The following is a 72,089-nucleotide window of genomic DNA, read 5'->3' on the forward strand; positions in this document are numbered from 1 at the left end:
CTAAATCTCTTTCTAGGTGCAGGGGGTAAGTGATAAACACAAAAGAAGTTGCTAACCTCATAGAGCTGACACTCTAGTGGGAGGAGACAAATAATACGTACATAAATTGATACATACATACATACCATTTCTGAAAGTTGTAAGTCATCTTTTAAAAGAAGAGTAAAGAAAGAAGTTGCAGACAAGAGAGTTGCTATTTTATATATAGAGAGAGAGTTCTGAGAAGGTGAGCTCTGAGCAGATACCACATTTAACTATGGAAGAAGGAAAACATGGATATCTACGGTAAGAGCCTACCAGGCAGAGAACAGCCAGTGCAAAGGCCTTTAGATGGTGCCTGTCCAGTATTTAAGAAACTGTCAAGAGACCACTGTGGCTGTAGTGGAGACAGCAAAGAAAGAGAGTAGTAGAGGGTAAGGCCAGATGGATAACAAGGGACAATATCATGTCAGGGAAACAGCTGAGACTAGGGTCTTATTTTGAGAAAAATCAGGGTTGGGGGTGGCACTGGGGGTCTTAAGAGAAATTAATATGACCTAACATATCTTTAAAGATTCACTCAAATTGCTGTGTTGTGAATAAACTGGTAGTGGGGGTGGGCATAGGTAGACACATGGAGATGAGTTCGGTGAGAGATAAGGGTATTTTGGACCTGATAGGTAGCAGAAGTTGTGATAAATGGTCATATTCTAGAATATTCTCAAGGTAGCCCCAACAGAATTTTCAGGCACACCAAATTTGAGAGAAAAGAGGTAGTTGTCTGGGTAACTGGAAGGGTGGACTTGCCATCAACTGAGAGGTGGAAAACTGCAGATCCACTAGGTTTTGAGGAGAAGATCACGAATTTGGTATTAGACATTTTAAGTTTGCAATATCTGTTAGATATCCAAGATGGAAGAAATTAAGGCATATGTTTGCTAAAGACCAGTCTATTAGAGAAGGGGACATGAGGACATCAGACAGAGAGAAGTTAAGCAGGAAGGGGCAGGATCTAATGCAAACATGGAGAAATTTTCAGAGTGGAGGACAGACAGTTGTTACAATCTGGAAGATGAGGTAAATGGGCACAGACAAGTAGGTGGGTAACCAGGTTGGCAGGAATCAGTGTAAAGTTTCTGCTAGCTGCTTCTATTTTCATAGTGAAGTAGAAAAGAAAATCTTGTTTCAGTAAATTAGTGAATCCCTTTCTATTCTCCTGCTTAAAACCTTCCATCGACTTTCCCTCACCATTGGAATAACAGCCAAACATTTTATCACAGCCCACAAGGCCGCACAGGACCTGGCTCTCACCCACTTCTCTCCATTGCCTAAAATGTTTCAGCCACAGGGGTCTTATTTTCATGCCTCAGACATGTACAAGACAAACTCAGACAAGCCTTGGGTTCTCTGACTGGGACCCTCTGTCTGGGACAAGTAAAAGAGGTACCCTACCCTCCCAAGTTTGGTTAATTCTTATCATATAGGTCTCACCTCAGGAGTCCCCTCCTCAGGCCTTTCTTGAGCATCCCATCTAAAGTGGCACCTCCTCTTATCAAAAGTTATTTTACGTACATGTTATTGTCCACTTCTTCCCACAAATGTGTTTCATGAGAAACTAGCACCCCCAGCCCACCCCTACTTTCTCGTTCTCTCTCCTCGACCTGCTGTTAACTTTTCTTCTCAATACTCATCACCACTGTATATTTGGGCGTTATCCATGTCCCATAAGAGAGTAATAGCTACATCTGGCACACGGTAGGTGCTCATGAGTATTTCCTGATGATCATATTTTATAAAATTAAATGAAAAAATGCATGTAGAGCATACAACAGAGCAGTTGGCACGTAGTAAATCTCAATAAATGTTAGCTGCTACGATGATGACAACAAAGACTAGCATGGCAATAATCACAAGCACAACTATGAAAGGCAAATCCTCTGTGCCCTTGAACCCATCCCCTTTCTGTTGTCAGAGACTTTCTCTCATTAACTGTACGTTCCTTCTTCCTCTTTACAAGCTCCTTCCCTTCCACTAAATATGTGCAATATTTTACTACCATTTTTAAGAAATCAGTCAAAAATATACTTTTCTTAACACTGTCTTATCTAATTAGGCACAGCCAAGTATCATCTCAGTGTAGCCATAAAAAAGGAGTAGTCTATACTAGCTCACAGCTGGTTAAGCAAATCTTGAATGATCAAACTCATTGTTATTTACTGTTTTTTTCTATTAACTAGTTTCTTCAAGTTGAACAAAACTACTTAATATTTGCATGGTTAAAATATTAATAGTTATAAAATGCTATACAATGGAAGGTAAATCTATTAATCTAACTCAGTCCTCCCACTCCAAGGAAATCAGGTATATTCTGTGTATCTTTCCAGAAATTATGTATGCATATCCAGACATATAAATATCTTTTGAAATATCAAACAGGATCATATTGTGCACACAATTCCACACCTTGGGTTTCTTTCAGTTAATGAAACACTTTGAATGGCTTTCTAAAGTTCACATTAAGAGCTATATTATTCTTTGTACTGGCTACCTATCATTTCATTGTATTGATAAAATGCCATCTATTTAACTAGTCTCATATTTATTATTTGTCAGCATTTAACATGTTTTCAGCCATTTGCTATTGTAAACAATGCTGCAACCCATATACATATATCCTTGCACAGTCCTTCAAATATGTGTAAATAAAATCTTAAAAGCAGAATTGCCTGCATAAAAGGCACGGGCCTTCAGTTTTTTACTGATATTGCCAAATTACCTTCTAAAATAGTTTTATTAAATCACCAGAATTTTCTACTCCTCTAAATAATAAAGTTATTAGTAACTGCAGATTTTTGGTGAGGGAAAGGGAATAATTCCTGAAGCTCCTTAAATCAACTAAGAAAGGGAATGAAATCACTCCTAAAGAAAATGTTAACACTTTACCATGAGACATATTTTTAAAAAAGGAAACAGCACTATTTCTGGGAAAGCATTATTTTCCCACTTTTGCTAATAAAAGCTCACCTCACTACTCAGAGTTTTTCCAGTCCTCAGTAATTCTTTTTCTAAAACAACCTCTTAGGAACTCACAGCCAACGGAAACAGGAGTTGAAAGGAAAAGGAAAACATAAAACTCAGTTTCTAAGGAGCACAACAAGATTCTTAAGTTTCCGAGCAGTGCAGTGACTTTAAATTCTTACCGTTAGAGATGTTTTTAATTAAAAAAAAAAAAAAAAAACTGTTAGTGGATTCTTTAAAGGTTTCAACTCTTGCTGGTGAAAAAAACAATTCTCTGCCTTATTTTTCCTACAGATTGCCAACTCTTTTAGGGTGAGGTGGAGGACGCAGTTTGTAAACGGCTGCCTGCATTGCAGGCGCTTGCAGCGGATAGTAGTTGTCAGAACAGCCGCGCTCCGCCTGCATCCCGCAGCCGCTCCCTGTGCCTCCCTACCTGGCTCTCCTCCGCATCCTTTAACCTCCCCCCTTTATCTGTGGACGCGCCGCCGGCCTCGCGCCCCCGCGCTGCGCTCAGTGGAACAGTCCGTGACGTCATGAGGCCGCGGCTCAATCGGACGCGGCGCTTGGGAAATTTTAAACTTCAAGGCGGGGCGGCCCGTGCGCTCTGAGGCCGGGAAGGTAGAGCGTCTGCGCCAGTTCTCTGCGGTCTAGCCTGGCAGGATGGCAGAGGAAGGGGCTGTCGCGGTCTGCGTGCGGGTCCGGCCGCTCAACAACAGGTAGGTAGGCCAGACCGAGACCAGGACCCCGTGGGGCCTCCGGTCCGGGCCTGAGCCGGAGAGTCCCCGCTGCTCCTTCCCGGTTCCCCTGCTTGGTATCTCCGCCCCTTACCGGTTTTGTGTCCCTATCTGTAAGTGACGGGGAAGGATCGGAGGCTCTAGAAGATACTTTGCATATGTAGGAGTCTCTTAAACGTTTAACTCAGGCTGGCAAACGTTAAAGACCTTGACGCCGGCCCTGCACTGCCTTTCTCCATCGGAGCCCCCCCACCCCACCCCATTCCTTAAAGGAAGTCGTATCGGTAATTCTTACAGGCACTCATCACAGTCGGTCATTTTGCACTTAACTGCCTCTCCCTCTTCACTGTATATTCCTTGAGAGCAAGGACTAGTCTGTCTTGCTGCCTCGTATGCCTAGGCACTCAAGATTTCATTCAATGACTGAATTCAACATCCAGAACGTTGCATGGCTGATATTTATTAATCGTGATTTTTTTTTTTTTTTTTTTAGTACAGTGTACAGTACTAAACAGACACTACCATCCTTGCCCCTGTCGGATCCACATTCTAGAGCAGACAGGAAAAAAAGTAAAAAATATAGAATGTTAAGTGGACATAATGTTACGGAAGTAATAAATGCTATAGAGAAAAAGCAGAAAGGGGAAGAAATGAAGTCTTTGCTTCTCTAGTCTCTAGCACTCACTCCAGAATACTAATATATTTTGTGTTGGAGAAATAATTGTTAAATATCACAAGGTGTTTAATAAATGACAATATCAAAATGAGGAATTTCCTATATTTAAAGGGCTCATTATCTAATGCATTAGAAGACAGTTACGTAAACCACTACAATACATGGTAACAAGTGTTATGATAGGTGGAGAGTGTTTGCTAGAGGAGTCATTAACCCCTCTGAGATGACACCAGGGACAAGGCTGGTGTCAGAATGAAAGAATAGTTAAATTACTTAATGGAAAGGTAAGTCAAGGTATTCCAGACACAGAGGGGCTGCATTTCTTATTTTGAAAGAGACAGGTAGCCGTATGGAGTTAGATATATATTGGAATTTAGAGCAAGATAACGTTGAAGAGAGAAATAAACATGATCCAAGTCTAGTGTGCCATATTAAGAATTTCAGATGGTTTTTTAAAGTTTTGAGCAAGAGGGACATAATCAGAGTTGCATTTTGAACGTATCTTTTCAGCAACCAGTACTGGGTAGGCGGGTGGAAATGAAGAACTTTACAAGGAAATTCCCATGAGAAGGCAGGAGATCACTGACCCCCCACTTAAAAGTGTTGACCCCTCAAAGGCAGATTTTCCAAATTTCTAATATATAGTATAAGTCAATATTGTCCTTTAAAATATTCTTCAGAAGATGGAATCTTTTATCTGTCATATAACATGACTTCCATGACCAGTTATACTAAAATGCAGTGTTTTTATTCTTTCAGAGAAGAAGCTCTTGGAGGAGATACCCAAGTTTACTGGAAAACTGACAATAATGCTATTTATCAAGTTGATGGCAGTAAATCCTTCAATTTTGGTAGGTTTATAATAGCATCAAAAATTAATCTGTTACCCTTTTCCTATTAGGAGTATAAAAGTCTTATCAATAATACTGGATTTGTCATTAAAGATCAGACTAAGCCTTCTATAAACTGCTTCAGTGGAAACTTTAAAAAATTGTTCATCCATCATGTATGATAAGTAAGATAATAAATTGATATTTAAAATGAAGTTATAGGGCGCCTGGGTGGCTCAGTTGGTTAAGCGACTGCCTTCGGCTCAGGTCATGATCCTGGAGTCCCGGGATCGAGTCCCGCATCGGGCTCCTTGCCCGGCGAGGAGTCTGCTTCTCCCTCTGACCCTCCCCCCCTCATGCTTTCTCTCTCTCTCAAATAAATAAATAAAATCTTTAAAAAAAAATAAAATAAAATGAAGTTATAGGGGCACCTGGGTGGCTCAGTCAGTTAAGCATCTGCCTTTGGCTCAGGTCATGATCCCGGAGTTCTGGGATCAAGCCCTACATCGGGCTCCCTGCTCAGCAGGGAGTCTTCTTGTCCCTCAGCAGGGTGCCCCTCACCTTGCTTGTGCTGTCTGTCTCTCTCTCAAATAAATAAATAAAATCTTAAAAAAAAAAACAAATAATAAATAAAATGAAGTTATAGTTATAGTGTCATATGGTTGAAACTAATACTTCTTCCTCTTATTCATTAGTTTATTTGTGGCCTAAAACCCCATAAGCCTAAAATATGTGCTTAATGTCAAGTCATCTTTAAGATCTTTCTTTCAGGTTAGTATATATTTTCCACCATTATTTTTTTTTTTTATTTTATTATGGTGTGTTAATCACCATACATTACATCATTAGTTTTTGATATAGTGTTCCATGATTCATTGTTTGCGTATAACACCCAGTGCTCCATTCAGTATGTGCCCTCTTTAATACCCATCACCAGGCTAACGCATCTCCCCACCCCGCTCCCCTCTAGAACCCTCAGTTTGTTTCTCAGAGTCCATAGTCTCTCATGGTTCATCTTTTAAGAAAATTCTTTAAAGAATAAATAGTAAAGATATTCCTAGTTTGTGTGCTGGAATAGAGCAGAGACCTACCCCAGCTTTTGTGAAACTTACATGGTGAGAGAGCCTTTAAACAAGTAATCACATTTGTGTTGACATATGCTTTGTGAGAGTTTATAGCGGATCTAACTGGTCTATGTGTCTAAAAGGATACCAGTGACACTGGGACCTGCAGGATGAGTGAGAGCTAATTAGGACACAGGGACATGCAGACCCTAAAGGTTGACTAGGCTGATTTGTGTGTTGATTTAATATGGATGTACTGCTGACAATGTGCCAGACACAGTTCTAAGCATGTCATACAGATTAACTCATTAATCCTCCTAACAAGCTTATACTGTAGGTACCTTTCTATTTCAGTGATGAACTAAAATAGGCCTGGAGTCATACAGCCAGCAAATGGAAGAGTCAAACTCCAAATCCAGCCACACTAGCATGCTGCCACTTAGGCACCTCAGGACAACAGTGAGGTCCTCTCCACAACTTGAGGAGTAAGAATGGCTAGGTTGTTGAACTAGCATTAAACTAGAAAGCCATCATAAAAGGTTTTGGAGCAAAGATCTATAGAAGAGGAAACAATTTCTGGTAAAGGACTGTTTTAGAGCATTAACATAAGTTTTAAAAAGGTAAAACAATATATCCCAGAGATTATAAAACCAAGAGTGAGGGATACACAAGCATTCAGACACATGATCTGTAGGTTCTCAGTAGCTATGTATGCCCATAGAAGATTTAGATTTACCCATCCATCTAAAGCAAATGGCATGAAGATTTGAATCATCCTACCATCTCTCCTTGCTCTGAAATCATAACCCCTAAGCAGCCTTCAGATGGCACTCTTGGTTCCATTTAGTTCTGCAAACAGAGCAGATGTATGGTCAGAATGCAAGCAGTCTGACCACTGAATTTCTTGTTGCAGGTGGATAAATTTCCTTCCTGATTTACAAATCCATTTCTTATGAGATTTTTACTATGAGGCCACCATTGAAAGAGTAGTCCATTTTTAATGTGCTAATTATGCTAACAAAAGCAGAGAACCACATCCTAGACTAGTGAACTCATCAGCACAAATGCTACTGTAAACCCAGCCTCCTTTAGCAGCCAGCCAGCTAGTCATTCCCTGTAACCTTTCAGCTTTGTTCAGGTCTCCTTTTCCATATATGTGCATTTCTTAGTTTGAGCTAGGCCTTCTTGTCAAATATGTTATAAACTTTAAAATTTCTCAAAGCATAGTAATAGTTCACATTTCCTAAGTATTAACCATATGTTCATGGTAATTCTATGAGGAAGAGAATACATATCCATTTTACAGATTAGGTAATTGAGGCACAGAGACATCAATCTCCTTGCCCAAAGTCACACAACTTATAAGTGGTAGAACCAGATTTGCAGATAGTCTGATTCTATACGTCTGAATTCAGCCACTATGCCCTACTGCCTCTTAAAAGCACATAGGATAGTTGAGAAGTCTGACTTGTATTTTTTCTTTGTGAGGACCAACACATCTCACCTTATAGAGAAGTATATTTTCAAAGGACCAATAAGTTGAAGAGAATATTGTGTCCTAAATATTTTATCTTACCATATCCTGACAATTTTATTTCTTTGGACAACTACTAAGAAAGAAAACAAAGTTCATTTGTTTGATTTAACCTCTGTGTTTATGTGTGTGGTTTTTTTTTAGATCGTGTCTTTCACAGTAATGAAACTACTAAAAATGTGTATGAAGAAATAGCAGTACCAATCATAGATTCTGCCATACAAGGCTACAATGGTTTGTATTCGCTGTAGAGATATTTTAGTATTGGTTCTCTTTTCAATTATTGATAGTTTTACACCCTATAGATTCATTTTTAATCTTTGCATGTGTGGGTATTTTGTTTTTACAGGTACCATATTTGCCTATGGTCAGACTGCTTCAGGAAAAACATACACCATGATGGGTTCAGAGGATTATTTGGGAGTAATACCCAGGGCAATTCATGACATTTTCCAGAAAATTAAAAAGGTAAATACCTTCGTTAAATTTCTGGTACATACAGGTAAAAGTAGTAATAGTCTCTTGTAACAATGAAAGAAAGTAGGTTTATAGTTATATCTTCATTAGCCATGGGTAAAGAAGGCATAACAGATTAACTTTTTCCCTCACAGACTTACTTTGTAGAGCTTAAAGTTCTTTCAGTCTTCCCCTTGAATCCTGAAACAGCACTAATCACACCAAAAAGTGGGTGTTAAGGAACAGGAAAATCTTTCAAGACTGCTTAGCTCCTCCTTGCCTTTGTTTACCTACAAGTGATTATTAAGGAGCAGAGAAAAGTAGAGGTAGAGAAGAGGCCAGAATAAGCAACCTAACTAAGAGTTGGGTTTTTTTGTTTTTTTGTTTTTTTTAAAGATTTTATTTATCTATTTGACAGAGAGAGAGACAGCTAGAGAGGGAACACAAGCAGGGGGAGTGGGAGAGGGAGAAGCAGGCCTCCCGCCGAGCAGGGAGCCCGATGCGGGGCTCGATCCCAGGACCCCAGAATCATGACCTGAGCCGAAGGCAGGCGCTTAACGACTGAGCCAACCAGGCGCCCCAGAGTTGGTTTTAAGTTTATTTTTTCATTACTGTTTTAATGATTTTTAATGTCCTTATTTGACCATTCATTGGTAGGGTTTTATTTTGAGTTTAGAGAGTTGGACTGGGTGCTCTCCTCATTATTTGATACTATACTTTTCATTATTCCTGAAGCATATTTTTATATTTTGTGTTTATCATCAATATAAAACCATATGAGGTTTTGTTTCTTGTTTGCTTTGCAAAGATAATTTCTCAGAATATTTTAATATTTAATATTAGCACATAGGTATTCAATATTAGGTTTTCACAAATGGATGATCTCTGATGTTTTTACACTTTTTTTTTTCTTCCAGTTTCCTGACAGGGAATTTCTCTTACGTGTGTCTTACATGGAGATATATAATGAAACCATTACAGACTTACTCTGTGACACTCAAAAAATGAAGCCTTTAATAATTCGGGAAGACTTCAATGTGAGTAACAGAGTTGAAGTAGCTCTAAAAATAGACTTGCTTATTGGGGTTATTATTCTTGAACATTTCCCTTTAATTTCTATATTTTTCAAACTGTCTCCTGTTTGTATGGTTTATTTTTTCTTAAGTGTTTATAGAGACAGCATATGAGCAATATGTATAGTTCTTAAACATTGACAGCTATTATATTTTGGTATGAGTGCCTTAAAAAAGAGCAAGATGGAAGTATCAGGTTAGAATTTGCTGTGCTTTGGTATAGGAAATAAATTGTACATATTATAGGTTTACTTGTTATTTTCATACATTTTCCACTTGTAACTTCCACAAATGAATTCTGTAATAGTTGACACCTTTTTGAGATTCACACTTTTTAGTGACTTCTTCTCTACTCTTCTCATAATTAAACTTGTTTCAGAGGAATGTGTATGTGGCTGATCTCACAGAAGAAGTTGTTTATACATCAGAAATGGCTTTGAAGTGGATCACAAAAGGAGAAAGTAAGACTTTATGCTGTATTTCCCCAAAACACTTGTAAAAACTACTCAGTTAAATGTATTTGGCTTCAAATCACACTTTTCACTCTTAAAAATAAAAGTTAATGTTTTTCTTTGGATTTTAATGTATACAGCTGAAATACGACTTACTTTTTACAGAGAATAGACATTATGGAATTACAAAAATGAATCAAAGAAGCAGTCGCTCTCATACTATTTTTAGGATGGTAGGTAACTCTCTGTTTGACCTTTCCAATTAAAAATGCACTAATTTGGGGAACCTGGGTGGCTCAGTCGTTAAGCGCCTGCCTTCAGCTCAGGTCATGATCTCAGGGTCCTGGGATGGAGCCCCACATCGGGCTCCCTGCTCAGCGGGAAGCCTGCTTCTCCCTCCCCAACTCCCCCTGCTTGTGTTCCCTCTCTTGCTATGTCTCTGTCTGTCAAATAAATAAATAAAATCTTAAAAAAAAAAAAAAAAAATGCACTAATTTTTTACAAGTTTTCTTTTCTGTCTAGATTTTGGAAAGTAGAGAGAAAGGGGAACCTTCCAATTGTGAAGGATCTGTCAAAGTGTCCCATTTGGTGAGTATTGATGGACCATGGTACTGTACTGTATGGGCCAAAGCATAATTTAATTTGGCTGCTGGATGTTTGGTTTCATAAGAATTGTTAACTGAACTAAACAGGCAAAATCATGTATAAATTGGTAGTTTAGTCTCATTTGTAGACATGAGATTACTAGCTAAAACATAGGAAGAATTCAGAGGGTCTTTCTTCCTGTTATGTTATGGTTGCCTCTCCTAAAATTTAGATGGAAGGACTTTTCCTAACCAGAGTTCTTGGGGGGGAGGCTTTCCATATGAATTTAAGAGTTAGAGTGTTCTTGGAATGGGGTGGGGGCCGTTCAGTTTTGTTATTGTTGTTTTTGTTTTGTCTCAGCCAATAGAATTGAGACCATGGGATCAACAAAAACTAGCTGGGACTGTTAAATAGTAAATCACATTATTCAAGTATATTCTTAAATATAATAAGGAAATGTTTTATATTATAAACATAGTGTTTTAGACTATAAATCCCTTGAAGGGAAGAGTGATATCTTACTCATCTTTATAGCCTCAACACATTATGCATAGTTTATGTTCAATACCTGTTTGTTAAATAGTGAATATATACATTATGCAAACTTTCCTTTCTCCACATAAATAAACCTCCCATTTCCTTCTTGCTGTACTATATCATTTCTCTCTCATTTTCTGTGCTTCCTTCCTGTTCCTTGCCAATATTCTCTGTCTTCACGGTCTAAATTTTTTAGCTTCATCTAGGATATGACTGAAGATTATCTATTTGATTTGAAAACTTCAGGGAAAAAATAATAAATCTATAATATGTTTTTTCACTTTCAGATTTGAAAAATCAGTCTTAATTAAATATCTAATTCAGTTCACCTCAGTTACTTTACTGTACCAGCATAAAATTTATTTTAGTATACTGGTCTTGCTTTGATTTAGCAACAACAAAAACACAAAACCTAACTTCTGTTTTGTTTTCTAAACCCAGTCTGTGATATTTCACTACAATTTTAACGTTTCTCTTAATAATTTAGTTTTAATACTCTTGACATATTCAGTGATCCATTTGGTGACTTTTTCCATATTCTTTGATGCTCTATCATCTAGGGACTATAGATACCATCTGGCTCAACCCTTCACCTTCCGACTTACTCTAAGTATCTTCTTGGAAAGAAGTCTTCCCCAAAAAAGTCATTTTCTGGCTCTTTGGAAGTGGCCTTTATTTATTATATTTTTTCAGTGTCTTTTGATCTTTCTGGTTCATAATATCTAGCTTCTTTCAGTTCTGCTCCTTCTCTATATCCTTTGTGGCTTCTTTTTCCTACCCTCCTATCAAAAACATAGGAGTGTTGTGGCCTTTCTTACTTCCTATGTTTGCCCCCAGACATTCTGTTATCATTTCTGTGTTGATGATAGTCAGACATTTATTTTATCTAGAGTCTCTGAGTTCTAATTCATGTCTTTGTAAAGATGATTATAATTGTGTGTCCCACTGTTATTTCAAACTTCATTGTGTCTAAAACAAAATTAATTTCTTCCTATCATAGTGAATATTCCTTCTTTCCAGTAGTACCAGTGTTATCCTGGTCACTTAGGTCAGACCCAAGTCAATTCTACCTCATCTTTTTCTGCCTTCCCCTTTTGTCCAGTCATTAATATTTCCTATTCAACATTCCCATGGGTGTCACACTCATTTAGGTTCTCATCTCTTGAATTACTGTATCATTCTCCTAGACCTGGCCCCAAGACTCTGGTCTTCCTTTCTGCAGTCTGTTTGCAGATTTCCAATTTTTCTAATGTTACTAAGTACAGCTCGTGTTGTGTCTCCAACTTTAACCAACCTAACTTCACTTCCTTCTACTCCACGTGAGCTCCTCTCTTATAGATGCATTGGGCCTCTTGGTGTCTTTGAACACTGATACTTGTTCCCATCTTTATTCCTTAATTCATGCTGCCTTTCTCGCCATTTTGCCCCTTTATTATGTATCTAGGTCTTCTGTAATAAAGATACCATACAAGAAAGATTAGACTTTGAGTATTTTAGAGAAAGTAGTATCTAGATAGAACATAATTAAAGCAGGAGTACATAAGTACTGCCCATCCCTGAAAGTGTCCACAGAGGGACAGAATTTAAATCTCTGAATTTGTTTTAATGCATTAAGAATATTTGCTGAGCCTTCATCATGTTCTGAGCATAGTACGGCTCTGAGATTAAAAGAATAAAGACATCCCTCCACCACTTACTGTCTCCACGGCTACCTCCCTAGCCCAGGCCACCATCACCTCTCAGTCAGATTCCTGCAGGAGCCTCCTGACTGGACTCCCTGCTACCACTCTTGCCCCTCTCCAGTCCAGGGACCAGAAAGTTAAATCAAGATATGACTGTCGGGGCGCCTGGGTGGCTCAGTTGGTTAAGCGACTGCCTTCGGCTCAGGTCATGATCCTGGAGTCCCGGGATCGAGTCCCCGCATCGGGCTCCCTGCTCAGCAGGGAGTCTGCTTCTCCCTCTGACCCTCCCCCCTCTCATGCTCTATCTCATTCTCTCTCTCAAATAAATAAATAAAATCTTTAAAAAAAAAAAAAAAGATATGACTGTCACTGTCTTGCTTAAACCCTTTCCCGTCGCATTTAGAAAATCCAGAGCTCTTACTCCTTACAGTGCCCTGCACAGTCTGACCCCTATCTACTTCTCTTACCCTATATTGTCCCATCTCTACTTCACCAACTCTGCCATGCTGCCCTTTCTATTTTTTGAATATACCAAGCTCATTTCTGCTTTGTGACTGGGTGTACAGGCTATTCTTTCTACCTAGAGTATGGTTCCCTTGATCTTTGCATGGCTGGCCCCTCTTCCCTGTCATTCCCGATCCTAGCTTAATGGGAGGCCTTTCCTACCACCTGGTCTGAAGCACCTGCTCTGTACCTTCCTCTTTCCACTTCGGACACTCTACTTAAATTACCTATATTACACTTACCATGATGTGTTTCTTATGTGTCTTTTTCTCATTTCCCATGAATGTCCTTCTCTCCCCATCCTGCCCCATGTGGAATAAAAGCTCTGTGAGAGCAGAGAACTTATTTGTCTGGTTCACTGTCATATCCCTAGCACCTAACACACTGCCTGGAGCACGACGGGCAGTCACTTTTTTGTCAATAATATTTGTGAAATGAAGAGGCCCATGCTTTTAAAGATGCTACAGTGTAGTCATAGACACAAATGACTAGCTCAGCACAGGAAAGAATAAGTCGTATCTTTAAAGACCGCTGGGTACATGATTGAAAGAGCAGTTCATTCAAGGTGTGGGAGAGGACGGATAAAGGTGGCAAAGTTTTACTAGGGAGGTAACAATCGTCTTTGGTCCTGAATAAGGAATAGGGGCAGACTAGAACATTAGGACTGATTAAACAAAGGGAATGTCGAAAGGTAGCTCTTGGAAGCATAGAAATACGTGAGGCATTTAGGGCAAAGCGAGTAGGTCAGCTAGAATTCTGAGTGAGTAATGGGTGGATTTACAGCTGGAGCAACACAAGTGCCAAATTGTAAAGTATCATATTCACCAGTAACGTTTTGAACTTTGTGTAGGAAATGGAGAAGCTATTCTGACAGCATTATGGAGGATATATTATAAAGAAGGAACAAGGTATATAGATCAATCTGACTCAGAAAGGGGAAAGCCTAAACAGTGGAATGAAAGACAAGCATCCAAATGGAGTATGCAAATAGACTGTGTGTTAAAAATTGTTTTCAGTAGTTGGGTTTTTTTAGTTCAAGTTACCCTTCCTAAAGGTTTATTTTCATCTATCTTACAGAATTTGGTTGACCTTGCAGGCAGTGAAAGAGCTGCTCAAACAGGCGCTGAAGGTAATGGAAACTCATAAATGTATTGGTCTCAATGTCATCTTGTTCTTTTACAGAATAAAAAAAAAGTGCTACCTTGCACTTTAGAAACTAATAAAGATAGTAATTTTGTGATGAAAGTCCTTAACATAAAAAGCAGCATCTGGAGGCACCTGGGTGGCTCAGTCAGTTGGGTGTCCAACTTTGGATTTCGGTTTAGGTCATGATCTCATGGTTGTGATATCAAGCCTTGTGTTAGGCTCCCACTGGGCATGGAGCCTGCTTGAGATTTTCTCTCTCCCTCCCCTCACCCCTCTCGTGTTCTCTCTCTCTCTCAAAAATTTCAAAAAAAAAAATTTTTTTAAGTTCATTAAAAAGCAGCTCCTATATCTGGCAAATTATCTAGGCTACTATAGCATCAATTAAAAGCTAAACTATGCAGTTGATAAGATTGCATAGCTGCAAAGCTTGTGAGAGTGCGATGAAAACCAGATTTTCATAATTAGTAAGGAAATTCAGAAAGGTGGTGGAGTATAAAATTAATATACAGACATTAATAACTCATAATACAAACAACAACCAGTTCGAATATTTAGTGTACAAAAAGACTCCATCCATTTACAATAATGACTTAAGAGATCTAATACCTAGGTAGAAACTCAACAAAAATTACCTAAGGCCAAAATAAAGAAAACTTTAAAACAGACCTAAAGGACATAATCAAATACTTAAATGGAAAAGCATACTTAGGAAGTTTCGAAATCATGAAGATGTCAGACCTTTCTATGTCAATTTCCTACAGCCTGACACAGAGACACTCATCTGAGCATGGCCTATATCCACCAAACCAGTGGATCCTACAACCTGTGAACAAGAAATATTTGCTCGTGTTTTAAGCCTGCATGTTAAGCAGAAATATTACAGCAGCAGCTGAATCATGCACCTGTGAAATAACAGCTGTCCAGAACTATTTGTTGTAGTACTTTTTGTATATGTGGGAGATTGAAAACCTACATGTCCCTCAGTAGGGTGCTGAGTGAATAAATTGTGATACATCCATACAGTGGAATTTTATGCTATAAAAAAGAGTGAAAAACACCAGTGTTTAATGATAGGATATATTACCAGGTAAAAAAAGAAGCAAAGTACAAATTAGCATATATAATGTGCTACTATTTGTGTAAAAAGGAAAAGGAAGAAATAAATGTATGTGAACTTGTATTCGTAAAAATCTCTGCAAGAGTCAACTAATAAAAGTGGTTTCCTGGTAGGAGGATAGGAACTGTTTGAATGGAGCGTAAGAGTAGGAGAGAGCTTTTCAGTGTACTTTTTTTTTTTTTTTTGCTGATATATGAGCCATATGAGCATATTAGCTTAAAAATTAGAACTTTGTTGGTTGTGAGTCTATAGGAATTAATTTTGTTGTTAAGTCTATAGTTGCCTAGGGGCGCCTGGGTGGTTCAGTCGTTAAGCGTCTGCCTTCGGCTCAGGTCATGATCCCAGGGTCCTGGGATTGAGCCCCGCATCGGGCTCCCTGCTCAGCGGAAAGCCTGCTTCTCCCTCTCCCACTCCCCCTGCTTGTGTTCCCTCTCTTACTCTCTCTCTCACTGTCAAATAAATAAATAAAATCTTTAAAATAAAAAAAAAAGTCTATAGTTGCCTATATTTGGAGGTTTGGAAAAAAACAGATTTGAACTGAGGAGTTAGACAGACTCTTTTAGGAAATGAACTTTTCTTCCCTCTGATTTTATTTTTCCTTAGCCATCTGTTTCTTTTTGTTCTTTCTCTCAGGTGATAGCATTTCTAGTTTACTTAATAGGTTGGAGGAATAGGGAGAGAGGCATTGAAAGTGGGCTCAGATTGGGCACCTGGGTGGCTCAGATGGTTAAGCGTCTGCTTTCAGCTCAGGTCATGATCCCAGAATCCTGGGATCGAGTCCCACATCGGGCTCCCTGCTAGGCGGGGAGCCTGCTTCTCTCTCTCTCTCTCTCTCTCTCTCTCTCTCTCTCTCTGACTCTCATGAATAAATAAATAAAACATTAAAAAAAAAAAAAAGAAGAAAGTGGGCTCAGATCCAATCCAAAGCACAGACTTTACCATCTGACCCTTTAATTTCTCATTTCTTTTATAACTTACTGGTAAATAAGTTCATCATTTATTTGCCTAATAAATGCAGGTGTGCGACTCAAGGAAGGCTGTAATATAAATAGAAGTTTATTTATTTTGGGACAAGTGATCAAGAAACTTAGTGATGGACAAGTTGGGTAAGTTTATTCCATTGTACATTTACTTATTGATGCTTATATTTTGCGTGAGGTTGAAAATTGTAATACTTTAGTAACACTCAGATAATGTACTGATTTCTTCCCTGTATTAAAAAGCTTTTGTGATTCTGTGAGCATGCCTAGCTTCTAAGACATATGACTGTGACCTACTAAATTTACTTTTTATCTTAAATATGATATAGTTAGTAGTTTTGATCTGCCTCAGGTAACCTGTAAAGAATTTTTAAACTGTAGCTAATTTAAGGTTCTGCATTAAAAACCAACCGCTGTTGTTGTATAAAAATTCTTACTGTTTTTTTCCCCAAACCCCTTTCTCACTAAGTGGTTTCATAAATTATCGAGATAGTAAATTAACACGAATTCTCCAGAATTCCTTGGGAGGAAATGCAAAGACACGTATTATCTGCACAATTACTCCAGTGTCTTTTGATGAAACCCTTACTACTCTACAGGTGAGTTTGATTTTTATTTCAATATGGGGGAAAATCATCTTTAAGCAGAAAAAATTACCCACTAAAATTAGGTATCTTTTTTTTAATGACATAACATACCTGCTGCAATAAAACTGATGTATTGCCTACTAAATAGTATTCCTTTATTTTCCCAAATTTCAATCATTCATATCCCACCTCCATAATTTTTGCCACATCCAACACTATCATACTATTTTTCTTTTAAAAAAAAAACTCACTTTTTCTACTTATTGTAGAAGGAAACTTTGTCTCAGTCCCATGAATGAAAAACTAGTATCATTTTCAACAAATATGTGTGTGTGTGTTTATAACAAAATAACTCTTGAACTCCTGCTAGCTGATTGTTGCTTGCCTTTGCTCTGAGCCTAAGGCTTACATTTTCTGTTAAAAAAAGGAAAAATGGGAAATGTCAATAGAACAGCTGTCTCAATCAAGGATTCAGTATTATTTAATGGTCACCTTCATGGACCTACTTACAGTTACTTCTGCTACTTACACTCTAAGAAATGTTCTCAATAGTTACTGAGCACTGGATCAAGGTAGTGTCAGAGAAACAAAGATAAAAGGTTCAGTCCCTGACCTCACAGTTTATAGTCTTAGAGGGAAGGTAAGACCAGTCTTCCAATCTGATTGCCTGGATTAATTAACTATTAATAAGTAGAATAGAGTTCAGAGGAAGGAGAGATACTTTCAAGTGGAAGCAAAGCTTCAGAGTAGAGGGGGCAGCTGCACTGGACTTTGAAGGATGGATGGGATTCCAGTAAGCCAGTGTTTGTAGGTTCTCTGTTGGCATCCATCCATCTTCAAGATATTTCCTTCGCTCTTCTGAAGACTAGAAGCCAGGGTAAGTTACAAGGACATAGAATACTCTCCATGTTCAAAAGTATTAAGCCACCGGGGAAGAGTATGGATCTTTCTTTATAAAATTTAATTATAAGAAACCTAAATATTATCAATTAAATTAATTTTTTATATTGAACACTTAACACTCTTGTATTTTTCCCCAGTTTGCCAGCACTGCCAAATATATGAAGAATACTCCTTATGTTAATGAGGTATCAAGTGATGAAGCTCTCCTGAAAAGATATAGAAAAGAAATAATGGATCTTAAGAAACAGTTAGAGGAGGTATGTATGAACCATGTATTTCAGTAAAGAATAGGGTCAGATGGAGAACTAAGATCTGCCCAAATGCCCAGAGATTCTTAATTCATCAAAACCTGAGGTCTGTAACCTAAATTTAAAACAGCTTTCAAGTAAAGAGAAATCACCTCATAAAAATTTTAGTTTAGGGGCGCCTGGATGGCTCAGTTGGTTAAGCGACTGCCTTCCGCTCAGGTCATGATCCTGGAGTCCTGGGATCGAGTCCCGCATCGGGCTCCCTGCTCGGCGAGGAGTCTGCTTCTCCCTCTGACCCTCCTCCCTCTCATGCTCTCTGTCTCTCATTCTCTCTCCCTCAAATAAATAAAATCTTAAAAAAAAAAAAAAAATTTTTTTTTAGTTTAATTTACTATAAACTGAAAACTTTGGTTTCTTGAAATTATTCTAGATTTTGTTTTTTATAACCAAGGGGCAAAATTTGATATTTTCAAATGAGCCAAGTAGAGACATTCTTTCTAAATTGTCACAAAAGATAGGGAATTAGGTTAACAAGAAAGACCATGTGTAGTTACTTAAAACTTTAATTTTTATATTTTCACATTATCTTGAATTCTTCTGACCCTAAGATAAAGTCTAATAAGGTAGCATAATCACTTGTCATTGTAATTTGTTTCTTTTAACCATTACAGTTTCATATTTTATAAAAATCTTATATTTTGGTTATCTTTTTTAAAATGAGCTAAAATTTAAAAAAATAAAATGACCTAAAATATCAAATGAAAGTCTTATGAGAACATCTGTTCTTTTGCCATAGGTATTCAAGCCTCTGCTTTTATAACTTCTCTGCCTATCATTTATATATTTTTAGGCAATTACTAGAATTGCTTTAACAGCCTTGCTATAATCTTATATATAGCATCTAGAATACACAGGAAGAAATGTGTATTTTACTTTATTATAGGTTTGAGAAATTACTGATGATGGCAACTGCCATAGTGTTAGTATTTTGTAGGTAGGGTATATTTCATTTCAGTAAAGCCTGATGCGGGGCTCGATTATCACAACCCTGAGATCATGACCTGAACTGAAATCAATAGTCGGACGCTTAACTGACTGACCACCCAAGAGCCCCCACATACAAATTTAATATTCTGTTCTTTTAAGCTACTTTCAAGGTTTTAAAATCTAGCTACATTTATTATTAACATAACTTAATATTACATTCTATAGGTTTCTTTGGAGACTCGGGCCCAGGCAATGGAAAAAGACCAGTTGGCCCAACTTTTGGAAGAAAAAGATTTGCTTCAAAAAGTACAGATTGAGAAAATTCAGAACTTAACACGGATGCTGGTGACCTCTTCTTCCCTCACATCACAACAGGAATTAAAGGTAAAATTTAAAAGATGACAAACTCAGACTTGGTATACCGAGACTAGGATTGGTATTCCTATATGTTTATTATATAGTTATGCATTTCTTATCCTTTGATACAGTATATTCAGAAAACCCAGAACATTTTGTGTGTTTGCCTATACATTAGTAAAACCAAAGAAGTTCATTAAAAATAAGGATCTCTGATCCCACGTGTAGAGATCCTAATTCAAGAAATCTAAAATACTGACAAGGAATCTATGTACAATATGTTTCTTAAGAAATTCTAGTGAAGTTGATCAGGTGATTGAGAACCATAAGTGTCTAGGGTATGTGGTAATATTTTCTATTTAAAGAAACAAATATTAATCGTGGGAAAATTGATCTAGAATATAGATCAAAATAGTGATCAAAATTCTGACTTCCCGTATGTGTACTTTTTGTTTTTACCAAAGTTAGGGGTTTTTTTTTTAGCCCAGTAGGTATTTTTTGTCTATGATGGTATCATGATTAAAAGGATGGCCTCTGGAGCTTGACTCCCCAGATTTGAATCCTGGTGCTGTCAATTCCTAACTCTTTACCTTAGGCAATTTCTTAAATCCACTTTGCTGCAGTTTCCTTATCTGTGAGATAGCTTGATTCCCACCTCGTAAGATTGTTGTGAGAATTAGGTGAAATAATGCATAGAATGTGCTCAACGCTACATTTTCCACAGGGCAAATCCTCAATAAATATATGCTCTTAAGATAATATTATTAATAGAAATTATGTTCAAGTCACCATACTAGGTATAAAGAAGACATCCCAAGTGCTATTTGTTGACTGACTGATGAATAGGAAACAGCCCAATGGAAGGCATAAGGAAGACTATTTCAGGAAGAGATCCACATGTACAAAAGCTTGGAGTAGTGAAAACAACATAATGTATCCCTTGGACTTAAAATGTTTTGGTGGTAGGGGAATTTTAAATCACAATGAAGGATTTGAACATTGCATTATGCTAAGGGCAAGCTAAAGTCTTGTAGGTAACATGATCATGATTGTGTTTCAGAAAGGTATGGCTGCTTATGTGCATCAGATTGGTTGGGGTTCTACAAGGACTGTGACTCTGGAGATGGAAAAAAAACAGATCAGTTGGAGAGCTATGTGGGAGAGAGACTCAACAGGACTTTGTGATAGCTTAGCTGTGGGGGTCATGGAGAGGGAGAGAGAGGTATCCAGAATGACTGGCAAACATTGCTGGGTAGCTGGTAGTATTTACTGTTAAGGAACATTGAATGAAGAGCAGTGCAGCTGCTCAGTGTTTTATTTGGGACATCTCCAGTTTAAGATTTCAGGCAATTGAAAATGAAAATGAAAATCAGGTGAAAGATGTGAGGTAGATATATCAATTTGGGCATTAGCTACTGCAGATCCAAAGTCAAGTTGTGGGAATGGATGGGCTTGTTCTGAGAGCATGTTGGGAATGAAAAGAAGACCAAAGACCAGACCCCAAGAACGACTTTTAGATAAAGGTAGTAGAATCCCAAAGGGAGCCAGGATTCGCTCTAGAGTTAAGAAGGAAACCAGATGAGTTGTGGTCACTAAGGGAAGAGAATATTTCAGAGAGGTAGCACTCAGCAGTGTCACATTCTGCTGAGAAGTTAATTAAGATAAATATAGACGATTTTTTGGATTTGGAAACAAGCTCATTTACAAAGCAATTTGAGCTATGTGCTAGGAGTGAAAGCCATCTTACAGAGGGTTGAGATGACCCCAAGGGATGAGATCATGAGCACATTAGAGGGGACTGGCCTCAGATAGAAAAAAGGATCATTTATAGATCAGCTCACCTATAAAAAGGATGTAGTAATAGGATAGTTGGGAGGATCAAGTAAGATGAGATAATACTTGTACCTCCTAGAGGGACAGGAGAAGAATGGTAGCCATGAAATATGGAAAAACACAAGCAGAGGAAGAGAAACCAGCAAAGCAGAGTGAGTGGTGGGATAAGCACCAGGAGACAGAGGTGTTCCTGAAAGGATGACGAAGGAGTAGACGGATGATGAGGAAGAGCACGAAAGAGCGATGAAAAGAAAATTGTAGCTAGAGAGAAGTAAGGAGTGAAGGGTTTGTTTTAAAAAAAAATCAAAAGCAAATGGAGAGGCTGGAGTGTTCATTCATCGAGCTGTTAGAGGGGGCTGGTGAGGCTAACAGATGAATAGGTAACCCAGGGAGCAAGGTCCCAGGGGAGAGAGGAACCATGAGGTTAGGAGCCCTGGGAAAGGCATTAGCTTTACTGCATTGGAAGAGACTGGCATTGTGAAGGCTGTGTGGAGATCTACTCGCTGAAGGAAGTTCAAACAGACCATCTGTCTTCCCTTCCCCGTCAGAGCTGGACAGCCCAAAGTGCTTTTGGTAGCTGTGGCGGGCAGCAGCAGCTTCCCTGCTAGAGAACACTGGATCACTTGGGGGCTGGGAGTCAGCCGATTCCTTTCAATTAAGTCCCAGGAAAGTTTGTAGGGAAACTTTCAAATAAAACATGAATTTTATTTTATTTTTTTTTCTTCAAATTTTTATTTAAATTCTAGTTAGTTTACATACAGTGCAATATTGGTTTCAGGAGTAAAATTCAGTGATTCATCACTTACATACAACACCCAGTAAAACATGAATTTTAAATGATAGTTTCATCAAATTTTTTATAGGGTTAAACACTGATTTTATTTTATTTTATTTTTTTTTAAAGATTTTTATTTATTTATTTGAGACAGAGAGAATGAGAGAGAGAGAGCACATGAGAGGGGAGAGGGGCAGAGGGAGAAGCAGACTCCCTGCTGAGCAGGGAGCCCGATGCGGGACTCGATCCCGGGACTCCAGGATCATGACCTGAGCCGAAGGCAGTCGCTTAACCAACTGAGCCACCCAGGCGCCCTAAACACTGATTTTAAAAGTTTGTTTTCTCATGACATCCTTAGACTGATAGGATATTAAAATAGGCTTAAAAAAAATTCTACCAAGTCCGTGGTTTCCAAGAAATATAAATTAATTCTCTTGTTTTACGATGTTTGAGCCCAGATCTGTTTAAGGTAATTTTGATTTTTTTCCTCTTAGGCTAAAAGAAAACGAAGAGTCACTTGGTGCCTTGGCAAAATTAACAAAATGAAGGACTCAAATTATATAAATGAATTTAATATGTCAACAAATGTAACAAAAACACGTAAGGCGGCTGCAACCGTAGTGGGGGAAATTGATGAATGTGAGTGCTTTTTTAGCTGCTTTTAATTACAAAAGCATCCCAGTAAAGAACTACTTTATTTATAACTCAGTTAATGTGATAAACACATTTAATAAAATGTATGCATTTTAGATGCAATTACAATGGAGATAATGATAAAAATTAGTGATTTTAAGAAAGTGAACATTCTCTATTATTTTCACATCTCTTAAGAATGATACACTTTAGTTGAAACACAAGACATTTTTATTGTTGGTTTTGTTCTAATCATTATCTAGTTAAATTAGTATCCATATAACATAAATTAGTATCCATATAACAGCTGCCTTAAACTTTAGTTTTGAAAGGGTAGCATTACACAGGCATGTTTCAATATAATGTCTCCAACATTAGCAGTATTTTTAAAGCATTTTAAAATCTACTTACATTGATCAAATCTCAAATTCAGAATTTGTCCTTTTACCTATATTGTATCAAGGATCGAGTATTTTATTACTAATTCTAACCAGGGATCTTAATTCATAAAATATTATAAATGATCATATCTTTTGTTAATGTATTCTTGGCATTCATATTTTGAGCACATGTTAGCTAATTGGAGCTTATTATTACCTCCGATCAGATTTTTTTTTAGTCTTTGACTTTTAAGAAACTTTATTAAACATATTTATGGATAAATTTCTTTTTCCCCTAATTCTAGCTTTCTGCTCAGAGTCTGATATTTTCAGTAATACTTTTGATACATTAAATGAGACAGAGTGGAATCCAGCAACAAAGCTACTAAGTCAGGTAACTTAAATGTATTTTATAAAACATTATCTCTCACTCTTTTTAAAATTCACTTTTTGTTGATGTTTACATTGTTGTAGCAGCACATTACTCGCTCTGACTTAATTTTAGTAACAGTTTTGGTTCTAATTACTCGTTACACTCCTAATTGATAACTGACACGTAGAAGGAAGCTAAAAATTTTGTAATGCTGGTGTATGGTAATAGGTAAACATTTGCGTCTAGTTCTTTCCCAATAGATCTTGGTATCTATGGGTTTTTTGTTGGTTTTTTTTTTTTTTTTTTAGTTTCTGTTTTTCCTTACATAATCCCGTAAGGGTTTTAAAAAAGGCTGATTTTTAAAGTGTCAAAAGTCTCAGGCATATAGTAGAAGAATGACATAGCAGGGAGGGGGTAATATTGCCAAATCATACTGAAAAATAAAAGAAAATGTATTATGTGTGGTTTTATCAAACCTTTAGGGAATACTGTGGTGAATACTTCCCTAGGTATAGAGTCCATATTGACTTTCTAGGCTACTAATGTCCAAAAAAGTACAGTATAGTTTTATAAATGTATTTGTTAAGAAAATTTCATTTTAGTTTTAGAATAAAATTGCAGTGATTCTTGGGAATTATTATCTTTACTTAACCATTAAATTAGTTAAAATTAGGTGTTATAGTTAAAATGCTTTTATGTCCCTAAAACATCCTCTAGAAGTGTGTTGTTTTTGGAAAATCCCTGGTGTTAATTTTTGTTTTTTTAACCTGCAGTTTATCTCTTTCTCATAATAGTGTACAAAACAGAAACAGGCCTCTTTTGAGTATGGTAAAACATAGCCTTTAGAGTTTTAGAGGTCAATAAATAATACCTCTGTTTCCCTTCCAAAATTCAGACCTATTTAAGAAATAAAACAGGCATCAGACAGGTGGAGAATTAAATTATCGGCTTCATAACAAAGGAGCATAAGGATCTATGGTCAAGTGGACTTCCCGGGATGCACCCTACCTCCCCAGCCTCCTACTCCTGACAGCTTTCCCAGTTAGATATAGGCAGAGCACTTGTTTATATGATCTTTTTTTTTTTTTTCAATCCTTTCAAAATAGTCTTCTAAGCTAGTTTACCAAAATGCACATCCTTTATTTTACCCTGGATCAAGCTAAACCATTAGAAAGATATTGAAGAAGAGAATGACCTAAGTTAACTACATGATTTCAGGTTAAACTATTTGACTAATCCAAATTTTAGTAAGGAAACAATATAGGATTAGAATTCTCTCCAACTTGAAAACCTGGTTTTGTTTCCAATAGGAAAACTTAGAAAGTGAACTGAATTCACTTCGTGCCAACTATGATAATCTGGTATTGGACTATGAACAACTAAGACGAGAAAATGAAGAAATGGAATTGAAATTAAAAGAAAAAAATGATTTGGATGAATTTGAGGCTCTAGAAAGAAAAGCAGAAAAAGATCAGGAGGTAAGAGATATGGAAACATGAAAATAAAACCACACTTTTAAAAGAAGTATCATTTTTGGGCACCTGGGTGGCTCAGTTGGTTAAGCGGCTGCCTTCAGCTCAGGTCATGATCCTGGAGTCCCTGGATCGAGTCCCGCATCGGGCTCCCTGCTCGGCAGGGAGTCTGCTTCTCCCTCTGACCCTCCCCCCTCTCATGTGCTCACTCTCTCTCATTCTCTCTGGCTCAAATAAATAAATAAAATCTTTAAAAAAATAAATAAAAGAAGTATCATTCTCTTAAAGATGTTTATTTCTAAGGTTGACATATGGAGAATCCAACCATTTTCTATGTGTACACACAATTTAGAGAATTTAAGAAGTAATTCACATACTATTTTTCTCAAACATTAATTTGAGCAGACCAGAAGTACTGTCTAGAGTATAACCATTTCCTGCTGAGACCAATATGAATTTTACTATCTGGCTGAATGTTTTATGCATGGATACTATGTGTTAATGGATTTCATTTTCTTTACAAAGTATATTCCTAAATATTTAGATTATTAGAATGGCTGGGGAAGCTGATTTTGCTCATGTCTTTTTCCGTATCAGAGAGTTATTGTGAAAATTATTGTAACTAATACTAAATACTAGTAATGAAATTATTAGAAATGAAACAGATCACTTAAATTTTCTAAATATATAATATTAAGCTACATGTTAAGAGAACTCAATCCAGAAACACTCAGACTTCAGATACTTAGAAATTGTCCCAAGAAATTCAAGAGATTTCTTAGAGCAGACCTTCCTTAACCTAGAGGTCACAGACATTATAAAATTATTTTGCAGAATTTTTGAATGCATATTCATTGTTCTGGAACAAGAATCCATAGCCATTATAAGACTATGAAGTAATCTATAACTCCCCCTACCCTCAAAATAAGAGCCAGTGTTCTGGTGTAGTTAAAATATGAGTTAATTTGCAGCTACTTCCGAGATTTCTGTGAGGATGGCCCAAAGGGACACAATGCTTTTTCCTCGGTATTGTTGTTTCATTTCTTGCCCTCTTTTTTTTAAATTTTTTTTTAAATAAGGAAAAAAACAATTCAGTGCCAAAAGTATTATTTCCATTCTACCTATAAATTAAAGTTAATCCTACATTTCATGGGTATATATCCTAAGATGCAAAGTCTGTATGTTCTCCACAGGGTTTCATTTAACTTGTTTTAAAATTTGCATGTTAACAAAATACAAAATGTCGAATATTGACCTGTAGACGTCAATCAATAAACACTGAGTTTTATAAGGAAGAGGGTGGTCTAGTGTCATGGTTAAGAGCATGGTCTCTGGAGCCAAACTTGCTTCCAAGTAGGATACAGGCCTTGAGTGAGTCTCGGAATCTCTCGGGGCTTCCTGTTTCTCTCCACCCTGGAGGTTGAACCAGGTGCTTGCCAAGGCCCCTTCTAACTCCCAGTGTCATCTAATTCTATCTTACTCATTATAAATAATATGACATAAAATTAACTTTGGGCATAAGTATAGCAATAATTTCTCAAAGTTTTTTACATGATTTATATATTCAATAATAAAAACTGAAGCTCACAGAGTAAATGACTCTCACATCCTGATTCTTTTTTTTCCTTTTAACCACAGTCAAGGGGGAAAATAAGCCTATTCTTTTCATCTTTACTTGGACACAACTAAAATTCTAGGTTCTATAAGGTAACTTAAAATATTAAGTAATAAAAACTTATTCTGCTCAAAGGCAGTTCCATTCTATTTTAAACTAAGTCTGTGTATGCAGTAAAATATGTTCCCAAACCTTCATTTTGGGAAAAGCTTAGCCAAAAAGGAGGTAAAATTCAAATTATGGCCTTAGGACATGTGGTTATTGCCCTGGTTTGCCTAATGGTCTTATAAATCACCAGAGCTGTGTATCATTTTCAAATGGGAATATAGAAATACAGGATGTTTAAATAGTAATTTTTAGAAGGAGGGGTAAACAAAGTCAAGTCTCATCAAGCTCAGGGAACAAAGGAAATTCCAACCCTCCACCTGATTTAACTTGATTAATTTTAGAATTTTAACAACTTGGATGTTTTTGTCTTAAGGAATTAAATATTTTATTTTACCTGCTGAAAATTACATAAATTGAAATGTAATTTTTTTTATGTAGCAGCCAATTAACTTTTGATTATATCATATACTTTCTCTTTATACTCAGCATCTTAAATAATACCTCATTAGGAAGTCACAGTCCAAGCTTTACAAAAGTTCATCTTTCTCCATTAATTAGAACTAATACTTAAAGTGCTATTTCAAATGAGAAGTGAGATAAGTTTTCTTTCTAAATGTTTATTTTCTAAAATAAAGATTAATTTTTTAGTTCTTCCTTATTTTTTTTATTGTGTTATGTTAATCACCATACATTACATCATTAGTTTTTGATGTAGTGTTCCATGATTCATTGTTTGCATATAACACCCAGTGCTCCATTCAGTACGTCCTCTTTAATACCCATCACCAGGCTAACCCATCCTTCCATCCCCCATCCCCTCCAGAACCCTCAGTTTGTTTCTCAGAGTCCATAGTCTCTCATGGTTCATCTCCCCCTCCAATTACCCACCCCTTCATTTTTTATTGGTAAATGTGATTTTGTTGCACAAAGTTTAGAAACAGAAAAGAAAAGATAAAAGATGGAGCCAATTTAAATTATAGCCAACACAAATGTCTAAAATTTTGCTGAACAGTTGATAGCCACTAACCACATGTGATGATTGAGTACTTGAAGTGTGGCCAATTTGAACTGACTTAAGTATGAAAAAAAAAAATGTAAACTATTTAGTTTTTTATATTGATTACATGAACAAGTGATAATATTTTGGATATATTAGGTTCAAATATATTTTTAAGTTAGTTCTGTTTTTTTAATGCAGCCAGTAGGAAATTTTCAATTACTAATTTGGCTCACATAATATTTCTGGATAATGCTGACCTAAAATAGGAATGTCAACAGTAGTTTGAATGTAAACTAGTTAGGACTGAATTAAACATTCAGAAAATATTACTTAAACAAGATGCTATTTTCGTAAATCCCTTACATTTCTACTAGAATTTGCCTTTACTTTTTTATTCTTTTTTAATCTTATTTTATTTAAATTCAATTAATTAACATATAGTGTATCATTAGTTTCAGAGGTAGAGTTCAGTTATTCATCAGTAGCCCATAACACCCAGTACTCATTACATCACATGCCCTCCTTAATGCCCATCACCCTGTTACCCCATCCCCCCACCCACCTTGCCTTTACTTTTTTTTTTAATTTTTTTATTGTTATCTTAATCCCCATACATTACATCATTAGTTTTAGATGTAGTTTTCCATGATTCATTGTTTGTGTATAACACCCAGTGCTCCATGCAGAACATGCCCTACTCAATACCCATCACCAGGCTAACCCATCCTCCCACTCCCCTCCCCTCTAGAACCCTCAGTTTGTTTTTCAGAGTCCATCATCTCTCATGGTTCGTCTACCCCTCCGATTTCCCCCTTCATTCTTCCCCTCCTGCTACATTCTTCTTCTTTTTTTTTTTTTCTTAACATATATTGCATTATTTGTTTCAGAGGTACAGATCTGAGATTCAACAGTCTTGCACAATTCACAGCGCTTACCAGAGCACATACCCTCCCCAGTGTCTATCACCCAGTCACCCCATCCCTCCCACCCCACCCCCCACTCCAGCAACCCTCAGTTTGTTTCCTGAGATTAAGAATTCATATGAGGTCATATGATACATGTCTTTCCCTGTTTGACTTATTTTGCTCAGCATAATAACCTCCAGTTCCATCCACGTCGTTGCAAATGGCAAGATTTCACTCCTTTTGATGGCTGCATAATATTCCGTTGTATATATATACCACATCTTCTTTATCCATTCATCTGTTGATGGACATCTTGGCTCTTTCCAGTTTGGCTATTGTGGACATTGCTGCTATAAACATCAGGGTGCACGTACCCTTTCAGATCCCTACTTTTGTATCTTTGGGGTAAATAACCCAGTAGTGCAATTGCTGGATCATTTGGTAGCTCTATTTCCAACTTTTTGAGGAACCTCCATACTGTTTTCCAGAGTGGCTGCACCAGCTTGCATTCCCACTAACAGTGTAGGAGGTTCCCCTTTCTCTGCATCCCTGCCAACATCTGTCGTTTCCTGACTTGTTAATTTTAGCCTTTCTGACTGGTGTGAGGTGGTATCTCATTGAGGTTTTGATTGGGATTTCCCTGATGCCGAGCGATATTGAGCACTTTTTCCTGTGTCTGTTGGCCATTTGGATGTCTTCTTTGGAAAAATGTCTGTTCATGTCTTCTGCCCATTTCTTGATTGGATTCTTTGTTCTTTGGGTGTTGAGTTTGATGAGTTCTTTATAGATTTTGGATACTAGCCCTTTATCTGATATATCATTTGCAAATATCTTCTCCCATTCTGTCGGTTGTCTTTTGGTTTTGTTGACTGTTTTTCCTTTGCTGTGCAAAAGCTTTTTATCTTGATGAAGTCCCAATAGTTCATTTTTGCCCTTGCTTCCCTTGCCTTTGGCGATGTTTCTAGGAAGAAGTTCCTGTGGCTGAAGTCGAAGAGGTTGCTGCCTGTGTTCTCTAGGATTTTGATGGACTCCTGTTTCACATTGAGGTCTTTCAACCATTTGGAGTCTATTTTTGTGTGGGGTGTAAGGAAATGGTCCAGTTTCATTCTTCTGCATGTGGCTGTCCAATTTTCCCAACACCATTTGTTGAAGAGATTGTCTTTGTTCCATTGGACATTCTTTCCTGCTTTGTCAAAGATTAGTTGACCATAGAGTTGAGGGTCCATTTCTGGGCTCTCTATTCTGTTCCTTTGATCTATGTGTCTGCTTTTGTGCCAGGACCACTTTGTCTTGATGATGACAGCTTTGTAATAGAGCTTGAAGTCCGGGATTGTGATGCCACCAGCTTTGCTTTGCTTTTTCAGCATTCCTCTGGCTATTCGGGGTCTTTTCTGGTTCCATACAAATTTTAGGATTATTTGTTCCATTTCTTTGAAAAAAGTGGATGGCATTTTGATAGGGATTGCATTGAATGTGTGGATTGCTCTAGGTAGCATTGACATCTTCACAATATTTGTTCTTCCAGTCCATGAGCGTGGAACGTTTTTCCATTTCTTTGTGTCTTCCTCATTTTCTTTCATGAGTATTTTATAGTTTTCTGAGTACAGATCCTTTGCCTCTTTGCTTAGATTTATTCCTAGGTATCTTATGGTTTTGGGTGCAATTGTAAATGGGATTGACTCCTTAATTTCTCTTTCTTCTGTCTTGTTGTTGGTGTATAGGAATGCCACTGACTTCTGTGCATTGATTTTATATCCTGCCACTTTACTGAATTCCTGTATGAGTTCTAGCAGTTTTGGGGTGGAGTCTTTTGGGTTTTCCACATAAAGTATCATATCATCTGCAAAGAGTGAGAGTTTGACTTCTTCTTTGCCAATTTGGATGCCTTTTATTTCTTTTTGTTGTCTGATTGCTGTGGCTAGGACTTCCAAAACTATGTTGAATAGCAGTGGTGATAGTGGACGTCCCTGCCGTGTTCCTGACCTTAGGGGGAAAGCTCTCAGTTTTTCCCCATTGAGAATGATATTCGCTGTAAGTTTTTCATAGATGACTTTTATGATATTGAGGTATGTACCCTCTATGCCTATACTCTGAAGAGTTTTGATCAAGAAAGGACTTGCCTTTACTTTTTAAGGACTCACCAAATTATGAAGATTTCATAATTCTAAGAGAAAGTATGTTTATCTCTGGTAAGTTGTCATTTACGTGTTTTGACACAAATGTATGTAGTACTCAAATATTTAATGCTCCAGGTATTTGATGGAAAGGAAACTTTAATAGAAACACATGTATTTTTAAGTATTCTTTATACTTTTAGACAGTTAAAAAATATAAAGCAATAACATCATTTTCCATAGAATGAATCAACAAGGTAATAATTGATAATCCTATACATATCTCTGTAGCTTTAGTGAACAGTAATATTATTGTAAAGGCACCACATGAAACTACCCTAATCCAGACCTAAATTCTAAAACACAAATCCTTGGGCGCCTGGGTGGCTCAGTTGGTTAAGCGACTGCCTTCGGCTCAGGTCATGATCCTGGAGTCCCTGGATCGAGTCCCGCATCGGGCTCCCTGCTCGGCGGGGAGCCTGCTTCTCCCTCTGACCCTCCCCCCTCTCATGTGCTCTCTCTCATTCTCTGTCTCTCAAATAAATAAATAAAATCTTTAAAAAATAAATAAATAAATAAATAAATAAATAAATAAATAAATAAATAAATAAAATAAAACACAAATCCTTAAAAAGTATGCCAGTGTAAAGCTAAATGGCTAATTTATGGGAAGAAACCAAAATATCTTGTAGAATAAATAACATTTCTGCATTGAACCTCCCCAAAAATCTATTAAAAGTGTGTTTTTTAAAGTTTGATTACCAGTTTATATCTTCCAAGGGATGCATACTAATTTGCTTTTGACATTATTATAGCATTATTAACAGGTGACATAACTGTTACTTGGGTCATGCTGAGGTTTTTTTCTTGTTTGCTTGTTTTGTGGGGTTTGAGGATTTTTTGTTTGACTTAACTGGGTTTCTGTTTGTTTTGTATCTTCAAATAATGAGATGCTTTGTAACAGTAGCTTGAACAACTGATCTCTTAATCCTTTCTTACTGTTTTGGTGATTCTGAAGCAGTGAATAAATGCTATCTTTTGGTGGGTTTTTTTTTTTTTGCTTTATTAACTATTGGTTTGCTCTGTTGCCTGTTCACATGCTCTTACAGATGCAACTAATTCATGAAATTTCCAACTTAAAGAATTTAGTTAAGCATGCAGAAGTATATAATCAAGATCTTGAGGTGAGCATTTATGTTGGTATTTCTATTATAAGGAACTAGAACTATAAAATGTACATCATACGTAATTGAACATGATTTCAGAAAATAGAAGAAACATTTTGTTTTTTAAATATCAACTTTTTAAATTTTACTAATGGTTTAAACTATTAAATGTAAGTTCTTTTTTATCTCCTAAAATTTAAATCCAAGAAAATACATTTCACATTTTTCTGTTTCATACTTCTTATAGAATGAACTAAGCTCAAAAGTAGAGCTGCTTAGAGAAAGGGAAGACCAGATTAAGAAGCTACAGAAATACATAGACTCTCAGAAGTCAGAAGATATGAAAATGGACTTGTCATACTCATCGGTAAAAATCAGGTTTATTTTGTTGTTTAATCATGTAGGCATTTATAGTATACCATCATCATTATTATCAATATTGAGCTTACATTGAGCCTACTGTGTGCCAGGCATTGTTGTAATTGTTTTACATATAGTATTTTATTTAATCTTGTCTATGACTCTGTAAAAGTGGGACTGTTAGTATCATTGCCATTTTATGGATAAAGAATTATTCATAGAGAGTTGAGGATATCGTTCTTTGAGTGAATATAAGTTAGTTAAGGATGAACTTCCATTAAAAATTAGTAATTCACAATTTATTATTTTTTTCAATTATTTTATGCAAATGCATGCAGAAGTATGTAGTCAGTATCTCCAGGTGAGCACTTATGTTGGTATTGATAAGTAACTGAAACTGTACATATCACATGCGATTGAGCATGATTTTATAAAATTTTATAAATTTCATTAATATTAATGCATTCTCATTATAATTTAAATAACTATTTTAACAGTTTGGTATTTTTCAGAAACTATAGATGATTTTAGTTGGTATAAGATATGATATTAAGGGACTGCTGGGTGGCTCAGTCAGTTAAACATCTGCCTTCAGCTCAGGTCATGATCCTGGAGTCCCAGGATCAATCCCGGGATCAGGCTCCCTGCTCAGCAGGGAGTCTGCTTCTCCCTCTCCCTCTACCTCTCTCCCCTGCTCGAGCTCTCTCTTGCATGCTCTCTCTCTCAAATAAATAAATAAAATCTTTAAAAAAAAGATATGGCATTAAATAACATTGAATTTCATGATGAAATTGTTAATTTTTGCTGCTTGCTTTCTATTCTATTTGCCTTCAGTCCTCCTGATTACTTCAAGAAAGTATCAGTTTGATTCTAGTTTTTAACTCTTTTTAAGAAGGCAGCAGTTTCAAGCTGAAATTTTGGTTTTTCTTCTTTTGTTTTCATTTGAGTTTTTCAGAGTAGTTTTTATTACCTTCTATCAGGACTCTCCTGTTAACTGACAAATGATCCTTTGTAAAAGTAATCTTACTGTTCTAAAGAAAAGGGGAAGAAAGGCACTTTCATAATCCAGGAGTGTCTGTTGATAGAGTGGCAAGCAGAATTGCCCACTTTTTAAAAATTGCTATTTCTTTCTCTTTATTCATCCAATTCATTCATTCATTTGTGCATTAATATTCTGCCAAGGATATATGTGCTTGAATTTATGTAAGCTAAAGTTAAAATGCCACTTCTCTCTAAAAATGAGACTGAGATCTTTTCATGTATTTATCAATCATTTGCATTTTCCCTTCTGTGAGTTGCCTATTCATCTTTTCTCTGTTTTTCTATTGGTTTTTTTGTCTTTTTCTTTGTAATTTGTGATTTCATATCCTTAATTTTAATTATGAACTACTCACCTGCCCTTTTTAGATGGCAGGTCATTTTAAGTCATTTTAGAATGACTTAAAAATACATAGGAAATTTTAACAAGCTAGCTGAACAACAATTGTGTTAACCTTTTTTAAACAATAACAAATTTCTTCAGTCTCTACAATGCTTCTATAATTTGGAAAAAATATAGCCAATTTTTCATAAATAAATATTTAAAATATTTTTATTATGGAAAATATTATTTCTTTTCATCTTTTCCTAAATAGACATTTGAAATTAGCATATTTCACTAAATTCTTTTTGTCCTGTGTATAGGAAAGCACTGAAGACATAAAACAAATGAAACAGACTCTGCTTGATACTGAAACTGTAGCCCTTGATGCCAAGAAAGAATCAGCCTTTCTTAGAAGTGAAAATCTGGAGCTGAAAGAGAAAATGGTAACTGTTTCCTGTAATATTTATAATAAAATAGTTGTTACAATCAGTACATTTCTGTGAATTTGCAATCTTTCTCTCAACAGAAAGAACTTACAAATACATACAAGCAAATGGAAAATGATATTCAGTTATATCAATGCCAACTGGAGGCAAAAAAGAAAATGCAAGTGGATCTGGAGAAAGAATTACAATCTTCTTTTAATGAAATAACAAAACTCACCTCCCTTATAGATGGCAAAGTTCCAAAAGGTATTTCATAATTTCACTTAATTCTTTGCAGATCTGACTTTGTCTAGAAACCTACCTGAAGGATTTTGCGACTATATTCCAATGGGTAGAAATCTATTATCCTCTGATATGATTGTTTTAATAGCCTAATAATGAGTTTTGATATTATTTGAGATCAGTATTTATAACTGCTTCCATAGAATTCCAATTAATAAGGGTTTAGGAATTATTTTTCAAATAAATTGGACCTGATTTTCAAAAATTGGTTGAAGAACTATTAACAGTTAGATTACCTGTTAACCAACATTGACTCTTTAATAAATTTTTATATAGTCTGATTAAATAATCTAACTTTGCATATAATTTAGATTGTCCCAATAACTGCACATTGTTTTAATTTACCCAAAATGTCCTAGATTTGCTCTGTAATTTGGAACTGGAAAGTAAGGTTACTGACCTCCAGAAAGAACTGAATAAAGAAATTGAAGAAAATGAAGCTTTGCGTAAAGAAGTTAATTTGCTCTCAGCATTGAAATCTTTACCCTCAGAAGTAGAAGTGCTGAGGAAAGAGGTAAACACATTTTTAAGCAAATAATTCTTCTTTTGAAATAAAAACCTTTGTAATAGCACTTTAAATGTCTTGCTGTAGTTTATCTTAAAGTAGCAGTCAAGAGAGTGTAAACATATGACTCAACTTGTTAGGAATAGAAATGAATGTAGTTCCTCCTCTAATTTTCTTGTATTACCAGAAAACACACTTTCAAAGCCTATTTAACAGTATACTTAGTAACTTGGTCCATGTAACAACCATTTCTGTAGTCCTCAAATGTTTCACTTAAACAGAGTTCTAGGGGCGCCTGGGTGGCTCAGTTGGTTGAGCATCTGACTCTTGGTTTCGGCTTCGGTCATGATCTCGGGATCATGGGATCCAGCCCCGCAGTGGCTCTGGGCTCAGTGCAGTCTGCTTGCCCCTCTCCCTCTGCTTCTTACCCCCATGCTCTCTATCTCTCTGAAATAAATTTTTTAAAAAACGATTTAAACAGAGTTCAATGGGGGCATCTGGCTGCTCAGTCAGTAGAGAGTGTGGACTCTTGATCTCAGGGTTGTAAGTTCAAGCCCCACATTGGATGGAGAGATTACTTAAAAATAAAATCTTTAGGGGCGCCTGGGTGGCTCAGTCGTTAAGCGTCTGCCTTTGGCTCAGGTCATGATCCCAGGGTGCTGGGATCGAGTCCCGCATCGGGCTCCCTGCTCGGTGGGAAGCCTGCTTCTCCCTCTCCCACTCCCCCTGCTTGTGTTCCCTCTCTCGCTATGTCTCTCCCTGTCAAATAAATAAATAAAATCTTTAAAAAAATAAAAAATAAAAAAAATAAAATCTTTAAATAGAGTTCTATGGCCCATCCTTTTTTTAACTTTTTTTTTTGGTACTAGTTCTATCACTATGTTGAATAAAAAAACGTAATGAGATGTAAGGGAGGGGACTGATAAAGTTTAGGGGTCAGTGTAAATCTTGCAGGCCAGTGAACAAACCTGTGAACCATCAGCCAGCTTTTCCTTCCTCTCTACCTTTCTAAAAGAAATAAAACTGACAAGTGTTTGAAGACCCAAGTGGCAGACATCATGCTAAAGAACTCTAGCAACATTATTTAGTCATCCTAAAAACTCTTTAAAGTAGGTGCTGTTTTTTAGCTCAACAAATAGTTACGAAGCCAGTAGCTGAGCTACACAGATGTGCCTCCTCTCCTAAGTCCATGATTGAAACAACCCTGCTGTTTTACCCCTGTCCTTAGCCTCTGCTTTAAGTTCGCCTCTCTTCTTCCCACCATTGCTACCTTACCTTTCACAGTGATTTTACTGTTTATAAGCTGGATAGGGCTTATTTAAATAATAATTCAAATAAAGCTTAACTATTTAAATTATTCAGGGATCACATTTTTAGAATCTGGAGCTACATTCAAAGGCTTTAGGGAAAATGTCAAATTCTAAGACGAAACATAAAATGACACACCAAGAGGTTAGAAAATACTTTAGAATGATAGATAAGGAAATAAAGGCACATCCTGAAATAAAGTATTTCTACTGAGTATCCTTCTCCATGCAATCCTTGCTAGAACCCAAAGAGAATAGAAAATAAAACTGAAGGTAAATTTAAAGAGGATAATACATTGTTAAAGGATGGTGACAATAAAAATGTTGCCTTTCCTTGGTCAAATTTTTGCATAATTTCAATGTCTTCCCCCTCCCCCACCTTGTCCCCCACCCCAAGGAAACTTTTTTTTCCTGAAAACTGCTTCAGTAGATCATACATTGCTAACATAGCTAAATTTTATTTTGTTTCCATAGATGCATGATAAATCTGAAGAGCTCTGTGTAATAACATCAGAAAGAGACAATCTGTTTTCTGAAGTAGTTCAAAAGGAAAGTAGAATTCAAGATTTACTTGAAGAAATTGGGAAAACTAAAAATGACCTAGCAATTACCCAGTTGAATTACAAAAGCACTGATCAAGAATTCCAGGATTTTAAAAATCATCATATTGAATTTGAGCAAAAGTATAAGATGGTCCTTGAGGAGAATGCAAGAATGAATCAGGAAATAGGGAATCTCTCTAAACAAGCTCAAAAACTTGGTTTAAGTTTGGATGCTGTGAACACAGAGGTTGGTACAAGACACCCTCTAGGGAGCGATCTTTAACTTTCTGGGGTTTGGCTTCCATTTATATACCATAGAATGCTCTGCTTTTCACATTTACTTTTTCTTATTTTAAAGCTTTCTCCCAAATCTGAAGAAGTTCAGAAAACAACTGAGAGTCAAAAAAGGTTAAATGAAGTGGAAGAGCTGAAGGAACAATTAGAAAGTAGAGATTCGAGGCTGCTAACTATGGAAAAGGAAAAAACACTGATCGCTGAGCAACTTCAACAAACTTTAGTAGAAGTAAGAACCTTAACCCAAGAAAAGGAGAACCTAAAACAACTCCAGGAGAGCCTGCAAATTGAGAGGGACCAACTCAAAAGTGACATTCAGGATACTGTAAATATGGTAAGGCTTTTACTGAGTAAACTCTGAAAATTCAGAGCCTCTTTACAAACAGGACAGGAGCCATCACTTATAATTCATGATCCGGTAGCCACTACAAAATTACTTCCACTGTTTCACATTATTCTAATGGACATTGTTTTCTGTTTCTCTGACAAAGAATATAGACACCCAAGAACAATTAAGACATGCTCTTGAGTCTTTGAAACAACACCAAGAAACAATTAACACACTAAAAATGAAAATTTCTGAGGAAACTTCCAGGAATTTGCACACAGAGGAAAACCTAGGAGAAACTAAGGATGAATTCCAGGAAAAGGTAAATGGTGTTTCCATCAAAGTTTTTATATATGTGTAGATGAGCTTTCTCTTTTACCTCAAACACTTAAGTACATAATGATAATCTCAATCTTGTTTATTATTCACAGTGCTAATAACTAACAATAATTTACAAACATAAACCTGATGTCTTTGAAATAACTTGAGATATAACTGCTTACAATCAATTTGGGAAAAAAAGGCAAAAATTAGTTCAAACTTTAAGCTGATATTTTGAGGCCTAATGTATTTTAAATGTCTTTAAAAACCCTTCTGAAGGGGCGCCTGGGTGGCTCAGTTGGTTAAGTGACTGCCTTCGGCTCAGGTCATGATCCCAGGGTCCTGGAATCAAGCTCCGCATCAAGATCCCTGCTTGGCCGGAAGCCTGCTTCTCCCTCTCCCACTCCTCCTGCTTGTGTTCCCTCTCTCGCTGTCTCTCTCTCTCTCTCTGTCAATTAAATAAACAAATAAAATCTTTTAAAAACAATTTTAAAAAAATAAAAATAAAAACCCCTCTGAATTCTAAGAAAGTTTGCTTATTATTAACTATGTCTAAAATATTTGTTTTATGTCAGATTTTATATATTAAACTTGCTTAGAGATCCCTATGAAATCAATGTGTATATTTTATTTATGCCTGTTTCTAGGGCTTGTGCTATAATTTTTACTATTAGGTGCTTAAATCTCACCTTAATTTATTCTAAGTAATATGGTTCATTTTGTCCTGAGACCTTGGGAGAATAAGGTCTTAACTGGTTATTTAATTATATACAACAAACACTAGGAGATGCTAATGATGTTTGTTTTGTTTTGTTTTGTTTTAAGAGAAATGTGTTAGTCCACTAGGGCTTCCATCACAAAATATCACAGACTGCTGGCTAAAACAACAGAAATTTACTTTCTCCTGGTTGTGGAGGCTAGAAGTCCAAGATTAAGGTGCTAGAAAATTTAGTTTCTGTTAAGTCTTCTTTTCCCTGCATGCCGATGGAACCTTCCTTCTGTGTCCTCACGGGGCCTTTCTCCTGTGCTCAAGCTGAGAAAGAGCACTGGCATTTCTTCCTCTACTTAAAAGGACACCAATCCTGGGGCACTTGGGTGGCTCAGTCGATTGGGTGACCAATTCTTGATTTTAGGTGAGGTCTTGATCTCAGGGTTGTGATTTTGAGCCTCACATCTGGCTCTGCGCTGGGCATGGAGCCTAATGAATGAATGAATGGATACCAATCCTATGGGATTAGGGCCCCCGTTTCATGACCTCATTTAACTTTAATTATCCTCCTTAAAGGCTTTATCTTCACATACAGTCACATGGGGGTTAGGGCTTCAAAATGAATATTGGGAAGACAAAATTCAGTCTGTAACAGGTGATTGCCTATAATTTTATACAATGGAATCATTTACTATATACATTTCTACTTTTCAAAAATGCCTTTGATATATATTATCAACAGGATTTTTTATACTGCCTTTCAATTTTATGCACTTAATGCTATTTATTCCAGAATATTTGCTACTAGGAATTTAAAACATTCATCAGTGGGAGACTGGTGAAATAATCTTTCACACATCCATAACTTGACATAGTATATGTATATATAATATGTATGTATGTATATAGATAATGCAACTGGGTTTTATGTGGTCATAAAATTTTTCAAAATTGCATATTATATGCAAACAAAAATCAGATGGACATATTATTAAATAAAAACAAATACTGCTTCAGAATAATTCAGTAAGCTCTAACTTATATAAATAAATATCTATATAGATTTATATGCTATTACTCTATATAATGAGCTTTTTTTCCCCATTTACCCTGGGGTACAGTATTCTTGCCTTGGAAAAGCTTTCCCTCTCTCTCCCTATGCTTCAGTACTTCTCTCCTAGAAAAGCATTTTCACTTGTTTTATATCTTGTGTTCTCAGCTTATATGTAGTTTGGATCGATCAAATGAGCCAAAGGCATTTGACCTTGATTTGAAATTTATAACTTTCACTTTCATTAGGGGAAGGTTTTTTGGAAAGATTTTTGAAAATAAGATACAACAATATTTAGCTGCTTATAAACAGATGCAAAAATGCAATTATAGGGACCCACGAGAAGGGCAATAGCAGAGGAGTGAGGGAAAAAGAGAGTTCTATTCACTGGGACCAGCTGGTGTGTGGTAATAAGTTTATGCTAGAATCATCTATGTTGATAGAAAAGGTCCAACTAGGGCTTTTCTGTTTCTTGGGGTGTCTCAAATCTGGGATGGAAGGCTAGGATCAGCTTAGTCTTCTGTTACCGTGTTCATAATGGAATCCCACATGGACCCCTCTGTTCATCTGGACCCCAAGGGGCTGCATTAGTAGGTCTCTCATGAATCCCCTTAGAGTGCCCACTTTATTTTTTTATTATGTTAATCACCATACATTACATCATTAGTTTTTGATGTAGTGTTCCATGATTCATTGTTTGTGTATAACACGCAGTGCTCCATGCAGAACGTACCCTCTTTAATACCCACACCAGGCTAACCCATCTCCCCACCCCCCTCCCCTCTAGAACCCTCAGTTTGTTTTTCAGAGTCTATAGTCTCTCATGGTTCGTCTCCCCCTCCAATTTCACCCCCTTCATTCTTCCCCTCCTGCTATCTTCTTTTTTTTTTTTAAACATATAATGTATTATTTGTTTCAGAGGTACAGATCTGTGATTCAACAGTCTTACACAATTCACAGCACTCACCATAGCACATACCCTCCCCAATGTCTATCACCCAGCCACCCCATCCCTCCCACTCCCCACCACTCCAGCAACCCTCAGTTTGTTTCCTGAGATTAAGAATTCCTCATATCAGTGAGGTCATATGATACACGTCTTTCTCTGATATATTTCACTCAGCATAATAATCTCCAGTTCCATCCACGTCGTTGCAAATGGCAAGATTTCATTCCTTTTGATGGCTGCATTATATTCCATTGTATATATATACCACTTCCTCTTTATCCATTCATCTGTCGATGGACACCTTGGCTCTTTCCACAGTTTGGTTATTGTGGACATTGCTGCTATAAACATCAGGGTGCATGTACCCTTTCGGATCCCTACTTTTGTATCTTTGGGGTAAATAACCCAGTAGTGTAATTGCTGGATCGTATGGTAGCTCTATTTTCAACTTTTTGAGGAACCTCCATACTGTTTTCCAGAGTGGCTGCACCAGCTTGCATTCCCACCAACAGTGTAGGAGGGTTCCCCTTTCTCTGCATCCCCACCAACATCTGTTGTTTCCTGACTTGTTAATTTTAGCCATTCTGACTGGTGTGAGGTGGTATCTCATTGAGGTTTTGATTGGGATTTCCCTGATGCTGAGCGATGTTGAGCACTTTTTCATGTGTCTGTTGGCCATTTGGATGTCTTCTTTGGAAAAATGTCTGTTCATGTCTTCTGCCCATTTCTTGATTGGATTAGTTGTTCTTTGGATGTTGAATTTGATAAGTTCTTTATAAATTTTGGATACTAGCCCTTTATCTGATATGTCATTTGCAAATATCTTCTCCCATTCTGTCGGTTTTCTTTTGGTTTTGTTGACTGTTTCCTTTGCTGTGCAAAAGCTTTTTATCTTGATGAAGTCCCAATAGTTCATTTTTGCCCTTGCTTCCCTTGCCTTTGGCGATGTTTCTAGGAAGCAGTTGCTGCAGCTGAGGTCAAAGAGGTTGCTGCCTGTGTTCTCCTTTAGGATTTGGATGGAGTCCTGTCTCACACTGAAGTCTTTCAACCACTTTAAGTCTATTTTTGTGTGTGGTGTAAGGAAATGGTCCAGTTTCATTCTTCTGCATGTGGCTGTCCAATTTTCCCAACACCATTTGTTGAAGAGATTGTCTTTGTTCCATTGGACATTCTGTCCTGCTTTGTCGAAGATTAGTTGACCATAGAGTTGAGGGTCCATTTCTGGGCTCTCTATTCTGTTCCTTTGATCTATGTGTCTGTTTTTGTGCCAGGACCACTTTGTCTTGATGATGACAGCTTTGTAATAGAGCTTGAAGTCCGGGATTGTGATGCCACCAGCTTTGCTTTGCTTTTTCAGCATTCCTCTGGCTACTCGGGGTCTTTTCTGGTTCCATACAAATCTTAGGATTTTTTGTTCCATTTCTTTGAAAAAAGTGGATGGCATTTTGATAGGGATTGCATTGAATGTGTAGACTGCTCTAGGTAGCATTGACATCTTCACAATATTTGTTCTTCCAATCCATGAGCATGGAACGTTTTTCCATTTCTTTGTGTCTTCCTCAATTTCTTTCATGAGTATTTTATAGTTTTCTGAGTACAGATCCTTTGCCTCTTTGCTTAGATTTATTCCTAGGTATCTTATGGTTTTGGGTGCAATTGTAAATGGGATTGACTCCTTAATTTCTCTTTCTTCTGTCTTGTTGTTGGTGTATAGGAATGCCACTGACTTCTGTGCATTGATTTTATATCCTGCCACTTTACTGAATTCCTGTATGAGTTCTAGCAGTTTTGGGGTGGAGTCTTTTGGGTTTTCCACATAAAGTATCATATCATCTGCAAAGAGTGAGAGTTTGACTTCTTCTTTGCTAATTTGGCTGCCTTTTATTTCTTTTTGTTGTCTGATTGCTGTGGCTAGGACTTCCAAAACTATGTTGAATAGCAGTGGTGATAGTGGACATCCCTGCCGCGTTCCTGACCTTAGGGGGAAAGCTCTCAGTTTTTCCCCATTGAGAATAATATTCGCTGTAGGTTTTTCGTAGATGGCTTTTATGATATTGAGGTATGTACCCTCTATCCCTATACTCTGAAGAGTTTTGATCAAGAAAGGATGCTGTACTTTGTCAAAAGCTTTTTCTGCATCTATTGAGAGGATCATATGATTCTTGTTCTTTCTTTTGTTAATGTATTGTATAACATTGATTGATTTGCAGATGTTGAACCAACCTTGCAGCCCAGGGATAAATCCCACTTGGTCATGGTGAATAATTCTTTTAATGTACTGTTGTATCCTATTGGCTAGTATTTTGGTGAGAATTTTTGCATCCATGTTCATCAGGGATATTGGTCTGTAATTCTCCTTTTTGATGGGGTCTTTGTCTGGTTTTGGGATCAAGGTAATGCTGGCCTCATAAAATGAGTTTGGAAGTTTTCCTTCCGTTTCTATTTTTTGGAACAGTTTCAGAAGAATAGGTATTAATTCTTCTTGAAATGTTTGGTAGAATTCCCCTGGGAAGCCATCTGGCCCTGGGCTTTTGTTTTTTGGGAGATTTTTGATGACTGCTTCAATTTCCTTAGTGGTTATAGGACTGTTCAGGTTTTCTATTTCATCCTGGTTCAGTTTTGGTAGTTGATACATCTCTAGGAATGCATCCATCTCTTCCAGGTTATCTAATTTGCTGCCATAGAGTTGCTCATAATATGTTCTTATAATTGTTTGTATTTCTTTGGTGTTGGTTGTGATCTCTCCTCTTTCATTCATGATTTTGTTGATTTGGGTCATTTCTCTTCTCTTTTTGATAAGTCTGGCCAGGGGTTTATCAATCTTGTTAATTCTTTCAAAGAACCAGCTCCTAGTTTCGTTGATCTGTTCTATTGTTGTTTTAGTTTCTATTTGATTGATTTCTGCTCTGATCTTTATTATTTCTCTTCTCCTGCTGGGTTTAGGCTTTATTTGCTGTTCTTTCTCCAGCTCCTTTAGGTGTAGGGTTAGGTTGTGTACTTGAGACCTTTCTTGTTTCTTGAGAAAGGCTTGTATTGCTATATACTTTCCTCTTAGGACTGCCTTTGCTGCATCCCAAAGATTTTGAACAGTTGTGTTTTCATTTTCATTGGTTTCCATGTATTTTTTTAATTCTTCTTTAATTTCCTGGTTGACCCATTCATTCTTCAGTAGGATGCTCTTTAGCCTCCATGTATTTGAGTTCTTTCTGACTTTCCTCTTGTGATTGAGTTCTAGTTTCAAAGCATTGTGGTCTGAAAATAGGCAGGGAATGATCCCAATCTTTTGGTACCGGTTGAGACCTGATTTATGACCTAGGATGTGATCTATTCTGGAGAATGTTCCATGGGCACTAGAGAAGAATGTGTATTCCGTTGCTTTGGGGTGGAATGTTCTGAATATGTCTGTGAAGTCCATTTGGTCCAATGTGTCATTTAAAGTCTTTATTTCCTTGTTGATCTTTTGCTTAGACGATCTGTCCATTTCAGTGAGGGGGATGTTAAAGTCCCCCACTATTATTGTATTGTTGTTGATGTATTTCTTTGCTTTTGTTATTAATTGCCTTATATAATTGGCTGCTCCCATGTTAGGGGCATAGATATTTATAATTGTTAGATCTTCTTGTTGGATAGATCCTTTAAGTATGATATAGTGTCCTTCCTCATCTCTTATTACAGTCTTTGGTTTAAAATCTAATTTGTCTGATATAAGGATTGCCACCCCAGCTTTCTTTTGGTGTCCATTAGCATGGTAAATGGTTTTCCACCCCCTCACTTTCAATCTGGGGGTGTCTTTGGTTCTAAAATGAGTCTCTTGCAGACAGCATATCGATGGATCTTGTTTTTTAATCCGGTCTGTTAGCCTGTGTCTTTTGATTGGGGCATTGAGCCCATTTACATTCAGGGTAACTATTGAAAGATAGGAATTTAGTGCCATTGTATTGCCTGTAAGGTGACTGTTACCGTATATTGTCTGTGTTCCTTTCTGGTCTATGTTGCTTTTAGGCTCTCTCTTTGCTTAGAGGACCCCTTTCAAGATTTCCTGTAGGGTTGGTTTTGTGTTTGCAAATTCCTTTAGTTTTTGTTTGTCCTGGAAGCTTTTTATCTCTCCTTCAATTTTCAATGACAGCCTAGCTGGATATGGTATTCTTGGCTGCATATTTTTCTCATTTAGTGCTCTGAATATATCATGCCAGTCCTTTCTGGCCTGCCAGGTCTCTGTGTATAGGTCTGTTGCCAATCTAATGTTTCTACCCTTGTAGGTTACATATCTCTTCTCCCGAGCTGCTTTCAGGATTTTCTCTTTTTCTATGAGACTCGTAAGTTTTACTATTAGATGTTGGGGAGTTGACCTATTTTTATTGATTTTGAGAGGGGTTCTCTGTGCTTCCTGGATTTTCATGCCTGTTTCTTTCCCCAAATTAGGGAAGTTCTCTGCTATAATTTGCTCCATTATACCTTCTGCCCCTCTCTCTCTTTCTTCTTCTTCTGGGATCCCAATTATTCTAATGTTGTTTCGTCTTATGGTATCGCTTATCTCTCGAATTCTGCCCTCGTGATCCAGTAGTTGTTTATCTCTCTTTTTCTCAGCTTCTTTATTTTCCATCATTTCATCCTCTATATTACTGATTCTCTCTTCTGCCTCATTTATTCTAGCACTTAGCGCCCCCATTTTTGATTGCACCTCATTAATAGCCTTTTTGATTTCTACTTGGTTGGATTTTAGCTCTTTTACTTCTCCAGAAAGGGTTTCTCTAATAACTTCCATATTTTTTTCAAGCCCAGCTAGTATCTTTAAAGTGATGATTCTGAACTCTAGATCTGACATCGTACTAATGTCCGTATTGAGTAGGTCCCTGGCAGTCGGTACTACCTCTTGTTCTTTTTGTTGAGGTGATTTTTTCCGTCTTGTCATTTTGTGCAGAGGAGAATAGATTAATGAGAGAACAAAATGCTAGCAGAGTAACCACGTCCCTAGAAAATATACTCTGAAGAAATCAGAAAAGACCTGAAGCAGTGGGATAAGAAAGGGAAAGAGAGAAAAAAGAAAAAGATAAAGATAAAAACAAAAACAAACAAAACAAAACAACAACAACAACAAAAAAACCAGAATGTGATCAAATATGATCTATATGGTATATAGATCAGTGCCACACACTAGATTTGGGGTGTATTTTGGTCTTTTAGAAGAAAATGCCTCCCAAAATTTTAAAGAAAGAAAAACTTATATATGTACAAAAATAGGGTTGATATGATGAAGGGATGGAATATGACTGTAAAAATGGAAATTATAAAAAAATTTATAAAAGGAATTGATAAGAAGTTGTTTGAAAAAAGAAAGAAGAGGATTTAAAAAAAGAAAAAAGAAAAAGAAAAAAAAAGGGAGAGGATGTGATCAGGCAGGGGAATAGAAAACACCATATACTAGAGATTTAGGGTATATTTTAATCTGTTAGAAGAAACTATCTCAAAATTTTAAAGAGAGAACAACTTATATATATAAGCCAAAAATATGGGTAACTAGTATGAAGGGATAGAATATGACTCTAAAAATGAAAAATAAAAATGTTTTTTTTTTTTAAAAGGTATTGATAAGATGTTGGTTGAAAAAGGGAAAAAGAAAAATTCAAAAAGAAATAAAAAGACAAAAAGACAGTTAAAAAAAATTAACTTTAAAAGACTAAAGAATCATGGTAAAAAAGCCGTGAATTCTATGTGCAGTATTCCCCTAGCGCTGGAGTTCTGCCATTCTCATTGATCGGTAAACTTGGTCTTGGCTGGCTGTTCTCGCTGATCTTCTAGGGGAGGGCCCTGTTGCTGTGGTTCCCAAATGTCTTTGCCGGAGGCGGAATTGCCCCGCCCTTGCCCCCTCCCGGCTAAGTAATCTGCTCGGGTTTGCTCTCCGGGGCTTTTGTTCCCTGCGAGCTTTCCGTACAGCTTTGGAGGCGGAGAGTGAAAATGGCGGCCTCCCAATCTCCGCCCTGGAGGAGCCGAGAACTCAGTGAGCCCCCAGAGAAAAGCCGTCAGTCACTCCCGTCTCCCCGGTCTCCGGCCGCACTCCATGCTCACCCGGCCTGCGACCACGCGCCTCTATCTCTGGCACCCGACCCCGGGTGGAGTCTCCAAACCCAGCAGATCCCTGCGGTGCACTCCCGCGCGGCTCCTCCCAGGGAAGAAGGTGAGTCTCCCTGGATCTTCTGCTTGTTGGGTCCCTGCTGGAGGAGCAGTGGCCCCACTGTGCCGCGGATCACGGTTTATGGCCACCCCGAGCTGAGAGCCCGCGCCTGGGCTCCGCCTCTGCAGGCGGCTTCCCTGCTCCGTTACCCGGGAGCTCTGCCACACTCAGGCACCCCCGGTCTTTCTGTGACCCCGGGGGTCCTGAGACCACACTGTCCCGGAGGGTTCCACCCCCCGCTTAGCCACCAGAGTGACATCCCTCAGCGGAGCAGACTTTTAAAAGTTCCGATTTTGTGCTCCGTGGTTCTATCACTTGCCAGAAGCGGCCGATGGAGGTCCCTCCCCCGCCGTCTATCCTCCCGAATATCGCCTCGGATTCACTTCTCCGCACGTCCTACCTTCCAGAAAGTGGTCGCTTTTCTGATGAGAGAGTTGTTGCTCTTCTTTTTTTCGATCTCCTGTTGAGTTTGTAGGTGTTCAGAATGGTTTGATCCCTATCCAGCTGAATTCCTGAGAGGAGACGAAATCCAGGTCTCCTACTCCTCCGCCATCTTGCTCCGCCCCCCCGGTTTGAAGTTTTTCAATCGATATTTATTTAGAATAAAAATGTAAGAAATAAAAAACCTAGATACTCTTTTTATTTACAGATTATTGAAATAAAATTTCTATGTAGTGACATGCAGAAATCTTAGGTGTGCAATCCCATGAATCTTGACAAATTCATGTCACTTGCATACACACAAATCTATCAAGATACAAAGCATTTCCATCACTTCAGTAAATTGCCTCCCCTAAGTGTACTTTTACTATTTCCTTTTCTGATGGGGCTTCCATTTTTTCTCAATGGTACTTGTTTTACTCCTCTGATTCATGGCAATCTGTTTCCCTTGGCCATATCAACCTAAGCTAAAAACAGGAGCTCTCAAACATAATAAAACAGTATTTCTTTGGACCTCTTACAGCTATTATAAGGGAATGCTAAACTGACTCAAATACATCTGATATTTAGGAAAACAGTATGTTAAAGAATCAATAGACAAAATCAATAGCATTCATATTTACCCATAATAATCTATTAGAATACAACAGGAATGGAGGATCCTGTTTGTGATAGAAAATGAGATGAACTGAAATAGAGTATCTAGGCATGAACTTAAGAAATATTCAAGCCTAACCAAGGAAAACGGTGAGACATCGCCAAAATGCACAAAATTGGATTGGAACAAATGGAAAGACACACCATGTTATTAACTAGAAAGATTGAATAACATAAAGATGACAACTCTTCCTAAGTTAATTTATAAATTGATTATTATCCAAATGAAAAGTGGAGATATACTAGTTTACTCAATTTTTACTTGAAAGAACACCAAGCAAGAATAGTTAGGGAAGCCCTAAAAAAGAAGAGAAATGATGGGGATGCTAATTTTAGCAGACATTATTGGTGCATGAATTAGACAGACTAATGTAATAGGCAAAATAATGTAATTAGACAGACTAATAGAATAAAAAGCCCAGAAATCCCAAGTGCATACAGAAATTGTTGTATTATAAAGATAGATACCAAAGCAGTGCTGAAAAGATGGATACTTTAATAAATGATACTGGCATAACTGAATAGCTACATGGAAAATGATAAAATTTGATCCTCCCTTGAACCATATACCAGGATAAAGTCCAACTGTATTAGAGAGGTCATGCAACTACTGGAAAAAATGGGGGAATTCCTTTATAATTTGTAAATGGGAAAATTTTATTAAAAATTCAAAAATCTAGAAGACATGGGGAAATGACAGATAAATTTGACTGTGCTAAGATAAAAAGAAATTTCACATGGAAAAAAGCTATAAGAAAATTAAAATAAAAAAATAAACTAGGGGGCGCCTGGGTAGGTCAGATGGTTAAGCGTCTGCCTTCGGCTCAGGTCATGATCTCAGGCTCCTGGGATCGAGTCCCGCATCGGGCTCCCTGCTCCTTGGGAGCCTGCTTCTCCCTCTGCCTTTCTCTCTCGCTCTGTCTCTCATGAATAAAAAAAAAAAAATCTTTAAAAAATAAACTAGGAAAACTGAATTATATTACAGACAAAGGGTTACTATCTCTAATGCAAAAAGAGCTTCTAAAAATACAGTAAAACAAGACCAGTAACACTAAGCAAAATTGGCAGAAGTCAACTAATAAAAGTAATAATAAATGCTCATGGTCCTAGATGAAATGAAAAGATATTCAACTCATATGTAATGAGAAATGCAAACTAAAATTATGCCAACATACAATTTCTCAATCTTCAGAAAAACAGGAATAAAGAATCCGAAAATATATTTCATTGGCTGATGGGAATGAAGAAAAGTACAACCTGTATGAAGGGGAGTTGGCAATATCTACCAAAGTTATATTTGCATTTTCTCTTTGACCTAACAACCCCACTTCTAGAAGTTCATCCAAATATGTGGACATTGCAAAAGTACAGGGGACATATGCACAACACTATTCATTGTAGAACTGTTTTCAATAGAAAAAGATTCAAGTCTAATATCCATGAATAAGAAGTAGTTGAATAAACTATTATGCATCCACATAATGAAGTAGTAAGCCCCTATAAAAAAAAAAAAAAGAACGAAGAATATATATACTGCTTTGAAATGAGCTCTGGGGTAGATCATTACATAAAAAAAATCAAGGAGAAAACTATGTATTATGCGTACTGTTTATCTAAGGAAGTAATTTTTTCCTTTGGCTTGTATTAGAAAAATGAAAGAGTAACCCAAAACTAAAAGGAACAAGTGTCATTTATAGAGCAGGGTTTCTCAACAGCAACAATAGTAGAAGTTTGGACTGAATAATTCTTTGTTGTATGACTATCTCATGCATTGTAGGATGGTTAACAGCATCCCTGGCCTCTACCTATAGATGTATCTACGTAGTTGTGACAACAAGGCATTGCCAAATGTCCCTAGGGGGCACTATTTTGAGAACCTTGATGATTGTGGAAGGAACAGAGTGGAGGGGTAGAAATGGAAGCTGGAGTTCTCAGAATATATCTTTTTAATTTTAATTTTTAGATTTGACTTTGGAACCATGAGAATGTTTTTAGTGGGGATGGGTTAAATAGGTGATAGAGATTAAGAGAATACTTGTGATGAGCACTGGGTCTTGTATGGAAGTATTGAATCACCATATTGTACACCTGAAACTACTATTACAATGTATGTTCACTAATAGGAATTTAAATAAAAACTTAAGAAAAAAGCCTCATTGTTTACCTTTGAAGAATGTTACAGAACCAACTCATTCTTCCGAATCCTGGTAAGGAAGGGAATGTATCAAACATGTCTTTCCTGTATGAAGAACCTCAGGGCAGCCATATAGGTCATAAGTGGATCTTTATTGAAGTATTCCAGCTAGTAAAGAAGAAATAAAGTAATGAGACCATTATCATTTCTAATTTTTAATAAAAATAGATCTAGGCAAAGGCCAACAATAGCTGCTAAAAACATTTTAATGGAAGAATCAGGCCAGCAACACCTAAACTCACAAAAAGGGAAAACCAAATATTACATACTTCCTAATAGAGGTACACCACATCAGTATGACTTATTCTTGACAAAATACTAAACTGAATCTCATCAGACCTCTATATCTAATCATCCATAGGAGATGGAATAATCCGTTGACACCATGGATATATAGTCAGCAAAATCTAGAATATGGAAAAGTACAGGAACAACAATCCTGTTTTTTAAAATAAAAAAAAAAAATTGTGAGGAAAAGACGAGGGAGAGAAAATGTGTGAATTAAAGAGATTTATGAAACATATTAACCAAATGCCACATATGGACCTGGTTTGGTTCTTTGTTTGAGACAAATCAACTCTAAAACATTAATGAAATGATTAGAGATGCTTGAACATCGACTAGGTATTTGATAATATGAAAAAGGTGTTAATTTTAAGAGGTGTGATAATAGTATTTTTTTTAAAAGAATCTTGTAGACATATATTCTAAAACATTTATGGGTGAAATGAAATGTCTGATATTTGTTCCCCATGGGAAAGGGTTACTTAGTCCTGCCTCATTGGCTCTCCAGAAGCTGTTTAGCATTTGCTGTTGGGTATCTTAACAGCTCAGGCAAGCTTAAGAGGCAACATATTGATAAAGATTGTACTCATTGGAGAATATGAAAATGAAATTGCTTAATGGATCTTTCTGCCTTTCCTTTATTATCCATTAACATTCCATTCTCTATCTCCAGCAGGGAAATAGACATTCCTTGATTATTGTTTCTCTGGAATTAGCTGAAAACATTTCAGTTCTTTTCCTATTTCCCACAATTTCAGCACATCCTGGGCTTAAATCTTTCCAGAGTTATTTTAAGGCTTTATGTCGCTTTTGTGATGTTTGTGTTTAAAACTTCGAGATCATCATATTTGTATCTCCTTTTCTCTCTCAATACATTTTATATCTGCAGTTTGATTATGTTGGACCATTTTCAATATTTCCTCCCTCTGTTATTATTTATTTTAAAATAAAAAGGCCATTCCCTATATAAATTTCTATCATATCTACATTACAAATGAGTCCAAAATAGAATATTAATATTTTTTCAATTTTGTGCATGAGGATATTATCAGAGAGGCAAGAATGCCAGACAGAGAGAGAGAGAGAGAGAGGAAGAATTTCTGAAGCAGAGTACTTTTTTCTAAAGAAGGATGTGACTTCTAGCAGATATCCTGATTAACTGAGACTACAATCTCTTGCCTTTGTGCTGGATTTGTAACCTCTGTCAGGGAAGTGTCACTTCTTTCTTCTATGTGGGGATCTGTAATGATATCATTCTCTTTCTCCCTCATCTAAATGCTCTCCACTAGCCTGGCACGGTAGGGCTCACGAATGAACAAACCCTATTTTTGTGCAACATCTATGTAGATGCTGTTCAGTTTTCATTTCCAAAATCATGATCTTCATTCAATAGAGGCAGACGAAGCACCACCTGTGCCCCCTTTGTTACCTAAGTGGGGCTTTAAGATTGCTCAAGTTAAATTCCTGTACCTTCCGACTATGTTGTTTCTCACAGTGAATCAGCAGAAATGAGTTCACATCCAATATGGGTTTTATATTTTACATGACTCACTCTAGAGCTATTTTAATAGTCTTTACTCCATATACTGTTATAGAGAGGCAGCACATTATTACGATTTTAGGTTTTAAATAATATACATGACCAACGAAAATGTTGAAATTGTGATCATTCAAGAAGCTAGCTAATTAGCTCAGAATGATTGATGTCTAAAAGATTAAATGTGGATTAAAGTTGTAGGGGTGTGTGTGAAGAGAGAGAGTGAGACAGATTAAAAGAGGAATCTTGAAAAGGGTGACTATTCCTGTAAAATGCAAAATGGAAGTAAAACTATGCAATAGTCTATTTTGAATTTTATTATCGAGTTACTTTACTTATTTCACTGAAATTGGAAAATATCCTGATCAAATCTAAAATGATATGAATATCTCCAAATACTTTTAATCAGGTTAATTTTTATTGGTTCAAAATCAGTTTAGGTGAGATAAGATGAATGGGAAGAGGAGAGTGTGAAAATTGTGGGGAGAAAACTGATGCTAGATTCAGAACCACCATTTAATTAGTTCATTCATCTCTCTACCCCAGCATCTGTCACACTTGCTGGTCCATAATGGGTGCTCAATAAATCTCTGTTGGATTATATTATGGTGATAAACTTCAACGAAAATAAATTATAGGTCAGCCACTCTTTTAACATGATGTCTATACTCAAATACTTACGTGTCTGTAATACATGTGGTTACATTTTAGCTTTTTGGTTCACAGTACTACCATTTAAAGTTTTTAAGGTTTGTCTTGAATGAAGCATAATGTCTTGAGCAGATAGTTGGTATTTTAGTCTGATTCATCTAGTGCTTTAGATAATATACAGGTTAATTTTTATTTTTACTTAAAATATAAAACACTATTGTAAATAACAAAATTAAACAGTAAGGGAAATATTTCTTACAGTGTTTTTAACAGGATAAACACAAGCTTCTGTAGCATTTGGTACTCTCCCTAATTCTTGTTACTTGCTTATTTCAACAACACTTTGATCCACAGACTTTAATTTGCATGTAGTAATACATTTGAGATACTTTACTTGAAGTTGGAAGTCCTTGGATGTCCTCAGTAGTCTGAACCGTCAGTCAGAGTAAATGCTTCTGTATCTTTTCCTGGCTACTATCTGTGGTAGAAATGAGTCTTCTGACTTTATTTTTATCTTCTGTTGAAGTAATTCCTCACAGGTTTCTACTGTGTTTCAGAATTCTTTCATGTTTGTGCATCATAAAAGCAAAATATCGTCTTAAAGTAATTCTCTACTTTTCAAGAAGAGTGGAAACTAGTAGTCTGTTTTGTCTGCTGACCTTTGCTTGGGAGCACTAAGACAATATTTACATTTAATATAATTGCTCGCTCATATTGCTTACTCATTTTTATGTGTTTAAAAAAATTTCTCTAAATTTAAAATCACATTATTGAGTACAGAAATTGTGTGTCACATGAAGTTTTTATATTCTCAACGGCACTTAGCAATTGCATTTCACTTAGTTTATAACTGTTATTTGTTGATTTATAAGTAAAAATGCTTTCAGGGTTCCCTTGCTCCTTTCTCCTTTTGTGAATCTGTCCAGTAGCCTGTAATGAATATTATCATTGGCTTTCGATACTGCTGATTTGACAGATTTAGAGATAGTACATCAGCTCTCATCCACTTTCTCTATGGCTGCAGAAAGGATGGACAAGCAAATTCTTTATACCCTTAGTGACTCATTAAAATTTTTATAAACATAATACCAGAAATAATAAAGTCATGAAAGCACAAGCCTGGCAATTATTTTAAAAAGTTAAACTTTTCTTCCTATACTTGACCATGTCATAATGTCATTCCAGAGAGAAAACATGTATTTCTTTTTTCATAGTTTATAGAGGTTAAGTCTTGTCTACAATAACAATGTTACTATTTTTTTTCTTGTTAGAATGCTATTATTGGCAGAGAATGTCCAGTCTTATTTAAGTATATGGGAAAAAACAGTCTTTTAGAAAATTCATGTTTTACCCAACCTGAATTCTACTTAATTTTCCCTCTATCACATAGTTTACCCAAACATAGCTTCTGGTTTCTTTGAAATATTTGAAAGGCTCAATATTATATGTGCTTTATGGTAGATATGAGTTAAGAAACTTGGAAGTACAAGAAAAGATATCACACTTATTAATTATATATCTTTTTACTTGCTTCAGTATTACTATAAAAAACACTGAAAGTTAAGAGTAATTGGAGTACTAATATATTTTCATAAGTTTTGGATATCTGTTACAACTTACTAAGTAATTTTGAATAGATACTGACAATAATTCTCATATTATGGATAGTATTTATTCACAATCATTCATATAAACAACTATTAGATACTCCTGTGCTCTCTTTATTAGATGTTAGATCTTTAAAAACATGTGGCCTGAAAAATAAAAATAAAAACATGTGGCCTGCTAAGTTTTGAGAGTCTAATTTGAGAAGATCTGATGAGAAAGTTATGCTATGAGGATGATGATGATGATTATCAGGATAAATTGTGCTATCACGGAGTCTCAGATGATTTTTGCTGCCTCAGCTTTTTTAAGGCATTTTTTTTTCTAGCTTTATTGAGACATAATTAACATATAACATTGTTTAAGACATACATGTGATGATTTGATACACATATATATTGCAAAATGATTACCACAATGAGGTTAGTTAACACCCTCATCACCTCACATAATTCCTTTTTTCTTGGTTTTGTTTTATGGTGAGAATATTTAAGATCTACTTTCAGCAACTTTCAAGTATATAATACAGTATTGTTAGCTATAGTCACCATGCTGTACATTACAACCTCAGAATTTATTCATCTTATAACTGAAAGTTTGTACTGCTAATCAACATCTCGCATTTTCCCCACCCTCCCCCAGCTTGGGTTTAATTCCTGCCCGGTTACTTACAAACTCTGTAACCTTGAGCAAATTACTTAAACTCTGTCAGTTCTGTATGTGTGTTTTTCTCACTTGGAGAACTCTTAAGTGGATATTAAAAGAATTTTGGGAAAGTTCTTGCTATGCAACAGACACTGAATAAATATATATTTATTTTTCTCTTTCTGGTCTATGCTACTTTTTTTTTTTTTAAATCAAACTATTGTTGTTCCTTGAGTAATGCTGAAAAGTTAATTAATAATTCATCTTGAACACTTACTGTATGTATGACACTGTGTTAGTGCTAAATATTTGATGTGAAAATGAGGCCTTTCTTTAAACTCATCATGGACTGTTTTCACATATCACAATGCTCTTTGATTTATCTATTTATCTAGACAGGGTTATTGAAAATTCAGCCTTTGAACAAGTTGCGAAGTCATAGAACTTTAAGCCGAGAATACTTAAAAGCTTAATGAGTCTGTTAACGATTTGTGAATTTAGGACATTTTATTCTGTAGAAATTTTTATCTCAATTATTTGGATTGTAATGAGCAAACATGTTATCTTGGATTAGAGAATGAATTGTTTTCAGGCATTTGAGGACAGTGAATTCCACAGCTGTATCAGACTCTTCAGAAAACTTAGGTTAATGATAAAGAGAGGAATCGGGTCAAGGTGAAGAAGATCACCAAAGGGTAGAACCCATGGATCTTCTTTTGCAGTTTTCCTACTCCTTTCCATTTTCTCTCACATTGTTCCCTCAGTCCACTATCTTTCATGGACACATATCCTTTTGTTCCATGAGACATGTATCTATGATAGATGTTGCCAGGAGGAGATAAATCATGGTAGGGGAGCATCATTACCAAACAGACACATATATCCAGATAATTTTCTCATTATTCAGGGGAGATATTTTTGAGTAAGGAGCTCTCTAGTGTTTCTAGTCTTCTCCAGATTAAATCTCCAGACTGTAATAGCCTGGTATACCAGTTAGTTTTAATTTAGTTTATAAATTAACTTTAGTTTATAAATTTTATAAATTTATAAAATTTATAAAATATAAACATTGTATATGTTGTTGGTGTATAAATTTATAAAATATAAAGTTTATAAATTTTAGTTTATAAACTAACTAGTAAATTTAGTTTAATTTAATTTAGTCATAAAACACTACTTATAAAGGAGATAATTTTAGATAGTACACCTGAGGGACATGGTCTTAAATAACATCTAATCACAGATTTTTTTTTAACTTTTATAGTTCTTCTCATTAGTAAAGAAAGATCTCAGTTTGATAATAGAATATATTTAACAACTAAAACTTCCTAATGTAACTTTTTATAAAGAGAGAGCAGGTCTCAAACTGAGCCCTGGCTGACAACAGTAACCAACTGAAATGTAATAGTTTTATTTTCACTTTTTCTACTTTTGGGAAGTGGTGCTGGATTTCCATTTATGATAGTGATATAAAGTTCTTAAAAATACATTGAAATTAAATGGCGATTTAGTTGATTTAAACATAAAAGTTAAGGAAATAATTGTATTAATTGGTTGAAGTACAGCTGTGAAGATACTATTGACCGTAATTTAACTTTAACCTGATTTAGTACTTTCCATTACAGTCGGTGTATCTTGTCATCTGATACCTAGACTGGACACAGTGCTTCAGGAAGAGTCTGACCAATGAAAAATACAGTGGTACTGTCAGCAACTCAGTCCTGCACAATATACTTCAATTAATACCATCTAAGATTGCATTAGCTCTTTTGTAAAGCCCATTATGCTTTTGTCTTATATTGAATTGAAGTCAACTTAATCCCTCAGGTGTTTTTCCTAAGAACTTCTGCCAAATTGGCTTTTCTTCTTGAGACACTAGTACAATTGATTTTTTGAAAATCAGGATAAAAAAAAAAATCACACTGTTGGAGTGCCTGGCTGGCTCAGTCAGTAGAGCATGTGACTCTTGATCTTGGGGTCGTGAGTTCAAGCCCCACATTGGGTGTAGAGCTCACTGAAAAAAAAAAGGAAAAAACCCACACTGTTAAATTTCTTCTTGATTACTACATGCTAATGATTCAGCCTATTCAGACTTTTGGATCTTGATTTTCTTTTTTGATTTATTAGCTATTTTCCCAGTGCTGTCTTTCTGAAAATTTGTTAAGAATGCTTTCTATGTTTTCATACAAGTAATTGATTTGGAAAAGTTAAGTGGGAAAGAGCCAAGGGTTGAAAATTACTGCATTTCATTAGAGACCCCCTTCAAGTTGATGTCAAACTTTTGATCATGGTAAAATCCCTTTAAACTTATAGTTGAAGAAACTAACAATTCATTGCCTCTGTGTTTAGTTGCACAGGTTGTGCAATGCACAAATCTGTGTGTATATTCACATAGATTTTAATGCACCATTGTGTACATAATTCCAACTCTGGCTGCTATTTTTTTTAAGATTTTATTTATTTATTTGAGAGAGAGAGAGAGAGAGCACGCATGAGTGCGGGGTAGGCAGAGGGAGAGGGAGAAGCAGGCTCACACTGAGCAGGGAGCCCAATGCAGGGTCCCATCCCAGGACCCCAATATCATGACCTGAGCCAAAGGCAGACACTTAATTGACTGAGCCACCCAGGTGCCGCAATTTGGCTGCTCTTTTTAAATTATTGGAAATTCATTTCAGTAGTAGTTTCACTTAGGTGACACTTTCTTCTTTTAATCATAAAAATAATATGAACTATTTCATCGAATGTCTTGTTAAAAATCTAAAAAGCCCACAAAATCAGTAAGATTCTCCTGTTTCCCACTTCAGAAGAAAACTTACCAATGAAAAAAATTAATTAGTTTGACATTATTTACTCTTGACATTTTATTTTTTTAAGTCATCTATTGATCATGTGTAGATAATTTGGTTTTGAATTTTGTTTAGAGTTGACATTAAGCTTTGACACTTTTCTGAAGCCTGTTATTTCAAATAAAAATAATGTGGAAATGGTCCAGTTTCATTCTTCTGCATGTGGCTGTCCAAATTTTACAACACCTGTCTTTTTTCCATTGGACATTCTTTCCTGCTTTGTTGAAGATTAGTTGACCATAGAGTTGAGGGTCCATTTCTGGGCTCTTTATTCTGTTTCATTGATCTATGTGTCTGTTTTTGTGCCAGTACCATCCTGTCTTGATGATGACAGCTTTGTAATAGAGCTGGAAGTCCGGAATTGTGATGCCACCAGCTTTGCTTTTCTTTTTCAACATTCCTCTGGCTATTCGGGGTCTTTTCTGGTTCCATACAAATTTTGGGATTATTTGTTCCATTTCTTTGAAAAAAATGGATGGTATTTTGATAAGGATTGCATTAAATGTGTAGATTGCTCTAGGTAGCATTGACATCTTCACAATATTTGTTCTTCCAATCCATTAGAATGGAATGTTTTTGCATTTCTTTGTGTCTTCCTCAATTTCTTTCATGAGTATTTTATAGTTTTCTGAGTACAGATTCTTTGCCTCTTTGGTTCGATTTATTCCTTGGTATCTTATGGTTTTGGGTGTAATTATAAATGGGATCAACTCTTTAATTCTCTTTCTTCTGTCTTGTTGTTGGTGTATAGAAATGCCACGGATTTCTGTGCATTGATTTTATATCCTGCCACTTTACTGAATTCCTGTATGAGTTCTAGCAGTTTTGGGGTGGAGTCTTTTGGGTTTTCCACATAAAGTATCATATCATCTGCAAAGAGTGAGAGTTTGACTTCTTTTTTGCTAATTCAGATGCCTTTTATTTCTTTTTGTTGTCTAATTGCTGTGGCTATACTACACACAAAAATAGACTCAAAATGTTTGAAAGACCTAGATGTGAGACAGGAGTCCATCAAAATCCTAGAGGAGAACACAGGCAGCAACCTCTTCGACCTCAGCTGCAGCAACTTCTTCCTAGAAACATCACCAAAGGCAAGGGAAGCAAGGACAAAAATGAACTACTGGGACTTCATCAAGATAAAAAGCTTCTGCACAGTAAAGAAAACAGTCAACAAAACCAAAGGACAACTGACAGCATGGGAGAAGGTATTTGCAAATGACATATCAGATAAAAGGCTAGTATCCAAAATCTATAAAGAACTTATCAAACTCAACACCCAAAGAACAACTAATCCAATCAAGAAATGGGCAGAAGACATGAACAGACATTTTTCCAAAGAAGACATCCAAATGGCCAACAGAAACATGAAAAAGTGCTCAACATCGCTCAGCATCAGGGAAATCCAAATCAAAACCTCAATGAGTGGGGCCCCTGGGTGGCTCAGACAGTTAAGCGTCTGCCTTCAGCTCGGGTGGTGGTCCTGGGGTCCTGGGATTGAATCCCGTGTCGGGCTCCCTGCTCTGTGGGGAGCCTGCTTCTCCCTCTGCCTCTCTCTCTCTCTCTCTCATGAATAAATAAATAAAATCTTTAAAAACCCCCCCAAAAACCTCAATGAGATACCATCTCACACCAGTAAGAATGCCTAAAATTAACAAGTCAGGAAACAACAGATGTTGGCAGGGATGCGGAGAAAGGGGAACCCTCCTACACTGTTGGTAAGAATGCAAGCTGGTGCAGCCACTCTGGAAAACAGTATGGAAGTTCCTCAAAAAGTTGAAAATAGAGCTGCCCTATGACCCAGCAATTGCACTACTGGGTATTTACCCCAAAGATACAAATGTAGTGATCTGAAGGGGTATGTGCACCCCAATGTTTATAGCAGCAATGTCCACAGCCAAATTATGGAAAGAGCCAAGATGTCCATTGACAGATGAATGGATAAAGAAGATGTGGTATATATATACAATGGAATATTACTCAGCCATCAAAAAACCTGAAATCTTGCCATTTGCAATGACGTGGATGGAACTAGAGGGTATTATGCTAAGCAAAATAAGTCAATCAGAGAAAGACATGTGTCATATGATCTCACTGATATGAGGAATTCTTAATCAGGAAACAAACTGAGGGTTGCTGGAGTGGTGGGGGGTGGGAGGGATGGGATGGCTGGGTGATGGACATTGGGGAGGGTGTGGGCTATGGTGAGCACTGTGAATTGTGTAGGACTGTTGAATCATAGACCTGTACCTCTGAAACAAATAATACATTATATGTTAAAAAAAAGAAGAAGAAGAAGATAGTAGGAAGGGAAAAATGAAGGGGGGGATTCAGAGAGGGAGTCGAACCATGAGAGACGATGGACTCTGAGAAACAAACTGAGGGTTCTAGAGGGGAGGGGGGTAGGGGGGTGGGTTAGCCTGGTGATGGGTATTAAAGAGGGCATGTATTGATGGAGCACTGTGTGTTATATGCAAACAATGAGTCATGGAACACTACATCAAAAACTAATGATGTAATGTATGGGGTTAACATAACATAGTAAAATAAAAAAAATTATTAAAAAAACTAATGAAGTATTGTATGGTGACTAACATAACATAATAAAATAAAATAAAATAAAAAAAGGGACTTTTCTGGCTATCCAGTTGAGAACAGATTGTTGGGTTTAGGAGTGGGAGCAGAGAGAATGTTTAGGAACAAGGCTATTGCAATAATCCAGAGAAGAGATGGAAGTGGATTGGAATGGGGTAGGAGATGGGTAGTGGTGTAGGTGAGGAGGATGGATTCAGCATACAATTTGAAAGTTGGTATCACAGGATTTGCTGGTGAATTGATATAAGTACAAAATTTTTGAACATTGGAAGACCATGGCACTACATTTGATAATACGTAATTTGAAAGGTTCAGTGTTGAGGAATATGTCTTCTTGTTCAGTGAGCCTCAACATCTGGATGTCGCTGTTGTTAGGCTCAGATTTGTAGACTGGATGAATATATTTACTTTTAGTTTCTTGTCACTTGCTACCACATATGTGCCTGGAGCACCCCATAATTTATGAAAGGTGGGTATTAGCCACTGCTTGCATAAAGGATATCAGTGACAGAACATGACTTTTTTTTTTTAAGATTTTTTATTTATTCATTTGAGACACAGAGATACAGAGAGAGAGAGAGCATGAGCAGGGGCAGAGGCAGAGGAGAGGGAGAAGAATTCTGGGATCATGACACGAACCGAAGGCTGACGCTCAACCACCTGAGCCACCCAGGTGCCCCCAGAACATGATTTTAAATATTATAAGGGCAACCCAAAGCACTCAAGCATGATGACTTAGAATGTCTGTCATTTTGTAATTGGTTCTGTATCATTGTGTCAAAATTTTTGTATGACTGGTTAACTGGGCCCTTTGTTCTTTCTGTTCCCCCTAGTGTCTCTGCCACATTCCTGCCTACCTTTACCTCCAAGGCTAACCTAGGTTATTAAAGTTTTTCTTTCCTTAAAATATACCTTTCAAACCAACAGAAAAGGTCTGAAGGCTTCCTTTTAAAAAAACTAGCATATGTCATCTTTCAACGTGCCCAATAAAATGTTATTGTCTAGGGTGAATGACAGCATCATTTTTTTTTTTTTTTTTAACATGGGAGGACTTCAGCTATTTTTTTCTGAATAATGTTTTTGGGTTTTTTCAGGGCACATTCTGACTAGTATTCTGGCTATTTTAATTTACACAAGAGTTTACCAGTTTTTTGCATGCTTATTTATATTGGTTAACTCTAACAGAAAATCTGTGTAGGAAAAACATTTTTTCATTAGTCTCATAAGAATTGGAATATAGTGTGGAACTTTGCTTTAGGATGCAGTGAGAGAAAGAATATGAGTACGGATTCAAGGGAAAAAGAGAAGGAATAAAAGGAATCCAGAAATAATCAGAAGGAACTAAGCCAAACATACAATTATACATCAAGGCCGTAATAAACAATAAGTAAATGTAATATTGGAGTGGATTTTTAGATTGGTCCTCAAGACCATTGTGAATAAGGCAGAAAGCAGAACTCCAAGACAGAAATATATGTAAGTTTCAGTGGATAAATGGAATACACTACAGGCATACCTTGTTTTATTGTGCTTCACTTCACAGCACTTTGTAGATATCGCATTTTTCACAAATAGAAGGTTTGTGGCAGCCCTGTGTTGAACAAGTCTATTGGCATCATTTTTCCAACAGCTTTTGTTCACTTTGTGTCTGTCACCTTTTGGCAATTTTCAAAATATTTCAAACTTTTTCATTATTATTATATTTGTTATGGTTATCTGTGATCAGTGATTATGACTTGTTGAAAGCTTAGATGATAGCATTTTTTTTTAGCAATAAAGTAGTTTTTAATTAAGGTATGTACTTCTTAAAAAACATAATGTACTGCACACTTAATAGACTTACTAGTATAGTGTAAACATAACTTTAATTTGCACTGGGAAACCAAAAACTTTGTTTGACTTGGTTTATTGTGATACTATCTTTTTTTGCAGTGAACTTACCATAGCTCTGGGGTATGCTTGCAGTCCCCCCTTATCCATGGTTTCACTTTCAGTAGTTTCAGTTACCTGAGGTCAACCGTGGAAACAGACAATCCTCCTTATGATGAATCATTAGAAGTCAGTAGTAGCCTAATGCTATGTCACAGTGCCTACATCATTCACCGTGCTTCATCTCATCATGTAGGCATTTTATCATCTCACATCATCACAAGAAGAAGGGTGAATCTAGTATGATAAGGTATTTTGAGAGAGAGAGAAACCACATTTACATTGTTATAATTGTTCAATTTTATTATTAGTTATTGTTGTTAATCTCTTACTATGCCTACTTTATAAACTAAACTTTATTATAAGTAAGTAGGTATAGGAAAAAACACTGTGTATATAGGGTTCAATACTATCCGTGGTTTCAGGCATTCAGTGGAGGGAGGGATCCCCCACAGATAAAGGGGGACTACTGTAAGATCAAATTATGTACTTTGAGCAGGTGCTGTTGGGAATCATGATTGTGAATAAAATTAGCTGTCATGGTCCAGCCACGGTGGAAGGAGCTCATTGTTGATGAATTGTGTCATGGAGATCAGTGGGTGGCAGTAAGGAGAGCAAGAGGACTCTCCTGTTACAGAGAAGTCACAGGTGCCTTTCTTTAAATTTGTCATGGCATCACCATAACCCACCAATCAAAAATGGGCAGAGCAGTTTGTGGAGTGTAGGGGTTGGAGGTGGTTGCCTGAGTGCCATGCTTTGAGGAGCGCAGTGTAGCTCAGTGCATAGTACTTGAGGAAGGCTGAAAAAAGGAAGTACTTGATCGGAATGTAATGGGATTCTCTTACTCTAAAAGGATTCCCTTCTATATACACCTTTAGGCTGCATATTGCTGATTTCTCAAAGCTACTCTGCATGGTTCTTAAAACTCCATAGGTGGGGCCCCTGGGTGGCTCAGTCGTTAAGCGTCTGCCTTTGGCTCAGGTCATGATCCTGGGGTCCTGGGATCGAGCCCCGCATCAGGCTCCCTGCTGGGCGGGAGGCCTGCTTCTCCCTCTCCCACTCCCCCTGCTTGTGTTCCCTCTCTCGCTGTCTCGCTCTCTGTCAAACAAATAAATAAAATATTAAAAAAAGAAAACAACAAAAAAAAACTCCATAGGTGGCCTAGGTCCTCACTTCCTGAAAGCAAAACAAACAAACAAACAAACAAACAAACAAAAAACACCAAGCAAACCAAGACCGGGAAGAATTAAACAGAATATTGTAATGGGCATATGCTTTGAAATCAGATGTTCTGAGGGAGAATTCTAGGTTTACCTCTTAATTTGGTGTGTAATCCTGGCAGATTACTTAATTGCTCTGTGCTGCAGTTGTCTCATCAACAAAATGGAGTTTTTAATAGTGTCTGCTTCATAGGGCCATTGTGAAGAATAAATGCTATAAAGCATGTAAAGTGCTTAGCACATTATGTGCCTGAATAAATGTTAGCTTAAATTGATAAGGTAATTAATTGACTCACTAACACATATCATTCCACTTCTACAAAAGAAAAACAAAACCATCTCTGGCATTTAATAGGCATTGATAGGTATTATTTATCTCCAAATGTATTATTTAAAAATAAAAATAACTGCTTTTTTAATGTGGTAATTTACCTAGTGGTAAGGACTTAAAATTTTTTGGTTTCAAATATTCAAACTATTATACATTTTTATGGGGAAAATTTTCATTTTTTTAAGGAGGAAATCTATTTCTTTTTAGAGATTTTTATTTATTTATTTATTGATTTAACAGAGAGAGAGAGAGAGCGAGAGCGAGAGAGGGAACACAAGCAGGGGGAGTGGGAGAGGGAGAAGCAGGCTTCCCGCTGAGCAGGGAGCCCGATGCGGGGCTCGATCCCAGGACTCTGGGATCATGACCTGAGCCACAGGCAGACGCTTAATGACTGAGCCACCCAGGCGCCCCAAGGAGGAAATCTATTTCTGAATGGTTTATGGTATATATGTTAAAAATATTCTGGAATAAACTATCTTTCAAGGTGAAACTTAACACTAAAAATTAACAATAAATACTTCACACGAAATGGAAAAAGGCAGGAACAACCGTCTCTTGGTGTTGGAGATCTCGTCAGTCACAGGAGTGGAAATGCATGCGCATGTTGATGACTGGCCACTGGCGCCTGTATGGTTCCTTCCTTCTCTTTCCTCTAAAGTGGATGCGGGTTTCTAGTTGCTTTCCTGGCTGGCTTGTGCTGGAAAGCAGCAGGTTTGATTTCTGTTGGCAGCCCTGCCTTTCGTGCTCCCTGAGATGTAAGCTTAAATTGATTATGTTGCCCCTTCACCTCTGTGATCAGCTGGAAAACAAAGGAAAGTGGCTCAGGGAACTCAGAGTCAGAAATTCACATGCAAAAGACAGCACTTTTCTTTGAATTTCTCTATCAGTTTGTCTTTCTTAAGACACAATACACTCTGCAGTGAAATTTATTTTGCTTGTATCATTTCTCTTACTAGTGAAGTGTAGGTGTTTGAGACATATAGTTCAACCCTCACCAGAATATTTTCTTACACCCTTAACAGCTGATTATCTAGCCCCTGCTCCAACACTTCCAGCCATGAGCCATCTTACCTCACAACTTGTTTGGGGGGAGACAGGTTTCTCCCCTTTTATTCAGCAGCAACTCCTTTATTGACACAAATCATGTAATATTGTAGTTCAAAAAGAATACTTTTTTTCTAGTTCATTTCATTTTTGCATGGACATTTTCTTCACTTTAAAAAAAAATCCTGATCAGGGGCGCCTGGGTGGCTCAGTCGTTAAGCATCCGCCTTCGGCTCGGGTCATGATCCCAGGATCCTGGGATGGAGTCCCACATCGGGCTCCCTGCTCAGCGGGAGGCCTGCTTCTCCCTCTCCCGCTCTCCCTGCTTATGCTCTCTCTCTCTCGCTGTGTCTCTCTCTGTCAAATAAATAAATAAATAAATAAATCTTTAAAAAAAAAATCCTGATCAATATGAATATTTTCAATATTGATATATATTCAGTACTTCCAATATCAATATCAATATTTTCTTGAGTATTAGATTGGAGAAATATTTAAGCATATTCAACTTGCTCATTAAGTTATTTTTTCACAATTATTTTACTATGATTTTGTAATTAAAAAAAATTTTTTTAATGTAAACCCTTCCCCCAACGTGGGGCTTGAACTGACGACCCCAAGATCAAGAGTTGCATGCTCTACTGACTGAGCCAGCCAGGTGCCTCTATTTAACTATAATTCTGAATCAAAGATGTTCAAGGTTTGTTTCCTTAGTCTCTTATTTTTCTTTGTGAAATTTTGAAATGTTACATAATCATTTAATTATGTATTATTTATTATTTGGTTGCAAAGATAATGACCATACCGCTCATACCAATCACTGCAGATTTGGGTAAACTGCTTGTGGAACTCTCAGAACTAGTCAAGCAAAATTTTCATGCATATCTTTTGAGAGTTTTTGATACTACACACAGGGAATCTGAATTGTAGGTCTGGGATAGAAAAGGTCCATGAATTCCCTATTATTAAATGTAGCATTGTGGTTTTTGTGAGATTCCAGAGACTTTTATCAGGCTTTTAGAGAGTTCTGCAAATTCTCCTCCCCCAAATGTTAAGAACCTTGTTACTAGAAAGTTATGAGAATATGTATGGCTTTGTTAGGGCTGCCAGAACAAATATCACAGACTGGGTGGCTTAAATAACAAAAATGGGTTTTCTCACAATTCTGGAGGCTCAGAGTCTGGGATCAAGGTGTCAGCAGGGTCAGTCCCTTCTCCTTGGTTTATAGATGGCTATCTTCTCCCAATGTCTTCACATGTTCTTCCCTCTGTACATGTCTGTGTCTCAGTCTCCTTTTCTTATAAGGACACCAGTCTTTTGTGCCTGGGTGGCTCAGTCGGTTAAGTGTCTGCCTTCAGCTCAGGTCATGATCCCAGGGTCCTTGGATGGAGTCCCACATCGGGCTCCCTGCTTGGCAGGGAGTCTGCTTCTCCCTCTCTCTCTCCCTCTCCCTGCTGCTCCCCCTGCTTGTGCATGCATGTGCGCTCTCTCTCTGTCAAATAAATTAATTAAATCTTAAAGAAAAAAAAAGACATCAGTCATACTGGACTAGGGTCCACACTAATGACCTCGTACTAACTAATTACCTTTTAAAGACTCTATCTCTAAAGACAGTGACCTTCTAGGTATTGGGGGTTAGGACTTCAAGATATAAATTTTGGAGGATTACAGTTCAGCTCACAACAGAGTACTTGTTTGAAAATTAAAAATCAAAAGGTGAAAACTGCATTCAGTTCACTCTAGAATAAGTTTTCCCTAGTTGGATTCTGCTCTTACAGTAGCTATCAGCCCGCAACTCACGCACAGTTTCTTTTTCAAACTGGTTGCTTCTGTGTGAGTTTTCTGGCTCACTGGAGCCTGACTCAATCAGCCAGCAATATTTATTGAGCACCCACTGTGTGCAAAAACTATCCCAAGATCTCTCAAGTCTGCAGTGTTGATCGTGCCTGCCAGCAGGGTCGGGTTGCCTTGTGAAACAACTTTGACATTTGCTTTGTGCTGTATTTTAAGCCCTGAAATTTAAAGATCCTTATCATGGAAAGGAAGTTTCCAAAGGTGTATTTCCTCCATCTTTTCTGTAACCTTATGGTACGGACACTGATGGTGTCTGTAAGCTGGAAGTGATTAGATTTTGGAAAGTTTTCTTAAAATATGCACATGAAAATCCATTCCATTATAAAGTGTGTTCACAGTTGTGGTAGAGAGAAACTCTATTACTTTCTAAGCAGTTGCAGGGGATTTATCTCAAGGAGAGAACTACATTAATAGAGATATTTGATTACTCACATACATTAATAGAGATATTAATGTAAGTAGATATTAGAGATAATAGAGATATCTCTAATAATAGAGATATTAATGTAATAAAGATATTAATGTAAAGCCTCATCTTGGTAATGAGGCTTTCTGGGGTACAGTGAAACATAGATTCCTAAACTTCTCTGGCTAAGAAATAAACAAATTTGGAAGGTTCAGAGCTGAGCAATCTAGGGAGGGGAGAGGAGTGGTGAAAAGGGGTGGGACGAGGGTGGAGATTGCAGACTGATGGGAAGGTGGAGCCTGGAAAGACACAATCATTGAAAATTCCTCTAAGTTGGAAATGGCAGAAGGGAGGTTTAATCCTTAATTGTAAATTGTTGGCAGTGCTGTGCAGTGATGTGAGCCTTGTCTGCTCTCTCCAAATTCTGTGGAATCTCTTGCAGGCACAGCTTTGAGTCTTTGGTTGCTGAGAGACAAGGGTGAGACCAGATGGACTGAGAAAAAAGAGAGAAATATAATAAGGAAATAAACACATGGATCTGCCTAAGCTAAGGAATAGTATTAGTAATAATGTTGAGTCTCTGCCTTTGCAACATTTTACTAAAGCAGGCAGCAGATTCCCCCAAATTGAGAAGTCTACTTTATTTCAGTTTTATTACCAAAGTCATAAGCTTGCTTGGTCTTTGGAGGTTTTGCCTGGGACAGTTAGCCACCAGGAGCCATTGGATATGGGTGGTGGCCACAGCCGTGGCAGGGTTAACGTGATCATACTTCTTAGGCATGGGTGAGTTAAGATTCCTAATTTGTCTTTAGCTTGGTCCAGTCATGCAAAGTTAAGAGCTGTTTATTTTATTGAGTTAGTGCATTTCACATCTGTCCTTTTGATTCCAAATATGCATACACAAAGTTACTAATGATGTTGGAAAGGACAAGATCTTGTGCCTCTTTCTGCCAATTGCCTAAACTCATCTCCTTTCTAAGAGTCCTTTTAGAGTCAGATTGGGGTCTTAAATCCCTAATATCTCATTCTTCATAAGCGGACTCCTATTTTAAGGCTTGGTAAGAGTCTTCAGCTTAGCAATATGAATATGAGGTCCAAAAGCTCACTGTATGTGCCAGGGTCTTGGCAGGAAAGAGATGCCACACTCAAACTGGGTAACTGAGCAGAGTTTAATAAAAGGACACTATGTAAAGCTGTGGGCAGGTCTTAGTGAAGACTATAAGGGATAGATAGTGCAGGTCCTTAGGGCTGGTATCATCTGGGGGTCTGTGCCCTCCTAGGCTGAAAGGGGCAAGGAGAGAGTGGCTCATGAACTTGCTGAGAGGGCTGTATAAAGAGGGTCCTCTGACAGGAGCTGGCTTTTGAGAGACAGACACACATAATCTGGGTGGCCGGCAGGGAGGAATCAGACCAAGAGAGACTCTGACCTCATACTTTTCTTGCTTTCTGCTGTCCTTGCTGGTGCCTCAGGTTTACTGAACCCAGCTGGAAGCTTGCTGTGGTCCACACAGGCTAGTCTCCCAGGGAAAAGACCAGGCTGGAAGAGGATCTGAAGGGCAAACAGAAGAGATCAAGCTATGCATACAGGTATCTGTATTTTGAGGGGTTCAACCATTATCCAAGTGGAGCTGTGTTGTATTTGGGGAAGGCCCATGCTACTAACTTTAACTTGGCTAAATCCCATTTCCTCCAAGAAAACTTCCTCATAAACCCAGCCAGAAGGAGCTTGCTATCTTTTGAATGTGTCTAGTACTGTGTTAGTCCTACTCCTTGAACACAACAGATACTGTCTTGGATTAAATGTGCATGAAAACCTATGTGTATCTTGCTTATATTTGTTTCTTCCAGAATGCCTCGCATAATGCCTTGCACTCAACTTTTTCCATTAAAAGTTTTCTGTTTTTGTTTGAAGTGGCCAACCCCACAGGGCAGCAAGGAGAATTATTCATGCCTCCTCAAGTATTACAGGTGTTTACCTCATGTTTTCACTGTTACTAAGATGGTCTCCACTCTGCCTGGATGGCAATGACAGTATTTTCAGGATGATTCATGCCACTCTCCTTCCGTGTAGTCTGTAAGCCATGGAACAGCAAAAGAATCATAAACTTCAGATAACATTAGGATGATGGTTTCTTCATTCTGAAGTCTCTTGCTGTGTATCTGCTTCCTGCCCTAACAGTTACTCCCAGACTATTAGCATCAGTTCCTTCCTCTGGTCCAGCTCCTTTTTCTTTGTTTTTCTTTACCTTAGGCTCCTTGCCCTGGTTAACCAAAGTTGCTTGCTGGCTTCTCAGCATGAAGAGCATAATTTCTTCTGGTCCTTCGCGTGCATCTTGTTCAAGGTCTAGAGCACTGTCTTTTTACCTCCCTGGGTTATTAGGAAGTTAGCGTTGCCCTGAGATTGCTGGCAAGAATCTTAGCAGATAGTTAGTTAAGGCATGTTTCCCTAGTTTTGTATCTGGGTACTTGAATTTTGGAATCTGTAGGTAGCATTTTAGATTTTTCCTTTAAAAATTTTTTATCTTCCTAATGGGTTTCTTAGTACAGGCTGTTGCATATTTTGGATTTGGATTATGCTGTCACGCATATTATTGCTCTAATTTCTGTTTATTTACAAATTTTATAAACAGTCAAATTTTCCTTCCACATGTTAGTGAAAGCATCAAAATATATAATTTGTTAATAGGTTGAATTTGATCTTTTAACCAGCACTCTATGGTTCTCATTCATTTAGGTATTAAATCACTTACTTGTAATATTCAGATCACATTTCTCCATCTAATTAATAAGTATATCATTAAAAACTTCAAATGCCCTGCTGTAACCCAAATATAACATTCTGTGCTAGTCTGGCTATGAGAAAAAGATTTTAGGTTAACTTGCATGATTTATTCTTCAAAGGCCAGGCTGGCTCCTAGTCATTAACATTTATAAATGTTTACATACCTTGTTAATGATTTGTTCAAGTTTTGTTTTTGTTTTTATTTTGTTTTCTTTTTTTTGCCAGTGGTTGAAATAAATTTTAGAAGTCTGTAGTTTTCATTTGCTTGCTCATTCTCAGTCTTCTGTCATCTCTTTTATTCCTTATAATGTCTCAAATGCTGACATTTATCCTGCATTGAATTTGCAAATCCTTTTAGTATTCAGGGATAAAATTCATCCTGGTGAGCCTCCTATGAACTTAAAACAAGCAAAAAACAAACCAACTAAACTGAAAGGAGTTCTTCAACTCTCAATGTCATCAATTTTGGATTTTAATCCTTTTAAAAAAACTATATAAGGATTGAAATTTCTCCCTGTTAGGTTCAACAGTAGTCTACAAGTTAAGAAGAAAAAGTGGACACTACCTAACATCCACAGTGAGGGAAGAGTAGCTACAAATTTATGCACTATATTTAAATCCAGCTCTGAATTTGAAATTCTTTTTTTTTTTTTTAAAGATTTTATTTATTTATTTGAGAGAGAGAATGAGAGAGAGTACATGAGAGGGGGGAGGGTCAGAGGGAGAAGCAGACTCCCTGCAGAGCAGGGAGCCCGATGCGGGACTTGATCCAGGGACTCCAGGATCATGACCTGAGCCGAAGGCAGTTGCTTAACCAACTGAGCCACCCAGGCGCCCCTGAATTTGAAATTCTAATTATTTAAGGACCCTTTTGTTTACAAGGATGAAAACAGAAATAAATTCATTTTCAGGAGGAATTCCTTATTAAAATCCACATTTCAAGGACATGATGTCTTTAGATTTGTTGAAGAGCTAAAGGAGCTATGTGGTGAGCTATTCCTTCTCTTATCTCAGACACGAGAAAGCCATGAGTGACAGGAGTGCAGGCCAAAACCCATTACCTGACATCAACTGGCTCTCTTTGCTAGAGTGTGACCTTATGTGAGGGATTAATAAATGGACAAAAATGTAATAAGCTAAATGTCACATATCTGTTATGTTCCGCAAACAGGTTTGAAATAAACTTTGGAACTCTTGTACTTTTTTAATCATTAAATTATTTATTTATTTATCTATTTGTTTATTTAAACTTTTCACCCTTTCACCCATTACTCCCACCCCATACTTCCTGCTTCTGGTAACTACCAATCTGTTTTCTGTATCTATGAGCTTTTTTTTTTTTTTTTTTTTTAAGATTCCATATATACAGTTTTTGTGGAATAAGAGACATCATACCATATTTGTCCTTCTCTGTCTGACTTATTTCATTTAGCATAATGCCCTCCAGGTCCAGCCATGTTGTTGCAAATGGCAAGATTTCATTCCTTTTTTATAGTTGCATAATATTCCACTGTAGGTATATACCACATCTTCTTTATCCATTCATCTACCGATGGGCACTTAGGTTTTTTCCTATCTTGGTTATTGTAAATAATGCTGCAATGAACATAGAAGGTGCATATATCTTTTTGAGTTGGTGATTTTTTTTTTTAACTTTGGATAAATACCCAGAAGTGGAATTTTTAGATCATATGGTAGTGCTGTTTTTAATTTTGGGGGGACACTTCATATTGTTTTCCATAGTGGCTGCACCAATTTAAATTCCTGCCAACAGTGCACAGGGTTTCTTTTTCCCCACATCCTCACCAACACTTGTTTGTCTTTTTGATAATAGTCTATTTGACAGGTGTGAAGTGATATTTCATGGTGATTTTAATTGGTACTTGTCAAATGATTAATGATATTGAACATACTTTCATGTACTTGTTAGCTATCTCTGTTTCTTCTTTGGCAAAATATCTATGCATTTTTTAATCTGATTTTTTGTTTTTTGCTATTGAGTGGTATGACTTCTTTATACATTTTGAATATTAACCCCTTATATGACTTGCAAATATTTTCTCTCATTCAGTAGGTGGTTGTTTTATTTTGTTGATGGTTTTCTTTGGTGTGCAGAAGGTTTTTAGTTTGATGTAGTCTCACTTGCTTATTTTTGTTTTCATTGCTTTTGCTTTTGGTGTCAGATTCAGAAAATCATGGCCAAGACCTATGTCAAGGAGCTTACTGCCTGTGTTTTCTTCTAAAAGTTTTATGGTTTCAGGTCTTAAATACATTCAAGTATTTAATCCATTTTGAGTTAATTTGTGTATATGCTGTAAGGTAATAGTCCAGTTTGACTCTTTTACATGTTGTTGTCCAATTTTCCCAGCACCATTTACTGATGAGACTGACTTTCCCCACTGTATATTCTTGAGTCCTTTGTCATAAATTAATTTTGTCCATATATGTGTGGATTTATTTCTGGGCTCTCTGTTCTGTTCCATTGATCTGTGTCTGTTTTTATGCCAACATCATACTGTTTTAATTGCTATAGCTCTGTAATAGAGTTTGTAATCAGGGAGCATGTTGCCTCCAGCTTTGTTCTTCTTTCTCAAGATTGCTTTTGCTATTTGGGGTCT

At 36.9% G+C, this 72,089-nt stretch overlaps 1 protein-coding gene across 2 annotated transcripts; it reads left to right on the forward strand.

The window, feature by feature from the left end:
* The first annotated feature begins 3,527 nt into the window (after positions 1 to 3,527).
* On the forward strand, positions 3,528 to 37,642 carry LOC118027061 (centromere-associated protein E-like). 2 transcript variants are annotated; one of them, XM_035030208.1, is made up of 24 exons: positions 3,528 to 3,713; positions 5,167 to 5,258; positions 7,980 to 8,069; positions 8,185 to 8,303; positions 9,209 to 9,328; positions 9,744 to 9,825; positions 9,982 to 10,049; positions 10,339 to 10,404; positions 14,202 to 14,253; positions 16,406 to 16,493; positions 16,837 to 16,966; positions 17,995 to 18,114; positions 19,318 to 19,476; positions 22,552 to 22,696; positions 23,376 to 23,464; positions 24,754 to 24,921; positions 31,767 to 31,841; positions 32,071 to 32,190; positions 33,867 to 33,989; positions 34,073 to 34,238; positions 34,634 to 34,788; positions 36,561 to 36,875; positions 36,987 to 37,256; positions 37,414 to 37,642. In XM_035030208.1, the coding sequence occupies exons 1-24, from the start codon at positions 3,658 to 3,660 to the stop codon at positions 37,609 to 37,611; spliced, it is 3,066 nt and encodes a 1,021-aa protein (XP_034886099.1). In that variant the 5' UTR covers positions 3,528 to 3,657; the 3' UTR covers positions 37,612 to 37,642. The 2 variants fall into 2 exon arrangements, with proteins under 2 accessions (XP_034886099.1, XP_034886100.1); XM_035030209.1 differs by lacking the exon at positions 31,767 to 31,841.
* Positions 37,643 to 72,089: the final 34,447 nt, after the last annotated feature.

The sequence above is a fragment of the Mirounga leonina genome, unplaced genomic scaffold, assembly GCF_011800145.1.
Source record: "Mirounga leonina isolate KUSES-001 unplaced genomic scaffold, KU_Mleo_1.0 Mir_357, whole genome shotgun sequence".
NCBI lineage: Eukaryota > Metazoa > Chordata > Mammalia > Carnivora > Phocidae > Mirounga > Mirounga leonina.

Coding starts and splice junctions, on each gene's coding strand:
- LOC118027061 (XM_035030208.1), top strand. CDS start 3,658: ATGGCAGAGGAAGGGGCTGTCGCGGTCTGCGTGCGGGTCCGGCCGCTC. Junction 9,329..9,743: donor TAATTCGGGAAGACTTCAAT/GTGAGTAACAGA, acceptor AACTTGTTTCAG/AGGAATGTGTATGTGGCTGA. Junction 10,050..10,338: donor CTCATACTATTTTTAGGATG/GTAGGTAACTCT, acceptor TTTTCTGTCTAG/ATTTTGGAAAGTAGAGAGAA.